This window comes from Dryas octopetala, chromosome 5, assembly GCF_963921425.1.
Source record: "Dryas octopetala chromosome 5, drDryOcto1.1, whole genome shotgun sequence".
Lineage (NCBI taxonomy): Eukaryota > Viridiplantae > Streptophyta > Magnoliopsida > Rosales > Rosaceae > Dryas > Dryas octopetala.
This window is the reverse complement of record NC_141370.1, coordinates 11,287,872-11,357,249: the sequence shown is the minus strand read 5'-3', so window position 1 is coordinate 11,357,249 and position 69,378 is coordinate 11,287,872. Positions and strand designations below refer to the sequence as shown.

General features: G+C 37.0%; 10 protein-coding genes across 12 annotated transcripts in view; 7 read left to right on the top strand and 3 right to left on the bottom strand.

Moving 5' to 3' along the window:
• LOC147284266 (AP2-like ethylene-responsive transcription factor ANT) overlaps positions 1–2,839 on the top strand; it is a 3,642-nt gene extending 803 nt beyond the window's left edge. The window contains exons 2-9 of one of the 2 annotated variants that reach the window (XM_086243382.1): positions 1–620; positions 761–843; positions 1,032–1,040; positions 1,128–1,216; positions 1,367–1,440; positions 1,537–1,587; positions 1,689–1,765; positions 2,202–2,839. The exon at positions 1–620 is cut by the window's left edge and continues 92 nt beyond it. In XM_086243382.1, coding sequence (XP_086099508.1) covers positions 1–620; positions 761–843; positions 1,032–1,040; positions 1,128–1,216; positions 1,367–1,440; positions 1,537–1,587; positions 1,689–1,765; positions 2,202–2,839 — 1,641 coding nt within the window. Of the gene's footprint in view, positions 621–760; positions 844–1,031; positions 1,041–1,127; positions 1,217–1,366; positions 1,441–1,536; positions 1,588–1,685; positions 1,766–2,201 lie in introns of both variants that reach the window. The other variant, XM_086243381.1, reaches the window with a different exon arrangement.
• Positions 2,840–14,188: 11,349 nt separating this feature from the next.
• On the top strand, positions 14,189–15,628 carry LOC147284265 (receptor-like protein 44). The gene has a single exon (XM_086244841.1). It carries the CDS (start codon positions 14,404–14,406, stop codon positions 15,244–15,246), a length of 843 nt encoding a protein of 280 aa, XP_086100967.1. The 5' UTR covers positions 14,189–14,403; the 3' UTR covers positions 15,247–15,628.
• A 9,284-nt stretch (positions 15,629–24,912) lies between these two features.
• On the top strand, positions 24,913–29,498 carry LOC147284264 (squalene epoxidase 3-like). Its single transcript, XM_086244651.1, has 8 exons — positions 24,913–25,400; positions 26,051–26,162; positions 26,366–26,540; positions 26,738–26,906; positions 27,127–27,345; positions 27,558–27,833; positions 28,348–28,626; positions 29,114–29,498. The coding sequence occupies exons 1-8, from the start codon at positions 24,930–24,932 to the stop codon at positions 29,216–29,218; spliced, it is 1,806 nt and encodes a 601-aa protein (XP_086100777.1). The 5' UTR covers positions 24,913–24,929; the 3' UTR covers positions 29,219–29,498.
• LOC147284263 (Tetratricopeptide repeat (TPR)-like superfamily protein) lies at positions 29,189–33,990 on the bottom strand. Its single transcript, XM_086244647.1, has 3 exons — positions 31,541–33,990; positions 30,079–30,759; positions 29,189–29,297 (listed from the first exon to the last, which is right to left on the bottom strand). The coding sequence occupies exon 1, from the start codon at positions 33,936–33,938 to the stop codon at positions 31,734–31,736; it is 2,205 nt and encodes a 734-aa protein (XP_086100773.1). The 5' UTR covers positions 33,939–33,990; the 3' UTR covers positions 29,189–29,297; positions 30,079–30,759; positions 31,541–31,733.
• Positions 33,991–36,495: 2,505 nt separating this feature from the next.
• LOC147284262 (putative pentatricopeptide repeat-containing protein At5g65820) lies at positions 36,496–39,202 on the top strand. Its single transcript, XM_086244649.1, has one exon. The coding sequence runs from the start codon at positions 36,591–36,593 to the stop codon at positions 38,508–38,510; it is 1,920 nt and encodes a 639-aa protein (XP_086100775.1). The 5' UTR covers positions 36,496–36,590; the 3' UTR covers positions 38,511–39,202.
• Positions 39,203–42,250: 3,048 nt separating this feature from the next.
• On the bottom strand, positions 42,251–43,907 carry LOC147284261 (putative pectinesterase 29). The gene is made up of 5 exons (XM_086245879.1): positions 43,684–43,907; positions 43,432–43,591; positions 43,114–43,332; positions 42,538–42,776; positions 42,251–42,413 (listed from the first exon to the last, which is right to left on the bottom strand). Exons 1-5 carry the CDS (start codon positions 43,905–43,907, stop codon positions 42,251–42,253), a joined length of 1,005 nt encoding a protein of 334 aa, XP_086102005.1.
• A 540-nt stretch (positions 43,908–44,447) lies between these two features.
• LOC147284260 (GTP-binding protein, HflX) lies at positions 44,448–48,675 on the top strand. The gene is made up of 13 exons (XM_086244650.1): positions 44,448–44,927; positions 45,080–45,145; positions 45,257–45,318; positions 45,474–45,563; positions 45,648–45,760; positions 45,858–45,926; positions 46,425–46,569; positions 46,668–46,723; positions 46,832–46,882; positions 47,008–47,062; positions 47,151–47,207; positions 47,482–47,601; positions 47,703–48,675. Exons 1-13 carry the CDS (start codon positions 44,525–44,527, stop codon positions 48,249–48,251), a joined length of 1,836 nt encoding a protein of 611 aa, XP_086100776.1. The 5' UTR covers positions 44,448–44,524; the 3' UTR covers positions 48,252–48,675.
• A 2,145-nt stretch (positions 48,676–50,820) lies between these two features.
• On the top strand, positions 50,821–53,783 carry LOC147284259 (putative pectin methylesterase CGR2). Of its 2 annotated transcripts, none has more exons than XM_086243722.1 (7): positions 50,821–50,995; positions 51,246–51,400; positions 51,536–51,575; positions 51,791–51,829; positions 52,023–52,397; positions 52,886–52,941; positions 53,371–53,783. In XM_086243722.1, exons 2-7 carry the CDS (start codon positions 51,290–51,292, stop codon positions 53,521–53,523), a joined length of 774 nt encoding a protein of 257 aa, XP_086099848.1. In that variant the 5' UTR covers positions 50,821–50,995; positions 51,246–51,289; the 3' UTR covers positions 53,524–53,783. The 2 variants fall into 2 exon arrangements, with proteins under 2 accessions (XP_086099848.1, XP_086099849.1); XM_086243723.1 differs by having other exon boundaries at positions 51,243–51,400.
• A 412-nt stretch (positions 53,784–54,195) lies between these two features.
• LOC147284258 (Pentatricopeptide repeat (PPR) superfamily protein) lies at positions 54,196–56,669 on the bottom strand. The gene has a single exon (XM_086244941.1). The coding sequence runs from the start codon at positions 56,616–56,618 to the stop codon at positions 54,453–54,455; it is 2,166 nt and encodes a 721-aa protein (XP_086101067.1). The 5' UTR covers positions 56,619–56,669; the 3' UTR covers positions 54,196–54,452.
• An 11,427-nt stretch (positions 56,670–68,096) lies between these two features.
• On the top strand, positions 68,097–69,180 carry LOC147284257 (uncharacterized). The gene has a single exon (XM_086245328.1). It carries the CDS (start codon positions 68,212–68,214, stop codon positions 69,148–69,150), a length of 939 nt encoding a protein of 312 aa, XP_086101454.1. The 5' UTR covers positions 68,097–68,211; the 3' UTR covers positions 69,151–69,180.
• The last annotated feature ends 198 nt before the right edge of the window (positions 69,181–69,378 follow it).

Sequence of the window (69,378 nt, the reverse complement as noted above, 5' to 3'; positions counted from 1 at the left end):
GCTATGGCTCTCAGCTTGGACAGCATGTTTTACCACCAAAACCCAACCCATGAGCCCAACAACCAAAACTTGGTGAACCATCTTCAGCACCAGCAGCACAACCCCAGGCACCAAGAACACTCGGTACACCAACAGCAGGTTCAGAATCTTCAGACCCAACAACAACAGTACTCATCATACTACTCTGGCCTCAGAAGCCAAGAGATGATCATGTTGGAGGATCACAAGGAGACCCACATTGCAGATTGCACTCTCCAGCCTCCAAGAATGGGACTTGATCACAGCATTTCTGATATGAAGAACTGGGTTTCAAGAAACTACTCAGTCAACCATGCAATGGAGCAGAACATGATTGGCTGCATGGGTGACAATGGAGGTGAATCTGGGTCTATTGGGGCAATGCCGTATGGGGATTTACAGTCTTTGAGCTTGTCCATGAGTCCTGGCTCCCAATCCAGCTGTGTCACAGGCTCACAGCAAATCTCACCCACTGTGACTGAGTGTGTGACCATGGATACCAAGAAAAGAGGGCCTGAAAAAGTGGATCAAAAGCAAATCGTTCATAGGAAGTCCTTGGATACATTTGGGCAGAGAACCTCTCAGTATAGAGGAGTCACAAGGTTTGCTCTTTCTTGTTCCCTTTGGATTTTTTTTTTTTTTTGGTAATTTGTAAGTGAAAAGCTCTTTATTTGCAAACTGGGTTTTCTCTGTTTCTTCTTTAACTTTCTGATTTCTTGATGGATTTCTGCTAATCAATTAGGCATAGATGGACTGGTCGGTATGAAGCCCATCTATGGGATAACAGTTGCAAGAAAGAAGGTCAGAGCAGGAAAGGAAGGCAAGGTTTGTGAACAAAACACATGCAATCTATGTTCAGTACCCACAATGATGTTTTAATTCAAATGGCTGTGCATTTCTTTTTCAGTCTCATTCTGCTTTTGACCTCACCGTTACCATATGTTGCTGATTTTTGTTTTTGCCTTTTGTTTTTCTTGCTTGGCTGGGGATGCTAATCAAATGATGAATTTCAGTCTACCTGGGTATGCCTTTTTATTCATAATCTGGTCAAGCATTTTGAACTGCCCTACAATGTTCTTTATCTAATCATTCCAAGTTGTTTATTTTAGGAGGTTATGATATGGAAGAAAAGGCTGCAAGAGCTTACGATCTAGCTGCACTCAAGTATTGGGGACCATCCACTCACATAAACTTCCCAGTAATCATTCTTTTCTCTTTGCATTTTTTCAATCTGTGAAAGGAGGCCTATATATACACATGTATATTTGGGCCTATATATATATGTATATATAGGCCTATATATCTTCGTTTTGGTTGCTGAAATGCAACTGTGATTCTGATCTGGCAGTTGGAGAATTATCAAAAAGAACTTGAGGAAATGAAGAACATGAACAGACAAGAATATGTTGCTCACTTGAGAAGGTAAATCTTAGCTCTTGTTCATGCTACTAATGGTGCATTCACTTAATTAATATATGTTTTCTGGTTCAATGTATGACATAAATTTGATCTTTGCAGGAAAAGCAGTGGATTCTCAAGAGGGGCTTCAATGTACAGAGGAGTGACAAGGTCTTATTAGCTGCTCATATAAAATATTTATGATAAATGTCTCAAAAATAGTAAAAATAAAGAAATTCTCTGAAATCTCTATGTGTTTATCTGTGTAGCAGACATCATCAACATGGAAGATGGCAAGCTCGGATTGGAAGGGTTGCTGGAAATAAAGACCTTTATCTTGGAACATTCAGTGAGTGGACTTTGAAACTTGACTTTAGTACTTTACAAGGCAAACATCCATTTTTAGATGGTCTGAATTTGAGTACGTATATATCCTTCAACCATGTTATCATTATTATTAGATATTGGCCAACAGATTGAAGGATGTGATTTATGACTTTAAAAAGCCAATCTTTGAGGCACCCTCAGCTCTTTGAACTCCATGTAGTCTTTTCGGTCACTTGGATATATTATATGATTCTAGTGGTCAATGTGACTTAGCAACTAAGCCTACTTTAAGTTATGTTACTGGTACTATATTTGTGTACCACATTGTCGACCAAATTAATAATAGAGGTCAAATTCGTATATACAAGTGGGTTTCACTTATATTAGAGAGATGCGGTATAAATTTATGGTTCAAATAGTTTTATTGAAACGCTTATGTTATCTTACTGTAATCCTAGGCACCCAAGAGGAAGCTGCTGAGGCTTATGACATAGCGGCTATAAAATTCCGTGGACTGAATGCTGTTACCAACTTTGACATAACAAGGTACGATGTGGATCGAATTATGGCAAGCAATACCCTTCTTGCTGGGGAACATGCAAAGCGAAACAAGGAGACCGGACCTGCTAAAGAGGCTGCTGCTAATCCCAACCATGCTATTAACCATGTCAGCAATGGTGAAACCACCATTGTCTCATCACTGAAGAGCAATGAATTAGGTGAAGATTGGAAAATGGCCCTCTATCAGTCCTCCCAGCAACTTGATCAACAGAAACAACCAAGCACTGAAACACACAAACCCCAGTTTTTCTCAGTGGCCCCAGACAATGTGATTCAATCAGAGGTAGACGACTCAGCCAAAATGGGGACTAATCACTTGTCCAATGCCTCTTCCTTGGTGACAAGCTTGAGCAGCTCAAGAGAAGGCAGCCCTGATAAGTCCAGCCTTCCAAGTTTCTTTGGAATGCCTCAATCTGCATCCAAGTTCTTCACAAGTTCAACTAATACAGTGAGTTCTTGGATTCCAACAGTCCAATCCAGGCCAGGACTATCCATGCCTCACATGCCAATTTTTGCTGCCTGGACAGATGCATAGGGCTTGTGTTGTTTTGTTCATCAGTGCAAAGTTTTGAATCAACATGCAAAACCAGAAAGAAAGAAAGAAAGAAAGAGAGAGTTCATGTAGTCAATGATGGTCTTGGTGGGGCCTTCTCTGAACAATGTTAAAGAAAACTCCACTCCTTCACTACTCATGTTTTAGCCTATCTTATCAATTATCATATCAAAATCTTTGAAAGAAATTGAGGGAAAGCATTAAAGAGGCTAAAGATTGAAGTTAATTTGTGAAATGATTTGCTATGGTGTTCATAATTTGTTCAGCTTTATTGGTCCTGTGTTGGTACAGAACCAGCTCAGTTTGTGTCCCAATGATGCTGAGACATGATACCAGCCCTTTTACTTTAGGGCTTTGACCACCACTCACCAGGATCTGTCTCAGCTCATCAATATCTTCTTTTAGTTTTGTATGTGCATTACAATAACATCATTACCGATCTCCTTTTTTACCTAAGCTTTCTCCAAAGGTAGCAGATATTCCCCTCCCCATAATTCAAAGTAAAAAGGGTTGAAGGGAGTGGAAATGGATTCCCAGATCAAAACTTTATGGCTTTGTTAATGATTAATATGGGCCATTAATACTGGGAATTTGTCTGCTGTTTTGAATTGAAAGTACCTCTTGCTGTTGGAAATTAAACCTTAAAGTTGTTTCTTTCTAAGCCCACTTACACTAACTTGCTGTGTAAACTAATGATGCCGGCATAAAAGCAATACCATGTCCTATTGTGGGCTACTACAATCAATCCCATGTCTTCACACGTGCGGGGGTAGAAATGGTCACTTGTATGAATAATTAGTTACCATTACCATAACACACCCTCCTTATAATGGGTTAGGTTCATAAATGAATAGGTAACCTGTTTTGAAACGGCACAGAAACATTATTAATAAACTAGGATAACTCGTGCGGGTGGCATATTCAAAGGAAAAATTAATTAAGAAAGTTAAATGTTAAGGAAAAAGGGCGGCAAATCAATTTTCATAGGCGGAAAAGTAAATTTAGTAAATAAATAACAGACTATTGTAGAAAGTTTTGGGTTCGAATATTTTATTCTCATATTTCTATCTGTTAGTTTATGTTTACTCTACAACGTGAAAGAGGGTGTTAACTTAATGCACTTTGTTGGCCAATTCCATAACATCAAAACGGTATGATTAGCATCATTTCAAATATAAGCAAATATCAGCATAAGATGCTATTTCAACTAGGAGGCATGCATGAGAAGAAAATAAAGAGATGGGTACAAAAGCAAATAGAAAAGAACATAAAGAGAATAGCATGCATGGTGATCGGGTCAAAAGGGATAAACATCAACAACTGGACGTGGAAAAGATTGCAAAAGTAGTTGACAGAATATTATTGTCCTTCATTTACATCAGGGTGTACGGTTTCAATAGAGGAGGTTCTTGCAATTTTCTTGTGCGACATGTAAAAAAAAGTCATTAAGACAAAAACACACATTGCTTGTCAGTGGCGGATCCAGAAATCAACTATTATGGGGGCAAAATTAACCCAACGAGCAAAGGCAGTTGCGAGGGAGCAGTCGCGCAGGGGGTGATGACGTTTCTGGGTCTGACGTCGTGAGCGAGCGCAGGCGCGCATGGAGAGTTGCCTTCAGCATTTCAGCCCTTCGTTTCTGCCTTGGCCCTTGGGTCTGGTCTGGCTCTGCTCTGTCACTCACCCTTTCAGCCTTTCTTCCCCTTTCTCTGCAGTCTAGTTCTTATTTTTTTGTTTAGACATTTACACAAACACATTGAATGCATTCTTGCCCTTGCGCCTACCACCAAGACCCAAACTTCATGGGGTCAAAAAATTTCCTTAAACCCAGCATTTCTGGGTTCATGGGGTCAATTGACCCCATTGACCCCATCCTGCATCCGCCCCTGTTGCTTGTCAATAATAATAAAAGCTAAGGTAATGAAAATGTCGGTGGAACTTTTTCTTGGACGGTTGTGAATTGTGATGTGAGACTGAACATTTAAAGGTCAAATTGCTTTTATAGTAAATAACGTGATATTAGTTCAAATTAGGGTTTGACCATCGTCGGTTCGGATTGATACAGGGCTTACTAAATCAAAATATAAAAAATTTGATATTTTTCTATTTCGGTAGTTTTCAGTTTGGTAATTTTTTTATAAATTTCAGTTTTCGGTTTGATTTCGGTAATTTTGGTATCGGATACTTTCGATTTATTTTCGATTTACTTCAGTATATCTTCGGTTCATTTTCGGTTTACTTCATTATATATTCAGTTCATTTTCAATTTAATTATAATAATATTAATTATTATATACCAATATAAATTAAAATTTAATCAAATATGATACATAAAATATAATATTTAATGAATATATATTTGCACGAGTAGTATTGGTAGTTTGGTATAGTACTAGTATTAATTGTAATAATATTAATATTAGTAATAATATATAGAAAATTAGAATTAAATACCAAATATCAATAGTTTTTTAATAAAGCAGCAAGACACTAATTTTTTTTAGTTTAGGTACTAACCTAGAGTAAAACATTTTGGATTAGGTCACAAATCAGTTTGTTATACAGTTGTGACTGTCGAACAGTTACAGTTGTAATTGTCGAACAGTCACAGTTGTGACTATTTAAAATTTATAAAAAATCAAAATTTTTAAGGGTTTCATACTTTTTATTTAGGTTTGAGGGATGAAGTCCTATAACCTAAAGACTAAATATTAAAGTTTAAGTCTTGCAAATATTGAAAAAACAAGAAATCAATAAAAAAAATTATGACTGTTAGACAGTCACAGTTCGATATAACCATGTTTTTTAAAGTTGGTACCTAAACTGAAATTTAGTACTTAAAGTGAAATGACATAAATGTTTTAGTAGTTGAAATAAAAAAAATATTATAATTTGGCACCTAAAGTCAATGGACCTAATAATATATACTAGTATAATTAGTTTAATAATATGTATTAGTACATATCATATTAATTTAGTATATATATATACATACTGATAAATAAAAGTAGATATATATGCATTATTTACCTAAAGATGAAATTCTTATTTTTTTTTTAAATAATAACATTTATTTTATTAGAAAATGACTCTATATCTTAACTCACACTTTTGATAATATTAATATGATAACATTATACAATTATATTTTTTTATAGTTGTTTAAAATATTAGTAGTTTAATATTTATTATACCACTAACATAATAGTATAATATAAGCATATATAACTAAATTTTGGTAATTGTTTTAGTTTTTTTTAATATATATTTCAATTTTTTCGATAATAATCGATTCGGTTTCTTTTAATAATAATTTTCGGTAATCGGTCAGTTTACCAACTTTTTTCAATTTTTACCAAAACCAAACTAACTTTTTTCGGTTTTGAATTTCTGATTTTTGAATTGTGAAAATCGGTATACCAAACCAAAAAAATTCGATCGATTCAGTAAAAACCAAACCAAAAGGCAACTCTGTTCAAATGGTGAAAAAGGGTCATAAAATTAGTTAATACTAGAATAGGTCAATGGTTGGATGGTCTCCAATGTATTGTGCTAGATCAACCGCCAACTGTACGTTATATATGTTATTGCAAATCTTTTTGTGGTTCCATATATCAAGTCAGACTTTGAACGTATTCTAATTTTAACTCATCATCTCACTCACTCTCATCATATTACACATTTTTTTACTTAAGACGAGAACTATTTTTTAGTAGGTTTGTTTTGTTTGGGCTTCTAATATCCCATAGTACCCAAAAAAACATGAAACTTTAAACCTATTCTAATCCTACCTTTTACCCCACTCGTCTCAAAACTTGATATTAGTTACACATCTTTTACTAGAAAATGTAAGTAGGGTCTTTAGACCGAGAGCTATTTTTGAGTAGGTTTGTTTGTTTGGGTTTCGACCCCATAATACCAAAAAGAAAATGAAAGATGTTATTTGCCCCAACTTTTTTTACCACTTATTCTTTATTAATTTACATGGTATGCAATTATATACATACAATGGACTCTACAAAAATTAATAATAAACTTAGAAAAAAAAAAAAAGTAAACCCTGTTAAATAAACTAATGCCACGTAAGTAAGTTGGAAAACAAAATTTTTTTTAAAAAAAGCTGGGCAGCGTGATAATCTATCATCTTCCAATCTAATATCATGATTATCATCTGGGTAAGGAAACTTTGGTGGTTTATGGGCTAACTTTTATTTTAGTTCTTGATCCAATTTTCACATTTTTCATTTGGGCTTTAGTAGGGCTGCTTATACTATGTTCCTTAGGCTCCATTTTTGGGCCCATTCTAAATAGAATTTATTTTCTAGTATTAGGGTTTCTAAGTACACCCCAAGCATTTGATTAGTACACCCAGCGCTCAAAAAAATCTAAAACTTTTAATTTGATCCTTAATGCACTAATCAAACAATTAAGAAAAGAGAGATTCACAGTTTAGTCTATTTTATTGGTCATCTTTAGACAAAAACCTTAATGCTATGTAAGATTTGACTAAGGTTCAAAAATATTGTTCAAGCATTATTATCCTAAAATTAATGAAATTTAAATCTTAATATTATAATATTATATTATCCTAAAATTAATTGTGAGATTTAATATTTTTTTTATAAGGTTATGTAACATTGTTGCAACATAATACCTGTAGTTTGTAATGTACCAACTGCACCATTTTATTTTTTCGAGTGCTCATCAAGCCCCATGTTTGCACCTAATTTGTCGGTTTTATGTTAGGTTTTAACTCTGTTCCAAACTCGGCCTTTGCTCTTTACATATTTAAGGCTTCTTTAAATCTAAAATGAAAAACATAAAAAAATTTCACACTTTTCCATTACTGCCAATGTCAAATGCTTGTTCTTTTCCATACTAACCATATGATCGATTAGAAAGCCAATCTTTATTATATGGGCCCTATGTATAGACAACAAATATCTACCTTTTGTTTCTATAGCATCATGGGTGGGACAAACTTTATATTGAAAATGGATCGTGTATTATTTGAATTGGACTTTGGGGGGATTATGCTCGACAGGCCCTTTCTCTTGGGGTATGTTTAGATGTTGATTTTCAGATGAAGCTGAGACACACACAACAACTTTTGTGAATAAAGAATGAGAGAATGAATGTCCAACAAGCTGAGGCTGGCTAGCAACCAAAGCCTTCATTTGTGGTAGTTGTAATTTAACCTTACACGTCCCGTTTAGCTAAATGACAAATCTCGGCCTGTTTTTGTCATTCAGGATCTGATGGTGCTATTGCTAACTAAGCCATTACCCCCTACAAGTGTCTACTAATAATTTAATTTAAGCTACACGTTTAAAAAGGGTGAGAGTCCAACTTTAACTATAAGTAGGAGAGTTTGAAAACTCATAAATAGGGACGACGCCTTCATTTCTAGAGTCATGTTGGTATTTTTTTTTTTCCCTTAAAATAACTTTGTTGAGGTGTATTTCATAACGTGATTTCATGATTTAAACCGTTTATTATTATTTTTTTCTTTAATATTATAATTAGAGAGAGATTGAAAACCAAAGATTTGTTTTTTAGAGAAAAAATGCAATCGTGGACCCGTGGTATTGTATTGCAAACCAACCACTACCAAATCAAGATATACAAGGCACACAAACAAAATAATACACAAATTTGCAAGTCCCCTATTTGAGCCATAAGAATTAGGGGTGGGCGCGGTGCGGTTCGACTCACTTTTTCCCCGGAACCGTGCGCCTCGCCGGACATTAATACACGGTGCGGTTCGGTGCTTAAAACCATGAAAGAAATAAAAAAACTAAACCAAACCAGACCATTTAAGGTGCGGTGCGATTCTCCACCGCGGTTCTGGACCTAATGGGCTATTATTCAGATTAGCACTTTTGGGCCTCACATTTATTTTTTTTAAGCCTAAGCCCAATTATTTAATAATGCAAACTCATCCTAATTAACAAGTTTTAGCAAACAAAAAAAAACAAATTTACAAGTTAATTCAATAAACTTAACCAAAAAGACTCACACCTTATATGGCATATACCCTATACACTTATATAGTATATAACTATATATTATACCCTAGAACTATAAACAATTAAAAATTTTAGTATATAGAGTATAAACTATAAATAATATACTAATTTTTTTTATATAGAATATAAAAAATATACTAATTTTATTATATAGGGTAATGGGTATAACTAAAATTATATACTAAAACATTATTAATTTATTATTATATTATATATCTAGAAAATAAGTCATAGGGTTATATAAAATATATTTTAGGGTCTAAACCCTAAAATATAGCTACGTTAATATTAATTCTAATATTTTATTAGGGTTTAGGGTTTATGGTCTAAAGTGTATAAAAATGTGTACAAAAAAGTGTATAAAAAGTATATAATAATGGTATAAATATATATAAAAATATATAAAATGGTGTATATATGTATAAAAATATTTAAAAAAATATTTTTTGCAAGTATGCGGTGCGGTTCGGTGCTGTTAAATAAGGTATAGAACCGGAACCGGAAAGAACCGGTGCGGTTCGGTTTTTTTGGCGGTGTTGACTTTTTTTTGTCAACATAGTTTTTTGCAATTTTTTAGCGGTGCAGTTTGGCCGGTTTTGGCGGTGTGCGGTTAAAATGCCCACCCCTAGTACTATTAAGAATAAAAGGGCCTAAGAGTTTTGGTCCAAGTCCCCTATTTGAGCCACACAAAGTTCATTGGGCCCCTTAACTCCATTGAAGATCCGTCACTTTCAGTTGGTCTTGACCCCTCTAATGTTTCAATCAAACCCCAGTAGTTTGTTGGTCTGTACTCTGGGGCTCTTGTTACTTCAACCAAAGCAGCCAAGGACCCTAGTGAAGAACCCAAGAGATGGGACCATCAGTGAATTTGAAGCCCAATTCCTTAAACTACTAGCACTAAGTCACTAACATATATATGGTAACACTGGCACATTTTGCATTTCATAATTCTTTGAGTAATACTAAAGACATTAACTATTTTGCTAATAACCATTTAGTTTAGTAGTTGCACCAAGTCTGTCTTTCCTTTATAGGAATGATCAAGGTCCTAAATTCAAATCTCATGTACACCAATTATTTATAATAATAATAAAAAATTTAATTATCCCACCTACCAACTTATGTGAAATAATTTCCTTTGACTATTCATGTATTTCTTGACCAATTCATTTCCCATGTCAATTTAATTATGACATTGAATGAATGAAGATACTGCCATTGTGAAGAGACTATAAAAGGAGAATGATACTAACAATCAACATAAAGATTTGATACTAAGAGTTATGAAGAAGTGTAATTCTCGAGAATGTGAAAGATAAAAGGGATATCCAAATGAAAACAATATTCGAACTAGGATTAATTCTTGAATGGAAATTTACTTATATACAGTTTTGTTTTCTCTAAGTGAAGTTAAATACTCAGTGGCCAAAAAAAAAAAGTGAAGTTAAATACTCTTTGTAGAATATCAAATAAATTGTATCAACAAGGTTCAACTTTGATTTTTTTTTTTTAATCATGACAGAGAATTGAATCTTTACTGTTTAGCAAAGAAGGATTACATGAAAATTGAATCTTTACTAAAATTTTAGGGTTTAAGGATTTCATGAAAATTGAATCTTTACTGTTTAGCAAAGAAGGATAAAGAACATCCCAATTCAACAAGGTTTGATAAGAGTAAGCCAACTAAAATTACATATAATTATTGGTGAGATATAGATCGTGTTGGAAAAATTTGACTCTATATTGATAATAATATTATCAACAATGTTACGAATGGAGATTTTGTTGAAAAAAAATGAGGCTAAAATTGAGGTTTCTCTCAAACCCAACTTCAGGTTGACTCAATAAAACTACACACATAAACATTGACGGCTATGAAACAAGAAAGTTGGGTTGGATTTTATTCAAATTATGTGTAATTGGTTGGTAAAATTGATTTTATTGGTAATTGGGAAGTTTATACTCAATAGTATATATGATTTATTAAAATTGCTGACTACAAGAAACGATATGGAGGAATGCATGTTTGAGGAAGAGGAACATATTGATGATCTTTATTTTTTTTTAAGAAAAAAAAAAAAACATACATAGAACTATAGAAGATTACAATTGAATTGACACACTCGTTTAAAATATCTATTATAATTTATGTCAGAATTGTATGAGTTGGAAGCATTTGTGTATGTTGACTTGAGCCCATATAAAAGCATAAACTCCACTCATTGAAATATATACAAGTTATTGTATTAAGAAGTGCCAAAGTGGCTTTTTAATGAGAATGGTATTTTCAGTGGCCAAAAACAAAAAAACATGTCGTAAGCAATAATGTACATCGCAGTCCAACCATTGCCCAAACATGAAGGAAGGACAATTTGAAATTTTTAATTAGTGTAATTTTTAATTCACAAACGAGTTTTGTTAGGATGTGTTACCTAATAAATTTGACTATAGCTAAAAAACAATAAGAAGCAATGATTCCTAATTAGGACAAACCCCACCAACTTCAAAGTCTTCAATTAAATTAGTTTGAATTGCTAATTTCTCGTCCATTCCAATTTGCAAAGGTAGCCAAAAAAACTCCACATCACATGTAAAGTAATCTCAGTCATATGAGAGTTAATGAGAAGTAATCCTCATTTTGGGGACGGCGTCTTAGACTTTTCCATTATGCGTAGGAAATGTGATTTTGATGACACGCCCCAAAATGGTAGGTTTCGGGCATGAGTAGTGTATGTGCCTCACAAGTCACACCCACATACAATAATTAAATAATTAATTCTACGCACCACATCAGAACTTACATGTGACATTTCCTAATGCGCCTTTGCCAGGTACAAGTAAAGGTCTTCCTATGCAGTTCAAAAGAGTAAGGTCTTCATATGCTTGCGCTTCATCTCTTATCTTTTTCTAAACTCTTCTATAAATTTAAGGCTTATGTAGTAGTGCTTTTAGAATATTTAAGCCCTTTTAAATTAAAAATTCTCTCTGCAGGACGTCACTCTTTTTTTCACCATTTCATTTTAAATTTGGCAGGATTTTATTATTTATCATATAAATCATCAATTGAGACCTATTTTTTAGTTTTAACTCTTATGATTTTGAGTTTTCGTTCTTCGGTTAGAATTTAAGTTTTAACTCTCGAGTTTTGGGCAATACCCTAAAATATAGAATCATATACCTTAACATGTTGAACCCAATAAAAAATAGCTTAAAAAAGGACAAAATATCAAAGAAATATTCATGCTCGTTCTTTAGTTAAAGGACAGACGTCCTGCAAAGAGAATTTGCGTTTTTTAAATAGCCAAAAGCATTTTTACCCAAAATAGTAGATCTTCTCTTGAGAAGTGTTTCCAAGTACATAAAAAAAAAACATTTCCTATAAAATCATTGTCAAATAGACTCTTAAATTTATGAAAAAAAATCACTTATTAGAATATCTTAAATTTTCAATCATCTCTCAAATATTTTTCTAAAATTAGTCATAAAAAAATAATCCTTCCCTAAATTTAGATTTTAAAATATTCAAAAGTGTGCTCCAATCCACAATCTTCCTCAAATTTGAGGATTGGAGATTAGGGATGGCAAAATTCTTCATGGGTTCATAGTTGTGCCTTGCCCCCTTATATGCTAATTTAATTTGATAAATATAGTATACATATATTTGTGGTGTTTGAGGTTACCATTGAGGTGATATTCTCTAAATTTGAATTTTTATTCCAATATATTCCTAAATTTAAGCAAAAAAAATCAAGATTAAATTGGATATAGTTAGCCATCTCTTCCTTTTTAAAGTGAAATTACCCTCACTGGTTAAAGAGCTCTTAAAATTACTTGTTACCATTAAGTATAGAGACAACTAAATTTTGTAACAGTAATAATTATTTACGTGCGCGTTGCATCTGGCACTTGTGTCAACAAATTTTAAACTGCTGTGACCTTTTACTTGAATCTTAATATTTGTGGAGTTGATTATGTTTTTTAATAGTGTGTTTGTAGGAATTTTATTGGTTTAAGATTTAGAATTAGTATTTTTTTATTTTGAATATATAGTATATCTGCAATGTTGTAACTGCAGTTGCAGTTGCAATTAGAAATATCATGATCCGCAAAGTGATCAATACTTGTTTTATGTCCTCAAACATAACAACAAAAGCACATGTCCTTTGGGGTAATAAAATCAATGGTTACTTATAATTAATATCTTGTTATAGAATAAGAGAGAAAGATGGGAGAACAAGAGGGAGAGGAGAAGGAATTCATAGTGTCTTTTTCATTAGTATAAGACCTCTATTTATAAGTTCTAAAATGACTATGATTACATGGAGATCACTCATAAATTACTTGGAGATCATTCCTAAGTTTCCTCTTTTAAAGTAAGAATTCTGACAATTACAATATTACAAATACACTCAAATATATAATTGTAGATAGCCACATAAATACCAATATTTACAACAACTCCTTTATTTTAAGCTTTTGAATTGCTTATTTAGATAGGATTTTTCTTATTCAAATTTCAGTAATTCTACTTGCCATTTTTTTTGTCAGTTTGTAATCAATTGGGAGGATTTGTACCTGATTTTACTAGAGCAATGGGTGTTGCAGACGAGGGACAGTCGTCGCTGAATACATGCAGGGTGAATAATGATTGATGACAAAATATGTAGATCAGATGGTTCACAAATGACAACCTCTACAATAAAAAACAGGGAATTCCATTATTGTCCTTGACATGAACAAGCCTTTTTCTGAGTTTGTTTCTCCTCTCATCATCATTCATCTCTCGTTTTCTTTCCTCGACCGTATCAATTGTTGCGTTGCAAGATGTGGGGGATGGAGAAGGACACCGATGAGCAATCCAATACCCGCTAGTTCCCCAGAATTGAAAAAACTCCAAATGACCAAAATGCCCCTGGCGTATTGTCACTATCCTGCGCCCTTATACATGCAGGTCACCTCCCCCACTCCAATCCCCCACCTCCAGTCCCTCCCTCGTGTCAAACACTTAATTTTCCACCACCAATAGCCATCACTCATTCACGCCCCAACTTCAACTTTTAGTGCCTCCCACTCTCTCTCTCTCTCTCTCTCTCTCTCTCTCTCTCTCTCGCTCTCACAAAACAGAATTGAAAACACTCAAACAGCCCTCAGCTCCCTCTCTCTCTATTTTTTTATATATTTTTTCTTTCTAAATTCCAATCTGCGCCTCCATAACAGAATATAACAGTACTCAATAACACCAACATCTCTCTCTCTCTCTCTCTCTCTCTCTCTCTCTCTCTCTCATAGTCTCATTACATAGAAAATAAAAAAAAACAAACAAAATAATACAATAGCCTAGTACACATTGGGTACCATTGAGTACCAATCTCTCTCTCTCTCTTGAGTCTTGACTGTCCATTTTCTCCAAAACTCAAGATAAAGAAACCAAAAGGGTACAAAGAGTAACCGGAGAAAGAGAGAGAGGCATAGGATTAGGCACAAAGTCACAAACAAGCAAATATCTGGTATTGCTAGATGGGTGGTGGTTGGAGACTTTGTCCTTGTTGTGGTGCTCATCTGCTATTGCTGAGCCTGCTAACCTGCGCCGTTCTCCTCCGACCCACCTCCTCAGATCCGAGCGACGAGGCCTGCCTGACCCACCTAAGCCAGTCCATCCAAGACCCCAACAAGTCCCTCCAGAACTGGACCAAATCCAACTTCGCCAACCCCTGTAGCGGCTTCACCTCCTACCTTCAAGGAGCCACCTGCAACAATGGCCGAATCTACAAGCTCTCCCTCACCAACCTCTCCTTGCGCGGCTCCATCTCCCCCTTCCTCGCCAACTGCACCAACCTCCAAGCCCTCGACCTCTCCTCAAATTTACTCTCTGGACCCATCCCATCTGACCTTCAGTACTTGGTCAACCTCGCCGTCCTCAACCTCTCATCAAATCGATTACAGGGTCCAATCCCACCCCAGCTCACATTGTGCGCCTACCTCAACGTCATTGACCTGCACAACAACTTGCTCACCGGCCCAATTCCTCAGCAGCTGGGTCTCTTGGTCCGGCTTTCGGCTTTCGACGTCTCCAACAACCGGCTTTCCGGGCCGATTCCGGTTTCTTTAGGGAACCGGAGCGGCAATTTGCCGAGATTCAACGCCAGCTCGTTTGAAGGGAACAAGGAGCTCTATGGGTACCCTTTGCCGCCGTTCAAGAGCAAAGGGCTTTCGGTCCTGGCCATTGTTGGGATTGGATTGGGAAGTGGGTTTGCGAGCTTGGTGCTTAGCTTCACTGGGGTGTGTATATGGTTGAAAATTACAGAGCGCAAGATGGCTCTTGAAGAGGGCAAGATCAACCACATCATGCCTGATTACTGAGAAAGAGAGCGCACTAAGCCTAATCAGCTAATCTAATCCAAATTGAGCTTCTTGGGCTTGGTAACAATTTCAGGTATTTTTGAATTCTTATTGAGCTTCAGGTGGTGTTTGAAGGCTGCTATAGGTCTGGGGTTTTTTTGTTGTCGTTTTACTGATCATCCTTTGGGGTTTTTTGTTGTCTTTTTACTGATCATCCTTTGGGGGAATTTTTCTTTTTCTTTTTCTTTTTTGGGCACTTTGGTTTTCCACTTAACCATTTTGCGGTCTCTTTTCTTTTTTCTGCTTTTGATTCTCTATAACTTTCTCAACAATCAACAGTGTATAAACCCAATTCAAACACGTTTGCTTCAGTCAAAATAGTGCAGAGAGCTCTGTTTTTCTTTTTCCCCTTCAATGCTGTAATGTATGTAACTGAGATATAATGCATTTTCCATTTCTCTGTGTTGTTGTTTGCAATTTCCATCTCTCTCTCTCTCTCTCTCTCTCTCTCTCTCTCTCTCTCTCTCTCTATATATATATTTGGGGTAGGAGGGTAGGAGGGTAGGTTGAGAAATTGGGATAATGGGATTGTTGGGTCAAGAGCTGCACTGTGCAAATTTTGTCTGGCAGTGAGAGCTAAACAAGTTTTAATATAATGTGCTTTTTTTCATTTGCTCTGAGTTTTAGTGCTGGGCCTGCTGGCTATTGTGAGCTGGTAGGAGACCAGCAAATCCAAATGGTATGTAAATTGTCGACCTCTGAGCCTCTCAAAGCTTTAAATAAGGTGATGGTTTTGCTCTGCCTGGCCCAACACTCTGCAAAACCTTGCTCTTTATTCTACTTGGGGTTTGAGTTGTATGTTTATTATCACTCTGCTACTGTACAAGTTTATAAACCATCAAATTTGAAGTTGAATTAAACAAATAACACTATCTACACTGAAATTTTAATGATAGTACTCTGTCAAGCTTTTAGCAATATATATTTTCCCACTTTGTATTGTATTGATGATTTTTTTTTTTTTGGCCAGGGTATTGTATTGATGATTAGTTAACATGTATATAGTGGTTCACATTATTGTAGTTTGGTTTTGGCCATGTGTTCTAGGCTCTAGCTGTACCCTTTTTGTCCCTACCCCATTAATTTTTGGTATTCTTTTTGTTTTGGTAAACGTGGATCTAGCCGTCTAGGCTCCTAGCTTGGGATCTTTGAGCTCTTAGGATTTAATTTGAGTGCTGCTATTTGCACACCCTGTTTTTTCTTTTTGCACACCCTTTTATAAAAAATAAAATCAAAACTCAAAAGAAAAGACACACTTACCCTTCACCCAACATCAATTTTTTCTCTTCTGCACACCCCATCAACAGACGGAAAAAAAAACACACACACCCCCTTCATCTCCCTCACCTGACCACACCCACCGGCCACCAACGCAGCACCCACCTCCTCCCTCCCCTCCACCAAGCCCAGCCCCGTCGCACCCTCCCTCCAGCCCCGACCCAGCCCACCTCATTCCCATCCATGCACCCAGCCCGACCTCCTCCCTCCCCTCCACCAAGCCCCAGCCCGACCACCTCCTTCCCCTCCACCCAGCCCGACTTCCTCCCTCCCCTCCACCCAGCCCCGGCCCCATCACATCCCCTCCCACCTACATTAGTTCTCACAGACAGACGTACATCATGCATATACCATACACCATTAACATGTAAAAGACATATAAGGAAATGGAAAACATCATATATGCTGGATATAGACTTACTATGTATTAATCAAATCCTGGTGTACGTACTCTGTTTGATTCATTTCCAAGTTGTACTGGATATATATATATATGATGATAACTAAGCTTGCAATTAGGTACCCAAATAATTAATTACATGTTGCCTAGAAGTGCATAATTAATTACCTCTCCTTATGCCCGACGACGCGGCACTGCAACTGGACTTTCTCATCTGATCTCTTGATGTTGTAATTAAAAAGACAAAAAAAAAAATATTACGTGAATGTTGTTTGAGCTTGATAAGGTGGAGGGGAAGGTGGTGGGCTGGGTCGGGGCTGGAGGGAGGGTGCGACGGGGCTGGGGCTTGGTGGAGGGGAGGGAGGAGGTCGGGCTGGGTGCATGGATGGGAAGGAGGTGGGCTGGGTCGGGGCTGGAGGGAGGGTGCGACAGGGCTGGGCTTGGTGGAGGGGAGGGAGGAGGTGGGTGCTGCGTGGGTGGCCGGTGGGTGTGGTTGGGTGAGGGAGATGAAGGGGGTGTGTGTGTTTTTTTTTTTTTTTGTCTGTTGATGGGGTGTGCAGAAGAGAAAAAATTGAGTTAGGGTGTGTTGGGTGAGGGGTAAGTGTGTCTTTTTTTTTTAGTTTTGATTTTTTTTTTTTTAAAAGGGTGTGCAAAAAGAAAAAACAGGGTGTGCAAATAGCAGCACTCTTTAATTTAACTTTGTTTTCCTTAGTTTTAACTTTTCAATTAGTAACATTTAAATACTCTTTGATTTGTTTTTTTTTCGAAGCTTTGCATGTATATGTGTGCAAAGCCCCTAGATCCTTGCAAATACTGAAATTTTATTCTTGTAAAGCTCTTTTCTCTTGCCAATCACTCATGGCCCTGGGTTTGGTGGTAGCGCTAAGCAACAAAGATTATAGAATTTGAGAACAAGTATTTTACCACCCATGGTAGCCTACATTGTGCATCAATTATCAAATATTCAATATGGGAAACAAGGTTTTGGTTCCAAAGACTAAGAATACATTTGGTAATGTTTTTGTCACTATAATTAAAAACATTTTTAAGGTTATGAAAGTACACTTTTTAGAATTTTAGAGAAGTGCGCATATTTAAGAAGTACTTTTAAGTGGGGTATGAAATTTTTTAAGCACTTTATCAAAGCGTTACTCAGATTAAAAATAAAAGAAATCAAATGTATCCTAATTTTGGTGCAAAAATTGATATTGCCTAGGTTTTTTAACATTGCAATTGAGCTAATAAGTAGAAAATGGTACCAATTACAGAAACTAAGAGAGCGGTGATGCATAGAAATTTAATTATCTTAAACCCTTTGAGTTTAATAATTTGGGAAAAGAAAAACATATAAACCATGCCTAGCTGAAGCGATAATTAAGACAAAGATCCGAGACACACATGATGAACTTTTGTCTCCAAGGATGAGCAATGTATGTAAATGTCATATTCATGATCAACACTAGGCCCAGAGTTGTCTGTGTCTAATCAACCAGAGTCAAGAGTGGATACCTGATCTAATGGCTGTGATCCAAAAATGATGTGATTCAAATCACACACACACCGAAAGTAGAGAGATGGTCAAATGAGCTTTCATACCTCTCATTAAATGGGGCCTCCGAGAATGGCATGCATTTTATCATGGGGTTCGGCCCCATGCATGCCCCTTTGGGCCCACCCATTCATGTTGGTGTAATTGAGTGATTTGGAACTCTTTGTTGTTGTCGTGAAGCCAAGTTTTGATCTTTTTCATGCATTGCCATACTGATGAATGATGATGACTGCTTAGTCACAATGTCACTGTGTGTGACTCAGCGGCTGATCAGCCGGCCCTCACAACTCACAAGGGATGTGTTCTTGCCTTCATTGTTTTCATTGTAGAAGAAACTTTACTAAATGGATGGTCCAAAGTATAATATAAAATATTATATCAAATTATATACAAATCCTTGAATTACACATACAGATTACATAAAACACTTTTTTTTTTTTTTTTTTTTTCCATAACCATGAAACCTTACGATTTACTTTCTCATCGGATATGAAGTTTTATGGTAAACCCTTAACATGTGCAAATATTTTGTATCCACTGGATTCATATGTTTTTGCATATGTTAGGATTCAAGTCCAAATTATTTAAGTATACATATAATTTCATCCTCACTTTTTTACAAGAAAATGTATTTTTGGTTGTTGCAACATGCTAATATTACATGGAAGAGTCCGACTCATATAAGGTTCTTAACATTTGTTAAATTTAACACGATTGTAAAATTAATATTTCAATAAAGTAAATCCAAACCCCTTGAATATGTTATCTGTCACTTGTTCCTCAAGCAATACGTGACATTCACTATTTTATAGCCTAAATAAAACATGTAGAGTTTGCACATATTTTTCAAGAACTTACTTAAGACTTGAGCTTGGGTTGACCTCCCAATCTGCCCAACTTGCACCCCTAGCCATAGTTGATTTGGTCTTTCTTTTCTAGTTTGTATGTTTTTAAAATAATTTTTTTGAGAGTGCTAGTGTTTAGAGATATGTAAATTTGAGAGTTAGCCGCCCACTCTCTCTCTCTCTCGTCTCCACCCATCTCTCTCTTACCTCCCTCCCATCTCACTCCCAAGTTCTCATTTCTCTTTTTTTGAGAGTTGTTTCACCTATTTGTTGTGATTTCTTCACCCTCTGTGGTGATTTTGCTTGATCTTCATGCTCAGATATGGAGGTCTCTCCTCCCTTTGTTCTCTTTCTCAATTTCTCATCGCCAAGCATCGGGTGGTCGTTGCTTCCGATAGTCCCCGCCTCCCGGCTCGTTATCTTCGTCAAATTCGAGACTACTCTTTGATCTTCGAGGATCATGGTTGGATTTTGGTAGTTGCAAAAATGAATCTGTAACTATATCATTGGAAGATGTGTGCTTCAGCATGGGTGTTCACACCTCCATATTCCTTGGCTTCTCTTTGCCTTTTGGTGGCTGTGGTTTCTACTTGGTGCTGATGGGAGAAGATCTTAAGGATTTTTTGTGGGGTTCTCTGCTCCCTTCCACCTTACGGTGCTTTTTTTCTTCCGATCTATGGCGGCGTGGTTCTCCTAAACCACCCGTTTTTCCTAGGGTTAGGACTTTTGCTTGAATGAGCCTATCTTTTTGGGCTTTTTGTAGTTGTTTCATTATTTGTTTTGTTATGGGCTTTGGGCTTTAGTTTTGTATTTTCTGACCTTTTGTGCTCTTTTAATGCACTACTTTTTTGACAAAAAAAAATTAATAAAATAACTTTTTGAGAATATGCTATGGTGTATTGAGCAAGACCCAATATATATTATATCCATGTAAAACCCAACCCCTAAAATGGGCCTAACACTTGAAAGTTCCGAATCCTTTACTTTGGGAACCACTTATAAAAAGAATATGTGTTGGCCCATTCATGTCATCCTCCCAGTCCCAACTCTCAATATCTACAAAAAAAAAAAAATTAAAAAAAATTAAAATTAAAAACACAAAACCCTAAACCCTAACTTCGTCGAAGCTCGAAGGCTATAGACTCAAATGGCTGAAACTATGATATTCACTTTTTCTCATTGTTAGGTTTTGAAGAATGATTACATAGTATTATCCCGTTGAGAAATCATTAAAATACTTGAATGATTATATTGTATTATTTTGTATTATTGAACTATAATCTTGTACCATATTTTGTTTCAGTCAGATATTATTGTACTATAATCTTGTATTATCCCACGACTATATTGTATTATTCCGTTGGAAGATCATTGAACTATATTTTGTTTCAGTCAGATCTTCTGTTGTATTATGTGGTTCTGTAAATCATACGTGCTTTGAGTTTATAATTTCACGACTAATTTATGGTTTTTAGGCAATATACTCTATTATGATATTCATTTTTTTCCATAGTCAAGTTTTGAAGAATGATTACTTAGTATCATCCTATTGAGAGATTATTGAACTATATTTTGTTTCAGGCAAATCTTCTGTTGTCATATGGATATGAGGCAGATATAAAGGCATTTAAACCTCACATTCCTAAACGTTCTCAATGTCTTCTTATGTCTGCCACCGTAAGGTTTTTTATTCACATAATATATGCACTATTTTTGTTGCTAATTCGGAGCTATGATGTCAAGGGTGATGTATTTTGTGCCATAATATATATATCTCTTGATGGCTCAAGGGTGGCTGTTTTCATTGTTTCACTTTAGGGGTTTACTTTATAATTAGCTCTTATTGACACCTAGTATCTTATGATACTTGGCAGTGATGATGTTGAGAAACTGAAGAAGCTGATTCTACATAATTCCTACATTTTGACTTTGCCCGAAGTCGGAGATATCAAGGACGATGTTATCCCAAAAAATGTTCAGCAGTTTTGGGTAAGAATTGTTATGCCCTTAATAGGAAATGGAATAACAGCCAAATGGGTTGTTTCGACATCTTTGCCAAAACTGTTGTACTATTTATAACACATTCAACATGACTTTGAAGGGAACCTTTCTGTTAGCCACAATTAATCAGTTGTTTTTTTTTCTATGAAAAAAATCGGTTGCCCTTTTTCTTCTTTCAGATTAATACAATACAATACAATTAACATGGGATTCAGATTAAAACTATATTTGGAAAAGGTACACAGATATTTCTTCATCCGTGCAGCAAACTTTTTCTTTTTTACAGAAATAGATATCTCCCTTGTTTTAGAATTTCATTGCATAGCATCAACTGCAAACAGAGTTGCTGGTATTTTATTTGGTTGTTTTTGGTGGCCTGCTTGGTCAACTTAATTTAATGTAAATTTGATTGCTTTCGTATTATTAAAGTATTTCTCTGTTTCTTGTCTCTTAAAGAATACCTTGTGAAATACCATGCTCAGCTAGTATCCCATTAACATTATCTTCGCTTTTATTCCTTTTGCAAGTTATAAATTTTGATATGCCTCAAGGTGCTGAAGGATATATATGTTCATCGTATTGGACGTACTGGAAGAGCGTATATATAGTACTGGTGCTTCTATCTCTCTTGTGAGTTTGTTGCACGATTAATATGTGCACTACAACGTTTGTGCATATATACGTATGTGGTTTTCTACATTTGATTCTTTGCTTTTGGGTTTACAAGATTTGAACATTATTGATCTATTATTTTTGAGCAGATCGATCTGTTGAAACATGACAATATTCTGAGCAAGAAGCCCCCTGCTCCTCACCTGCGTGATGTGCCTGATTATCTATTGGATGCAAAAACTAAAGAAGCCAGCAAGACTGTTAAGCTTGCTAGAGCTTGCTAATGGATCTTTTAATTAATAATCTGATGCCAGGGACCTAAGAAAGTTCGTGGAAACAAGACCAAGGTAGAAGGAAAAGATGGCAAATGACAACCATAGACAAAAAAGGAAAAAGACCTAATTTATCTATTTATTACATCCATATGTACTGTATCAACAGGACAGTTTTGTATCAACTATCAAATTATAGTGATAATATATGTTTCTTTAAAACAGCTCCATTATTCAGCTGCCCATCTCCTGTGAACTTGTGTAAATGTAATTGTTATTTAAGGCCAAAATCTTTGGAACAAAACAATGACAAAGAGGCAGAAAAATGATCATAACATGACCTTCTGTCAACTGCTCACCACACACGGACAAAATCTATTTCGAAGTTGTACGATACTCATTTTCAGTTTTTCATGTTTTGTTTTGATTTGTTGACCAAAAAAAAAGAGTTCTCTTTCGTTTTTCTTTTTGTGTATTTTAATTTTCAAGCATTTACAAACTGAAGTGTGAGATGCCTTGTTCGTCCTTTCCTGACATGTTCAAGGGCTGGTTCCAATTCAAACTTGGGACCAGCCTTTAAAGATAGCCCAATAATTGTCATAATATTATTTTGAATTTAGATGGCCTCTATAAAATTTTAATGTAATTTAAACCTTTTACAGGTCAGTAGAGAGTTCATTTTGACTCACATTTTCATCCCATACATACTTATAAAATTTTTGACAATGTGTTTTTAGGCATGTTTAGGAGTGCTTCTACAGAAAATGCTTTTTGTTCGGTAGCATTTTTATTGGAAGTGTTTTTGTTAAATGTACTTGAAAGCGCTTTCAAGTGTTTTTATAATCTAAAATCACTTATAATTTTTTTTTACCAAAAACGAATAAAAACACTTTTAACTTGGGGTGAGAATGGATTGGGTCGATTGCATATCGGCCAAATAACAAACCCAACAAGGTCGATAAGGCCATTTCTGACGACCAACAACCGACTCACTCATTGTGGGTTGGTTGCGAGTCAGTTGCCGATAAGGGCGATATAGGTGGGTTAGTTAAAATTATTAGACCAACATTTGATCAATTTCAAAACCAATTTTGATGAATCAGTTGGTATTATCGGTCCGACTTGATAGATTAGTTGTTTGTAAAATTATCAGCTGATCAATATAACTGATAAAACAGACACATTCTCACCCCTACTTTTAACTATTTAAAAACTTTTTTAAGTCTTTCAAAAACACTCCCTTTATTTTGTTCACAGGCGTTTTCAAAGACACTAAATTGTGTAATCTATCTCCAATTCTCCACGCAAGCAAGGTGGGAATGGTCCATAAATTGAAAAATGCATGGGGCATGAGTGGTGGCAGAGGGTTTGGTAGACATATATGCATTTACAACCTCTCACCTCACCTGCTGCAATTGTGGGATACAAGAAGATCCACGTACCCCCCCCCCCCCCCCAATCCCATCAATGAGGCAACCGTTTTGGATACTAATTATTCTTTATTGTTTTTTTCCCCTTCACATCAATCTCTTAATTTCTTATGTCCAAAGTCCAAACACACACACAACATACACAATTATTTGTTTTTTTCCTCATTAAGATTTGTTTTCGACTTTCAGGTGACGGCACATGTGGTTGTCATAATTTTCTTGTGGCTACAATTTGATGGCAAATTTACCAAATTCTGTAAATTTATGCTTATCATATTTTATTGTGCAGAGGCCTTCTAAGAATGTGTATAATGGATATAATGTTATGTGCATGTACTTATATGGCTAGGATGGAAATAGTGTCTTATGTCATTTTAGATTTGTGTCAAATACCGATCAACCTTAGCATGTTAGTTTTGAATTACATTCGAATGGTATCGTGTTTTAATTGTGTTGAAAATTATCACCCAATTTCGTAGTCTATAAGTTAACAGAAAACATAACATCTATAAAATGTTATTAAATTTTTTTATCACCTAACACATGGTACTTTCTAGGTTTAAAACTAGTTTCAAAGACATGTTGTGTGAATTAACTAACTAGACATTTGGTACATTTTGAGTTGATTTAGTTTAAGAAGTTTGAAAATGAGAAATCAATTTCATTCTTAGTAAGTATAAGAAAGAGAAATCAATTCCTAGACTAAGAGAATTTGATGCCTTTATTGGGAAAAAATAAAATCTTTGCTCCAGTTTGAGTTTTGTTTCCTCCCTCTTAAAAAAATATTTATTGTTTTTTTTTTACAAAATTAACTTTGCTATTATTTCAAAATGTCATATGTTATTATTTCACATATTTTCATTTTTTAGATAAATAATAAACTATGGTATAATTGAAAAACTTAACACTTTTTATTTTCAATTTTTTGACAAACCAAATGTATGAATAAAAATAAAAAAGTAATTACTAATTTACTTTCTCATGATTAACAAACACAGACAAAAAAATTTAAGATTCCTTAACTTCCGAAAAAATGGAAAGAAATTGATTTCTCAAAGTTCCGAAAACCAAAACCAAACACCATGTTTGTTGTATGGGAGGTAAGATACAAGTCTAAGATGCACAAAGATAACTGTCCTACTGGGACACTTGCGCAGCTGTTGCTATATAATTACAGATTACAGACCATAACTCTGGTAATTACCCAAACGACAACACCAGTCACCACCAGACCAGACCATTAATCCAATGCTATAAATGCTCCTACAAAAGCCCCTCATCCTCACCCATTTTCCACACCTTCGTCACCTTTCACCTCCAACCCAGCTTCACCTTCCTTCAATCTCTCTCAGCTTCCGTACACCCACTACCACATCAACCAAAACCAGTAGCACTACCAGTTACGCCTGCATTTCGTCTTCTTCTTCATCTGGGTCTTTTTCTTATTCCTCGATTCGCTCCAAGATGGTGGCAATGGGAGTTGCGGCGGTCGATCCCTACGTCGTCTGGACCTTCTTCGCCTCTCTCCTGGCCTTCGTCGCTCTCTCAGTTCTCCGTCGCCGTAATTTCTCCAAAGACAAGAACAGGACCAACAACAACGTTCCACAACATTGTATCAAGACCTCCGCCGATCACGGACAATTCCGGCCGCTCTCCGGCTCCGGCACCGAAGTCATCATTGTCGGCGCCGGTGTTGCTGGCGCTGCTCTCGCCCACACCCTCGGCAAGGTAAAAACAAAAAAAGTTCATTTCTTTATTTCCTTTTTTGAATTTCGGTAATAATTGGCTTTGTATGGTTCTTGAAGAAAGCTTTTGTTGCGTGCTGTGTTGGGTTCAGAAAACTTTTTCTTTTTTGGTCACCTTTTGTTTTTTGCTTTTGTTTTACAAGCAACGGTTACTTATTTTGTTGTGTTTTCTTTCTAGTTTTGTGTTGTGTATAACTGATTGAAGGTCACGAATTTGGCATGCCCAGTATTATTATTATAGGCTTACTTGAGCATTATAAATGGGGTTGAGGATGTCAATGTTTTTTATTTTCTTTCTAAATTGGTGGATGTGTTTGGAAAGTTAGAATAAAATCAATGGCTTACTAACATTTGGGAGTTCTAGTTTAGGTGATCTTCTCGTGCCAGATACCTGTTCTATTTTCAGACTGTTAATCCACATTCCACACATTCAAACAAAGACCTTTCAATCAACAACTTATTTAATCAATGGTTTAGCCCGACAATTTGATAACATAACATGTTCGACTATGAACAGTTCTCTCTAGTTCAGTATTGTTTGTTCAAAGCATTCTGTATGATTTACAGGAGGGAAGACGAGTTTATTCAGTATTGTTTGTTCAGATATCTTACTTTATCTGCTGCTAATTCCAGGAGGGAAGACAAGTTTGTGTGATTGAAAGAGACTTGACAGAGCCAGATCGAATTGTTGGCGAACTTCTCCAGCCAGGGGGGTACTTGAAATTGATTGAATTAGGCCTTGAAGGTAATGAAAGCTAGTATTTTTGGAGTTTTGTTCTCTAGTTCTTATACTAAATAGAAATGCCAAGGGCCTAGCAAGAGTTTTTTGTCAACAAAGCCTGTCTGTTGTCAATAATTAATAGGGTTTGAGTGTTGAATATTCTGCTTCTCTTAGTATTGGTTTCGGTTGTGAAATCTAACAATAACATATACGAGCATTGACTTCAGATTGTGTGGAGGAAATTGACGCTCAGAGAGTGCTTGGATATGCTCTTTTTAAGGACGGGAAGAACGCCAGGCTGACCTATCCCTTGGAAAAGTTCCACTCAGATGTGGCGGGGAGAAGTTTCCACAATGGACGATTCATACAGAGGATGAGAGAAAAAGCTGCTACTCTTCCCAAGTATTTTTCTTGCCTCCTCATTTAAATGATTGCTTATTTTCTTCTGCTTGAATCCATTATGCGCTGTTTTATGTTTTGTCTGCATTTTTTCAACGAAGGTTCCATGTTAATAACACAACAATCCTTCTTAGGTGTTGCTTTTCGCTCAAAAGTTCTTGATCCCCTTGTATCCTTCTTTGTTCAATGTTTCTTTTCAGCGTAAAGCTGGAGCAAGGTACGGTAACATCCTTGCTTGAAGAAAATGGGACAATTAAGGGGGTCCAGTACAAAACTAAGGATGGCCAAGAACTTCAAGCTTATGCTCCTCTTACAATTGTTTGTGATGGTTGCTTCTCAAATCTGCGCCGCTCTCTTTGCAAGCCTCAGGTGAAGTTGCCTTTTTACACTCTCTAATACGAATAACACTACTGCTTGGTCTGATTAGATACACTTGCAAAAAGCTTATGGTATAACTGTGGCTCATTTGTTTTTCATTTCCTAGCATCATGAGGTTTCTCTTTGAACTACATCTAATTGCCTTAAATTGGTACTGTCAATTTTGCTCCAAACATTACATTGACATTTAGTACAATCTACTTCTTAACAGGTAGAAGTGCCCTCTTGTTTTGTGGGATTAATCTTGGAAAATTGCCAACTCCCATTTGAAAATCATGGACATGTTATTTTAGGGGATCCTTCTCCAATCCTGTTTTATCCAATCAGTAGTACAGAGGTCCGCTGTTTGGTTGATGTACCCGGCCAAAGAGTACCTCCCATTGCTAATGGTGAAATGGCCAAGTATTTGAAGAATGTTGTGGCTCCACAGGTACCTGCCATTTTTGAAATTGCAGTTTTTAAGTTCAAAATATTGAAACCTGTTGCTTGGTCGTATTTTGTTGACGGTCTTGGCTCATTTTGAAACTTTGGTTTCAACAATAACATCTCTTATCTGCCTTGCACTTAATTTCTTTGTTCCATTTTGGCATGAGCCTGCTTCTTACTTCTATCTTGAATTAATCAAGAAAATGTCTGTTTCAGGTTCCACCTGAACTTCATGATGCATTCATATCAGCAGTTGATAAAGGAAATATTAGAACTATGCCAAATAGAAGCATGCCAGCAAATCCACAACCTACTCCTGGAGCTCTTTTAATGGGTGATGCTTTCAATATGCGCCATCCTTTAACAGGTGGAGGAATGACTGTGGCTCTTTCTGATATTGTTGTACTCAGGGATCTTCTTAACCCCTTGCGTGACCTAAATGATGCACCTTCATTGTGCAAATACCTAGAATCCTTTTACACCTTGCGCAAGGTAAGCTGTGTTGCTATGTGGGCATCTGTTTATTAAATTTGTGGTATAACTGGCAATGAGACAGGTTCACTTAGGCTTGAATGTGGCTCAAAAAAAATATTCAGTACAAGTATTTATATCGTTCATGTGTAAATTAAAAAGGATCAACAAGAAATATATACGGTGTAGACAACATTTAAGGTGCAAATTTATTTGGTTTGAGAAAGATACAGAAATAATGACTGGATAAAGGCTATATCTCTGTAGGGAAAAAAAAAACCCCCAAAAATAGTAGTGATGGTACACAATATGACAAAAATAGTACTAATCTTGAGTGAAATATGTATTTTCTTTTAAATTTCTGTATGAGTAACAGTGAGCATAAGGATCTCATCCTCCAATCAAATTCATACATACTTGGGAGAGAAAAAAAAAAGTGAAACAATTGATTAATGTTCAAGGAGGCATTGTTTGTATTAAAGATGCTATTTTTCACTTTACATATTCTTCAACTGATTTGATGTTGTTTTTGCAGCCGGTTGCATCTACAATAAATACTTTGGCAGGCGCCCTATACAAGGTGTTCTCTGCCTCCCCTGATCAAGCAAGGAAGGAGATGCGCCAAGCATGTTTTGACTATCTAAGCCTTGGAGGTGTCTTTTCAACCGGACCAGTTGCTTTGCTCTCTGGTTTAAATCCTCGCCCGCTGAGTTTAGTTCTTCATTTTTTTGCTGTGGCGGTATATGGTGTTGGCCATCTGCTACTTCCATTCCCTTCACCAAAACGCATGTGGATTGGAGCTAGATTAATTTCGGTGGGTGTTTTTTCTTTTCTCCTTAATCTTCCTTGATGGTCATAGTATGTCTAGTCATTTTCTTAGCGTTTCTATCCTTTTTATATTTTTCTTTGTTAATTTCTATGAAGTAAAGCTTACTGTTTTAAACCCTACCATTCATGAGACAGTAGCCTGCTTTTAAATTTCCTTGATCTCACTAACATCACCAGCCATTTCTGGCATGTTACTCTCTCTCTCTCTTTTTTTTTTTTTCCTTCAATTTTTGTCTCTGTAGGATGTTTTATATAGGACTTTCTTTCTGAACATACCAAATACAATAGTGATTCATTAGCTTCACTTCGTTATCTTCTTCTGCAAGCACCATGCATTTGTTATATATAAACTTTCCAAAAAAGTAGATATCTTATTTTCCAACTGTGCAGAGCATATGGCCCTATAATAAACAGTAAACATGAATCAAATCAATTTCTCCAAGTCTTACTGAAGAGGCTTTTCTTTGTTCCAGAGTGCATCAGGTATAATATTTCCCATCATCAAGGCAGAAGGAGTGAGACAGATGTTCTTTCCTGCAACTATTCCAGCTTATCATAGAGGTCCTCCTACCAAGTGAGGTGCCGAGAATGATTTGAGAGAGCTGAGGTAAGCTTCAGATTTGTTGCTGTCAAGAGTCAAGACAAAGCAGCTGCTACCTGCAACTTTCATGTCAATGATATTAGATAAAGAGGAAATCCCATTTATATTTTCTCTAAATTTAATGTACAATTATTTATATCGGCCAGGACCGTTCTCACTATGTATGAACAACCATTGATGTAGAACTCAAATATGTACCTCTTATACAAAACATGGCATAAATAAAAGTATAAAGTAATATATGTAATGTTAGATAATTGTCTTGAAAACTACCTATTCGTTACCTTAATTTGCATGTTTTATGGGTGTATTTGTTTGTATACCAAAGGAGAACATCTTTGACCCATGGAGAACAAGAAAAGATTTAGATGGTGATTTTCTGCAATCCTCAGCTTAACCGTACAAGTTACAGCCATCAATCTTTATGCAAACCATAATGATGGTGATTTTCCTACAGACAGAAATGAGGGTCATGCAGTTGAGACATGCTGCTGGGATAAGAAACAAATGGTTCTGGGAGTCGAATGATGCTAGCATTGTTGATATAATCATACTGAACCCATGGTAGTCTATACCACCAAAAAAAAAAAAAGTGCATGTAAGAGGACATTATAATGTGCAATATTTGTAGCACTTCAACAGGACGCTGATGTGCATCCAAACTGTAATCCCAATATAATAGAATTAAGATAAAGATGGTGAAGCTAAGACAAAATTAACATTACCATGGTGAGATGCTGAAGAAAAATCATATTTTGGACTAAAGCTAGATGCACATTAAGAGCCTAGATACCTTGCCAATTAAGTGACGACTGCAGAGGAGTCGGTTCAACTTACATGTTTACTGCTACATCTTGATTCGGTTGAAGAAAATATGATTAGTTCTGTAAGACTGTAACATGGAACGACAAGACTTGCTTTCCACTTCACCATGCACATTAAAGGTCAGTGTGGTTAGTCTCACAAATATTATGATCCTTTTCTTAACTTCCATGTCCAGTTATAAAAAGTATTCAGTCCCTACATTTCTTTATGACTTAATCCAACTACATCCAGGTATCTTTGACACCCCAGTCCTATCCATCAATTCTCTCACATAAGCTGCCTCTTCCCATTGACCAGCAGCTGCATAAATACTTGCTAAAAGCACATAAACTGTTGGATTATTTTGTTCAGTTTCAAGGAGATATCCAGCAACCATTCTTCCCAGCCTTAAATTACCGTGTGCCGCACAAGAACTGATTAGCGTCCACCAAATATTTGATTAGCGTCCAGTAAACATGAATCAAATCAATTTCTCCAAGTCTTACTGAAGAGGCTTTTCTTTGTTCCAGAGTGCATCAGGTATAATATTTCCCATCATCAAGGCAGAAGGAGTGAGACAGATGTTCTTTCCTGCAACTATTCCAGCTTATCATAGAGGTCCTCCTACCAAGTGAGGTGCCGAGAATGATTTGAGAGAGCTGAGGTAAGCTTCAGATTTGTTGCTGTCAAGAGTCAAGACAAAGCAGCTGCTACCTGCAACTTTCATGTCAATGATATTAGATAAAGAGGAAATCCCATTTATATTTTCTCTAAATTTAATGTACAATTATTTATATCGGCCAGGACCGTTCTCACTATGTATGAACAACCATTGATGTAGAACTCAAATATGTACCTCTTATACAAAACATGGCATAAATAAAAGTATAAAGTAATATATGTAATGTTAGATAATTGTCTTGAAAACTACCTATTCGTTACCTTAATTTGCATGTTTTATGGGTGTATTTGTTTGTATACCAAAGGAGAACATCTTTGACCCATGGAGAACAAGAAAAGATTTAGATGGTGATTTTCTGCAATCCTCAGCTTAACCGTACAAGTTACAGCCATCAATCTTTATGCAAACCATAATGATGGTGATTTTCCTACAGACAGAAATGAGGGTCATGCAGTTGAGACATGCTGCTGGGATAAGAAACAAATGGTTCTGGGAGTCGAATGATGCTAGCATTGTTGATATAATCATACTGAACCCATGGTAGCCTATACCACCAAAAAAAAAAAAAGTGCATGTAAGAGGACATTATAATGTGCAATATTTGTAGCACTTCAACAGGACGCTGATGTGCATCCAAACTGTAATCCCAATATAATAGAATTAAGATAAAGATGGTGAAGCTAAGACAAAATTAACATTACCATGGTGAGATGCTGAAGAAAAATCATATTTTGGACTAAAGCTAGATGCACATTAAGAGCCTAGATACCTTGCCAATTAAGTGACGACTGCAGAGGAGTCGGTTCAACTTACATGTTTACTGCTACATCTTGATTCGGTTGAAGAAAATATGATTAGTTCTGTAAGACTGTAACATGGAACGACAAGACTTGCTTTCCACTTCACCATGCACATTAAAGGTCAGTGTGGTTAGTCTCACAAATATTATGATCCTTTTCTTAACTTCCATGTCCAGTTATAAAAAGTATTCAGTCCCTACATTTCTTTATGACTTAATCCAACTACATCCAGGTATCTTTGACACCCCAGTCCTATCCATCAATTCTCTCACATAAGCTGCCTCTTCCCATTGACCAGCAGCTGCATAAATACTTGCTAAAAGCACATAAACTGTTGGATTATTTTGTTCAGTTTCAAGGAGATATCCAGCAACCATTCTTCCCAGCCTTAAATTACCGTGTGCCGCACAAGAACTGATTAGCGTCCACCAAATATTTGGATGTGCTTTTATATGCTTGCTGTTTATTACTGTTTCTGCCTCATCAAGATACCCACCACGACCCAGAAGGTCAACAATACAAGAAATATGATCTACTTCAGGCATAAAGCCGTAATTACTAATCATGGAATTGAAAATTCGTGTAGCATCAACAACTAAACCAGCATGGCTGCATGCGGAAAGGACTGCAGTGAAAGTAGCGCGATCTGGTTTGACCACAGACAAGTCTTGCATTGCATCAAAACAGTGCACAGCTACCTTTCCTTGCCCATGCTGTGCATAAGCTGATATGAGGGCATTCCAGGAGACTGTATCCTTTTCGGTCATTGCAATGAACACTCTTACTGACCAATCTAAAACACCACATTTAGCATACATCGTAATGAGGGCATTACCTAAGCATATCTGTGGAGAAAACCCAAATTTGAGAATGTAGCCATGAACTTGTTTTCCATGTCTCAAGTCTGATATGCTTGCACAAATGCTCAAAATACTACTTAAGGTATACTCATCTGGCATGAGTTCTGACACAAGCAACTTAGAAAATTGCTCCAATCCTTCTTTAACCAATCCATTTAACAGGAATCCAGAAATAATAGCATTCCAGGAGATCAAAGTTTTGTAATTGGTATCTTGGAATATTTGATAGGCCAGATTCATCTTTCCCTGCTTAGCATATGCAGAAACCAATGCATTTGAAACTTGGATTTTAAGGATAATCCCATTTTTATGTGCAAGGGCTTGAAACATTTCCACAATTTCGATGAACTCAGAGCTCGCTAACAAACTTCCAAAAGTAAACTCATCTGGTTTGATCCCTGCCCTCTGCATTTGTAGGTAGACCGAGATGGCTAATTCACTGTTATTCCCTTGAGCATAAGTCGAGATCATGGTGTTCCATGATATAAGATCCTTCTCTTCCAATATCTGAAAAACCAGGTAAGCCGCATGCAAATCCCCACAGCCAGAATACATGGTTATTGCTGCATTGCTCACAGAAGTAAAAGCTTCAAAACCCAACTTAATAGCTTGGGCATGTACATGGTTGGCAACTCTTGCAGCTGAACATGAGCTCATGACACTTACAAAAGTCAGCTCAGTAGGCCTAAGACATGCCTCGTGCATCGCTTTGAACATTGTCAAAGCCTCTTCATCTCTTCCCACACTCACCAAACCATCTATCATAACATTAAAAGTAATCTGATCATATACCACGTCTTCTGCTTCTTCAAATACCTCAAATGCCTCTGAAACACTTCTGCAGTTAAAATACATAGTAAGCAGAGCATTGACAACAGAAGCTCTACCCAAAAATCCAGTTTTAATTACCAACGAATGCACCTGCCTCCCAAAACCCAAAACCTCCAAAGAACACAAACTCAAAACACTAGCAAAACTATAATTGTCATGCATCACACCCACCCTATGCATTTCATAAAACAACCCAATTGCAACTTCCTCACGCCCGTTCTCCGCGCACCCAGTAATCAACGCATTCCAAATTGCCACATTACGCCGTTGGGGCATCTCATCAAACACCTTATAGGCGTAGTCCACATGCCCCAGTTTCGTACACGCCGACAACAGCGTCGTCCACGAATAAACATCTGGGTTTTCAATTTCGTCGAAAACCCATTTCACAGAACTCAAATCCTCGGCTTTCGCATAGAGCGAGAGAAGCGTATTGGCTACATGAGGGTAGGCTTTGAGGCCGGCCCGGATGGCGTGGGCGTGGAGTTGTGCTCCGAAAATGACGTCGCGGCTGTTCGCGCAGGCGGTGACGGCCGCGGAGAGCGTGTAGTGGTCTGGTCTTATGGATTGAGAGGAGTGGATTTGGGTGAATAGTTGGAGGGTCTCTGAGTAACGGTGAGAGCGAGTGAGCTTTGCGAGCCGTTGATTCAGTTTGAGGATTTGCTCAGTGGCGGTTTCCGTTATGATCGTTATAGTTTCTTTGTAGAAGTGGGTTTTCATCGCTCATTTTCTCTTTCTTAAGCTTTTCCTTTATTATTTCTTACACTTTTCGTTTCTTTGTAGAATCTGATGGTTCGTGCAGGCCAAGGTTGAAGAAGCTCCGTCTCTGAAACTCGGAATGTAAGCCGTTGGTTCCCGCCATTTGGGCCTACGTATAAACAAATAACAACGGCGTCGTTTTTGTTTTTGGGGAGACACACAAAATTAAGGCATAAATTCAATTTAGACACATAACTATATAAGTTATTTCAATGGAGTCCATGAACTTTAAAATATTTCAAATACACACCCGATCTATTATCTAAATTGAAAAATGAATTTCTGTTCATTGATTCGTTGAGAGATCAGATAAATGACAGCTTGGCTTTTGCTGATCGGGATTACTTGACGACGTGACGCTATTTCAGCAAACATTTCTCGCCAAATGAGTGACAAGGGCCCATAATTTAATAATAATAGAGAGAGTGAGAGTTTGTAGGCCTGTGCTAGGGGTTAGGTGGACCCGTGTCGCTCATTTCCCGCCAAATGAGCAACACAGGTCCACCTAACCCCTGACACGGGTCCACAAAGTCATCATCTCTTTCGCGCTCGTTGAACACAAGTGAGAGATTTATATTCGAATTTGGGGGAAACGAGATATTTTTTGGAGACTAAATGGTCAGAAGAGCGTTTGACGAGCGGGAAAGAGGTGATGGGTGTGTGGGCCTGTGTCAAGTGGACATGTGTTGCTCATTTAGCGAGAAGTGTATGCTGAGTTGGTGCCACATCGCCAATTAATCCCCGTTAGCAAAAGCCAAATTGACATTTAACTGATCTCTCAATAAATTGATGGACGAAATTTCATTTTTCAATTTACATAATAAATCAGGTGTATATTTGAAATATTCGAAAGTTCGTGGACCCCGTTGAAATAGCATATATAGTTATGTGTCTAAATTGAATTTATGCCCAAAATTAAAGGAGAAATTCTATGCATACCTCCACGGCCCCACCTGCAAACAATACTTCACATCGTTGACAAAAAAAAAAAACAGTACTTCACATCCTTTTTTTTTCTTCATAATTCCTGTTTTATCCTGAACAAAATAAAAAAATAAAAAAAATGATTTTTTTACCTAGTTAGCGAAAATGAGAAAAAAAATTAACCTACAGTCCAAAACTTACATGCACTTGGCTGCCAAGCACTCCGTAATTCCTATCGAGCGTTTGGCAGCTGCAGATGTAGTCTATATCTGCAACCTAAAATCTGCAGATAAAGAATACATATGCATTTGCGAGCCCTCGATAATGTTTTTTACACTAACAAACGGCGTAGGAGCACAAAATGTCCTTTAACTTTAACTTATTTTTTGTTAGTTGTATTTACAATTAAGAACCTTAGATTTTTTGTTCTAGGGAGTAATTAACCTAGAAAGAGATCTAAACCACTCAAACTCATTCCCACCGGCAGCACTCCACCTTCCCTTCCTCCTTTCCATAGCCCCCCGATAGCTCTCCACCGATGACATTTGATTTGGAGGCCAACAAGTTTGCTAGGCTCCCTTACTTTAGTTGTGTCTACTGGTCGAGAAAGAGAGGAAACTAGAGGGTTAGAGAGAGAGACAATGGGCATCAGTGGTAGGGTTGACGGGATTGAGGGACTATCGAGGGTTGAAGGAGGAGGTGGGGATGTTAGGATGGTACTAGTCAAGGAATTATTCTATGTAATCATAACACCACCATGTAATGTAACAAATCCACGTTTTATAATATGAGGTAACGTTATTAATATTATACCTTAAAAGTATAAATCGTCATACACTTATATTATAACATGTAAATTGTTTATACCACATTTTTTTCTACTTATGTAGATATTTTTGGGGGCTTGATTAATTTTTTTTTTTATATTAACTGAGATTTTTTTTTTCTAAATTTTAATTGAGAGCATAAATGCAGGTATTGCCGTATTGGGGAACAAAAGTTTGTGTATGGTTTAGTGAGCATTTGATAGGGTAGGCCAAATGACACTTTTGGTCCCTGTACTTTCGTGAAATTTTTACTTTGGTTATGTTCTTTTAATTTTGGTAATTTCAGACTTTCAGTCATGTATTTTCAATAAGTCTAAATTGTTAATTTCATTTAAATTGATGATGAAAATTTCAACGTGAGTTGCATGTGAGTGACATTTCAGACATCTTACTCTACCTGGATGCTTATATAAGTCCATATCCACCCTTATACGCAATCAGTAAGAAAAAATAAGAAGTTTTAACGTCAAACAGAAAAAGTTAAATGACGAGTAGAGGCTTAAATAAACATTTAGGTGGACTAAAATATTCAAAATAATACTCATATACATGTGACGTACGTGCTTTCACGTTAAATTTTTCGTCAACAATTTAAACAATATTAATTATTTGAATTTAATTGTTATCATATAAAAAGTATAGGATCAAAATCATCAAAAATAATAGTACATGACCAAAGTGGAAATTATGGGAAAGTACATGAACCAAAAATGTCATTTGGCCGATAGGGTATGAATGGAATTACCCAAAAGAGAGGCTTCTTGAAACGCACCGTTTGGGTCCTTGCAGAAATGCTTCAACGAAAGAGAAATGGTGATATGAGAATGCTGAGGAGCAGAGCCGGGAGAGACAGACAGATAAAATGCGGAGGTTGTATCAGCAAACCATGTCCCTCTGCACCAAACACCATCTCTCATTTTCCTCCAAACCAAACACTCCCTTAAACCTCTTTCACACAAATCACAAACCCACCAAGCAAAACAGCAACACCCATGTATTCAGCGAAAGAAGATCTGGGCTCGGATTGGCTCGCCTCGAAACAGACCCAGAAACACACCCCGGCGACCCGACCCACTGCGAGTTCGCCGCCGATGTGGAAAAGATTTACAGAATACTGAGGAGATTCCACTCGAGGGTCCCGAAGCTGGAGCTCGCTCTGCAGCAATCCGGCGTCGTTTTGAGGGCAGGCTTAACCGAGCGAGTACTGAGCCGGTGCGGCGACGCCGGGAACTTGGGGTACAGGTTCTTCGTGTGGGCCTCGCAGCAGCCGAATTACAGACCCAGTTACGAAGTGTACAAGGCCATGATTAAAGGGTTGAGCAAAATGCGCCAATTCGGCGCCGTTTGGGCTCTGCTCGAGGAGATGAGGAGAGAGAACCCGCAGCTCATTTCCCCCGAAGTATTTGTCGTTTTGATGCGGCGTTTCGCCTCGGCGAGGATGGTGAAGAAAGCCATTGAAGTGCTCGATGAAATGCCTAAGTACGGGTGTGAACCCGACGAGTATGTGTTTGGTTGCTTGTTGGATGCTCTGTGCAAGAATGGTAGTGTTAAGGAAGCAGCTTCGCTGTTTGAGGATATGCGGGTTCGGTTCTCGCCGAGTATTAAGCATTTTACTTCGTTGTTGTATGGTTGGTGTAGGGAAGGGAAGCTTATGGAGGCGAAATTCGTGTTGGTGCAGATGAGGGAGGCGGGGTTCGAGCCCGACATTGTGGTTTATAACAATTTGCTAGGTGGGTATGCTCAAGCTCGGAAAATGGCTGATGCATTTGAGCTTTTGAAGGAGATGAGGAGGAAGGGTTGCGAGCCCAATGCAGCTTCGTATACGACTTTGATTCAGGCGCTTTGCGGTCAAGATAAGATGGAGGAGGCAATGAGGGTCTTTGTTGACATGCAGAGGAGTGGTTGTGAGGCTGATGTTGTGACTTACACTACTTTGATTAGTGGGTTTTGTAGGTGGGGAAAGATTGTGAGGAGTTATGAGGTTTTGGATACTATGTTACAGAAAGGTTTTACGCCGAATCAGATGACTTACTTGCACATTTTGTTGGCCCATGAGAAGAAGGAAGAGCTGGAGGAGTGTATGGAATTAATGGGGGAGATGAGAAAGATTGGCTGCATTCCTGATCTTAGTACTTACAACACGGTGATTCGGTTGGCGTGCAAATTGGGGGAGGTGAAAGAAGGTGTTCGGCTTTGGAACGAAATGGAAGCATCTGGGTTTTGTCCAGTGCTTGACACCTTTGTCATTATGATTCATGGGTTTCTTGGGCAAGGTTGCTTGATTGATGCTTGTGATTATTTCAAAGAAATGGTTGGCAGAGGTCTCCTATCTGCCCCACAATATGGTACCTTGAAGGAGTTGATGAATGCTTTGTTAAGAGATGAGAAGCTAGAATTGGCTAAAGATGTTTGGAGTTGCATTATGACCAAAGGATGTGAGCTTAATGTGTCTGCATGGACTATTTGGATTCATGCACTGTTTTCAAAGGGGCATGTGAAGGAGGCTTGCTCTTACTGTTTGGACATGATGGATGCAGACGTAATGCCACAGCCGGATACTTTTGCGAAGCTCATGCGCGGTCTAAGGAAACTTTATAACAGACAGATTGCAGCTGAGATCACAGAGAAGGTGAGGAAGATGGCTGCAGATAGACAGATCACTTTCAAGATGTATAAAAGGCGAGGAGAGAGGGACTTGAAAGAAAAAGTTAAGGAGAAAATGGATGGGAGGAAAAGGAGGGCTCGAAGAAGACAGTGGCCTAGTAAAGCTAAAATTTTATAGTTTGAATGAGAAAGCTGTTAAATATATGAATTCAGTATGCAGGTTGTGCAGAAGAGATTGGTTCCCAGTCACAGTGATCTGATATGCACTTCTCACAATAGGAGGCATCATTGACGCGAGAAATGGCTGCCAATTTTTTCAAGTATGTCTCTTTTGCCTCTGACTGCACCAGCTAATCTGTTTCATTTTTGTTCTAAGCATTACATTGAAGAGCATTCCCTACAAGAGTTAACACTGGTGAAGTATTCAAGCATATGGGAAATGTGTGGGATAGTGGCTTATGCAACCATGGAGTGCAGATAGCATCCCATGCTCTTCAAATCAACAAATGAGCTGTGACAGTTGTTTGTGAGACAATCATAGGCATGAAACTAATTAAAAGCTCTTTTTGGGTACTTATAATTGCCTGAACTTGTTGGATTCTATAATGTTCAACCTACAATAAGCATCTCATGCTTCTCCTAATCAACCAAGAAGCAGGAATGAGAATGTTTTCATCACTTCAAATTTTGAAGGCAATCTTGCAGTTGCTTATCCATGTTGTTGGAGCCCCTCTTCTATGAGCTGGGTTCTACAGTTCTACTCTTTTCTGCCACATTTGGCATCTTTCCACCCAAATATTTGGCACATAAGATGTATGGCATTGACTCATTTCCTTTGTTTTATAGTTTATCGAAGTTGATTCAAGCTTAGCTCACTCGTTCTATGGCTAATTAATTTTGTTATGGTTATAAATCTATAATATCTGTTTTTGCACAGATATATTTTGCTGTGAACCTTTTTTTTTAACGTAATTTCATTCAATTTGAATCAAAATCCACGTGGCTTGGTATATAACACAACTGAACTCCTAGAAAAGGAAAGAACTAGGAATTACCTTTACTCGAGCAATTTCAAATTCCTTTTTTGAAATTTTAGGAGGGGACCAAAATAATTTTCCTAAGGTTATCAATATATAAAAATGTGTTAAACCCCTTCAATATTTTACCTATAGTTGATGAGATTTAGATCTTTAAATTAGCAAATTGATAAACCTACTTCTACTTGTACATATCTTAGAGAATCACATTAGAGAATCCCACTAGATATGACTATATGAGAGAATTTATGGGGAGTAAAACCAAAGGACAATAAAATGGTATTACCAAATGTCAAATGTCAATCAAACATTTGGACTACAATTCTGAAATGAAATTTTTTTTTTTTTTTTCTTTTGTGGCCGGGCTGAAAATGAAAATCTCAATCAATTATTGAGACTACTACAATATTGAGAATGAAAATTTGCTGAGTTGGTTAAAGACTGAATTTGGTTGCTTTCCAACCATCCATCTTGGTCTATAAAAGATGGACGATATATTTATATTTGGAGAAATTATTCTGTATAATCGATATATTGACACGTGATATAACCAGTTTATGTGTTGTAATATGAGTGAATGTTATTAATAATATACCATATTAATATAAATATATCATCCAATAATACTCTTACATGTTAGATTGATTATACCAAGTGACGGTATATCGGTTATATTCTATAATTTTTTTTATATTTATAGGGTATAATATTAAATGTAAACTATTTAAAACCCCCAAGTTTGAACTTGGTTATTTATAAACCTCCACCCTTAATAAAACTATTTTCCAACCCCCTATTGGACATTTAATCTCTCTCAAAACCCCCTAGTCAACTAATAGTTTGACCCATATTTTTTTAATGTTCCAGTTTTACCCTTTTTTAATTTATCCCATTGATTATAACACAATAGGGGTTAGAATCACTCAACTCACTCAGACTCTCTCTCTGTCTCTTTGAGTTCTGTACGTTCTCTCTCTCTCTCTCTCTCTCTCTCTCTCTCTCTCTCTCTCTCTCTCTCTCTCCGCATGGCTGTCCCCGGTGCTTGCTCGGTCGTCCGGCGACGGTTGCCGGCGATACCAGTCCCGATCTTCTCGTCTCTCCTCCCTCTTCCTCCCCCTGTATTCCACTCGCCATGAAAGCTAGCGTCCACGCCGGATCGGGTCTAGGCAAACCCGAGCTCCCTCGCCGGAGATCCGCCAGTTCCGGCGACGAAGAGGTGTCGGACCGTCATGGATGGCTTCCTCTCGTCGTCCTAAGTCCACTGGTGCCCTCAGAAGATTTGGACGACCCCTAAGTCCGCCGTTTCGAAGGAGAGAAGCCGGCGACATCCTCGCCGGCGATCTCTGTTTTCCGGCATCCATTTCCGTCGAGTCAGGTACTAATATTATTCTCCTCATTGTACTCTTCAATTCTATGTGTTTGGATTGGACCAATTGTTGATGAATCAAAAAACCCCAAATCGAACCTCATTGTGTGTTGTTGTAACTGTGTATTGTTGTAAATGTGTGTTGCTCCAAAAATGTTTGAGTTCTGTGTTCTGCGTTTTGTTTTTTAGTTTACATTTATTGATTAAACAGTTTCAGTTCGTGAAACAGTTTCAGCTCGTGAAACAGTTTCAGCTCATGAAACAGTTTCAGCTCGTGAAACATGAGTTTTAAATGAATTTTGAATGAAATTATGGTTCTGAAATATGATGAATCAAATTTGCAGGTAGAAACAGATCGAGGCAGTGGCGGCTGTCGTTTACTCGTCGCGCGTGAGGTGATCGGACGACGTTGTATTGTTGGCTACTCCTCTCATCTCAATGACTTGTTGTATTGTTGGTTTTTTTTTTATAAGGTTGCTGTGTTCTTTTTAGTGAAACGGAATTCAGTAAAGGTGTAACTGTTTTAGTGAAGTGTAATTGTTTTAGTAAAGGTGTAATTGTTTTTTAATTAAGGTGTAATTGCATTTTAGTCGAGGTGTAATTGTTCCATCACTTAATTTAGTTTCAGTAAGTGAATTCATAACTGAATTCTTCAATTTAGTGTAACTGAATTTTTGAAATTCAGTTTCAGTGTAATTGAATTCTTGAAATTCAGTTTCAGTGTAACTGAATTTTTGAAATTCAGTTTCAGTGTAACTGAATTTTTGAAATTCAGTTTTAGTGTAATGAAATTCAATTTCAGTGTTTGATTTTAGTTTTAGTGAAATATTGAGTTTTAGCAAAAACTTCAATTCCAAAAAAAAAAAAAAAAAAACAGTTTCACCAAAATACAGTTACAGTGACGTCAGCATGTGTCAGCATGCGTCAGCGCGCGTCAGCATGCGTCAGCGCGCGTCAGCATGCGTCAGAAGGGTAATTTAGGATTATAAGTTTTTGGGGGTTTTGAAAGAGTTTCTAGATGGGTGGGGGTTTAGACAAATTTTTTTGGTGAGTAGGGTGTTTAAAATTAGGCACTATAATATTAATAAACTCTTAAGCCTGTGAGAGTAATAAAGTTTTATTCTTTTGGATAGTGATTCATAAGGCAACTTTGAACTTTCTACAGTATCATTAACCAACCTAATGTTTGTTTTGTTAAAAAAATTCCACCACTAACTTTGTTTATGATAAATAAGTTCACTTTTAATTTGGAGCAACAAGTTTTACAAGGCCGACCAATGGGCATGCTACTTTCTTATGTGGTATATTGAAGGGTGTAGAATTGGTTTTTGTTGAGTTTATGATTTAGAGTTTAGCTTTGAAAGTATGTTCTTGTGGACCCATATTTTTTTTTTTTAATTTCTATTTGTGAGAAATGACAACTTTATTGAATTAAGAAACAATTACATAATCAGAAACATGGGAGCTGGAGCCAAATCGGCTCCTCCTCAACCCAAACTTTAAACTCAATACTTATTAATGTGGTTGCTTTCCCAACCATCCATCTTGGTCTATAAAAGAAGCCACATTTGTTAAAATTCCGATTTCCCCATCTGATAACTTCTTCTCCCATGGGACACGACGAGACATGTTTGCTCCAGGTCCACTGCAATTGGCCTCTGAGAATGTGATTGTATTCCTGTTCAATAATGTCAAAGAAAACAAACAAAGAATTGGTTCTAGTCTTTCAAATTTTTAATATACCTCTCTTTATCCTAAACAGAAATCAAACAAGAAAAAAAAAAAACATATAAAAAACTTACACGTTACCAACATTCCATTCTGACCAACCCTCTGGGATAATCATATTTTCCATATATGTTCCTGCAAACAATACTCTTGAGTATGTTCTGTATGCTCTTCCTAAAAGTATAGGCCCTGATCCAGATATACGACAATTTTTGAACACAAAACCAGTAGTTTGATTTTCTTCTTCACGACCCTGCGCTGTAATATAACCTTTAAAACCTACTTTGTCCGTTAATGAAACGATCTGGCATTTCTGCAAACAAGTTGATCCATTTTCAATACATGTACGTAGTAGTATACTAGTAAGTGTTAGTTTTTCAAAGACCTTAAATTTTTTATAATGAGTATTTTTATTGGAACCATCTCAACTCTGATGAAAAATTTATCTATATGACCATACACATAGCGGTGTGATTAATCTACTCAAATTATAACACGCAATACATGTACATTTGTTAATATATATATATATTCTAGACACAAAATAATCATTTTTTAATCTGACACAAAATAATAAGTTAAGATGGTTCAATATATTCAATGGGTTTATTTATTAGCTACGAAATATGTGAAAAAGTATAGATTTTAACCTCATAAATTGACTGGCCATTGCCCCAAATAAAGTCGATAGCACCTTGAATGTTGCAACCATAAAAAAAGTGACGGCCTCTGTAATCAAACAAGGTGTCTTGCAAGCTAATGAAAGTACAGTTATAAAAACTTGCTTTGTCTGAATCAATTGAAGCAGCAGGTGCCCAAGTTGTTCTCTTCCCTGCGGCATCCGGTTTGATAAGATGATCATATGAATTCTGCTAGAACCAAAATTACCAGTTTAGTGATAAATAATGAATGTGGCTTCAAAATATATGCTAGAAAATGATAACATTTATGTTAGATATATGCTTAACCTTGAATAATATATTCCGTGCAATAAAATTATCTGCCTTTAACTGAATTGTAGCAGTGTCAACAACAGTGCCATTATCTCCAAATATAATCGCTGTAAGATATTTAGGGTGTCCTTCAAGAATAATGTATGGTTTGTCTTTTGGGATCACAACTTTTTCACTGAATTCGAAAAAAGCATATTAGAGTTTGGAATTTATTGCAATCTTCAGAAATAAAAACTTCGAAAAAAAAAAAAAAACAATGTTACTTACAAGTAGATACCATGCCTAATGAAGATACGAGTCCACACATTGTTATTTGATGGTATGGAGTCAATGGCTTGTTTCACTGTGGTGAAATCTCCATGACCAGTCTTATCGACATTGATGGTCCTTGAGAAATTGTCGTTTGGGTTGTAATTTGTTGCATTACATAGTGCATGCAATGTACTTAGTAAAAAGAAGAGAGCAAATATTGTTGATATGAGAACCTTCATATTGCAACAATGAAAATCTAACACACTTAAACTTCTTGACATAGGAAGATGGAAATATTATTCATCTTATATAGAAGATAAATCAAGTGCTGAGTACAACAATTTTTGGACTGACAGTTTTGAGTGAGCTCATTGAAATATTTACATACTCTTAAGTCTGACTTCGGAAGAATTTATGTCATTAAAGTGAAAAATGGAAAAACATATCCACTCACAAAATCTTCAACATTAATTTATTGGATTTTTCATAATATGGATATGGACATTAATTTGAGATCTTACTGATAATAAACTGTATTAGGCTACAATAGTAATTATTATATGTGCCATGAAAAAGCTTCTAAAAATATGGGTAAAATTTGAAATCTCATTTCATATTAGAGAAATTCCTAACATGGGCCGGCCCAACTTTCTTTTGTATATGGTCCTCTTGGCCCAAATGAAAGATAACAAAGTCGCAAACTCTAACCCCTAAACCCCGACCCAATTCATGACTAGGCCAACTCACCGTCTTCCTCTAGCCCACAACCAAAGCTCACCTCTGCATTTCAGCCATCAAGCGCACCAGTCGAACGAAGAAGAAGAAGAAGCAAACATTCACACAACAAGCTGTTCAAATGCTGAGAACCATCTCTCTCTCACGGACTCCTCTGAGGTCCCTCTTAGCTCCTATCTATTCAAACCCAAACCACACCCCATCACCACCACCACCTTCCACGCCTTCGATTTCAATTAACCATTCTTCTTACTCGACGTCGTCATCGAAGCAAGAAAAGGAGGACAAATACGAGGTCGTTTCGCTTATCAACAGGGACCCAATAAGCCCTCCGAAGCTCTTCGTGGTCCAGCCCCGTCTTCGCTCCGATACCCTCTTGCAGGCCAAGCTTAACGAAGCTCTCTGCCTCGCCAACTCTCTTGAAGAACAGCGAGATGGTTACTTCGATAACGATTTTTTCGATAAGGAAATACCACCACACATTGTTGTTCAAAACCCAGTTGTTCGACACCAAACTCGCGCAGGTCGGTCTTCATTTTTTTTTTTTTTTTTTGGATTTTTTGAAGTAAACTTTAACCCCTTTTGGTTTAGTTCTGTGATTTCTACTTTTGTTAAACAAATTGTGATTGTTAAACCGTTCAGTGTTTGGAACTAATCAAAATTATACCTTGTGCAGATACATATTTTGGAACTGGGACTTTGGACACTGTTAAATGTCATCTAAATGCTGTGGAAGAAAAGGAAAGATGCGTTTTTTTTATTCATTCTGTTTAGTTTTGTCTGTTCAGTTTTGATTCACAGTTTTAATAGAAAGGTTAATATGCATTTCAACATTTCTGTTATTTTTAACAGGGTGAAGTAGATGCTATTTTTGTGAATACAATCCTGTCTGGGATTCAGCAGAGGAATTTGGAGGCAAGTAATTCTGCATAATCGATTTTTCTTCCTCTTTTTTTTTTTTTTGGTGGACAAGAAAATTAGAGCTTAATTGTCAGTTGTCACACACTAAGGTTTATATGAAGAAAGATTAAAAATGGTATTGATTTTTTTACTGCTGTTTTGAGTGGCAGCGAACTTGGGGAAAACCAGTCTTGGACCGTGTGGGTCTTATAATAGAGATATTCAATGCTCATGCATGCACAAAGGAGGGAAAGCTGCAGGTATTATTGCTATATTTGGTTAAGGAGTTAGTATTTAGTGAAGACCTTTGAAGGACCTTTCTATGGCCCCTTTAATTTTTTCAGGCTGAGTTAGCGGCTCTAATGTATAAGAAAACGAGACTTGTACGAATGCGTGGCCCAGGCGGACGCTCTGCTTTTGGAATGGCTGGAGAAGCTGAAGTTGTTAGTGCCCGAGGGTAATGTATTGCTAACTGCTGAAAAAAGAGATTTTACTAAATTCTTGGTTTGCTCGCACATTAGAAAATATTTTGACCAAATGGGTGTTAATGGCAGGAGAGGAAGCGGGGGACGTGGCTTCATTAGTGGTGCAGGAGAAACTGAACTTCAACTTCAACGACGGAGGTTTGTTCCATGATACTAATATCTTATGTTAATCTTTGTTTCTAGGTGCTCTAGTTTTTTACTTGCCATTGACTGCAAGTGGCTGTTTCTTTGAGCTTATGAAACCAAAGTACTAGTTTGTCATAACTTCAGATCCTTGACAAGTTTCTCCTACTAAAATTTTTTGTCATTTGATATTTTTCAGCCAATTCAGTTCAGTTCTTAATGGTATTTTGCCTGTATCAGTCATTTAGCTTCCTGCTAACAAAAGTTTATTTCTTACTTTCTTTTCTTTTTTCGTTATTTCTTAAGTTTTTTAGTTTTTTTTTTTCCTTGCTAGAATTTGAGTTCAAAGTTAAGTAAATACAAGCATTAATGAGAGTCACATTGAGCTAAGAGTGCAGTCTCAAAGACTTTTGTTGCTATATAATTGATGACATAAATACTTGGTTATGTCTGTGGTTTATGATATATATACTCTTGCACACGTGCATCCACTTAATAGCATTATAATCTCAGAATAATAGAACGGAGGAGTAGTCTGTTATCACAAATTAAAGAGGTTCGTCGTACTCGAGCTGTGCAACGTGCTTCTCGCAAGAGGCATGGAGACTCTTATGGTCAAGGTTTAGCCACTGTTGCTGTTGTTGGGTATACAAATGCTGTATGTGGTCTAATCTGATTGTTTTTTGCTTCTTGTCAGATGAATTGTTATTATTACACAAATTATTCAAACATCTAATTCCTCACTTTCTGTGATAGGGGAAATCTACATTAGTTAGTGCCCTCTCAAATAGTGATCTGTACAGTGATTCTCGGTAAAATATTCCACTTATACAGGGTGTTATTTTGATCTTTAAACCATATGTTATTGAAGCCGTGATGTTGGCTCTTAATATCTTGTTGACGATGTTCTTTTTTTGTAGATTGTTTGCAACAGTTGATCCTAGATTGAGAAGTGTTGTTCTTCCATCAGGGTATTATGACCAGCAATGATAACTATTTTACTTGTTTATTATATTTCAAAGTTTTGATAATGAGTTTTTTCTTGGACGACTTTCTAGAGCTTCTTTTCTACTTATTGTGAGTGTCTAATGTCCAGGAAGAAAGTGCTTGTTAGTGATACAGTAGGATTCATATCAGATTTGCCAGTGCAGGTATATGGAAAGCATGTTCAGCTGCCTATTTCATTTACTCTATCTTATCACTAATCATCTTCATCACTAATACCATCAACTTTTGTAGTTAGTGGAAGCATTTCATGCAACTTTAGAAGAAGTTGTGGAAGCTGATCTGCTTGTGGTATTATTAATTACTTGTCCTTTCATTTGGGAAGTAGGGTTCATTTCAGGTTTTGCAACATTTACATTTGAACTAGATCTTATGAACGCAATTTGATGCGATAAAATGAAGTTCATGCTGTTGATATGTCTGTGAGATTCTGTTTTGGTATCCTGCATCATGTGATATTGACATAAAATACAGAGAGATTAATATTTCTGTTTTGAGCTCTGAACTGATACTCAATATGTTAGACAACATGGCACATCTAATAGACGTTTCTTTATCGTTGCAGCATGTGTTGGATTGTACTGCTCCCAATCTTGATGAGCACCGATCAACTGTATTACAAGTTCTTCAGCAAATCGGTGTATCCACGGAGAAACTTGAGAACATGATTGAAGTTTGGAATAAGGTATTCCTACTGTCCTCCCCACTTGTACACCTTCTGAAACAGAATGAAAACTTCAAAGAACACTGACGCAATTGTATCTATACTTTTTTGGAATTCCTCAGATTGACTATGAGGATGAGGGCATGGATGTTGATGAATGTCTTGATGATGGTGAAGATGGTGAGGCTAGCAGTCTCTCAGGAGAAGAAGATGATATGGAATCTGAGCTTTCACCAGGAGCAGAAAACAATAAGGCTGGCGATCTTGAAGTAGCAGAGGACGATGCAGCTGATAACTCTGTGTCTGAGCTGTCACCAGAGAATCTTGAAGCTATGGATGACCAAGAAGGTGATTACTCTGATGGTTGGTTGGCATCAGAAGATGACCAGGACCCTTGGGACGAAGAAAACGGTTCATGTATGGGATGGAAGACTATGGATGATCAACAAAGTGAGTGTCCTAAGGACTGGAGAACAGAAAAGCAATTGCAATCACAAGTTCACCCTGGTCCACATGTTAGAACATCTGCCATAACGGGAGTTGGGTTGCAAGAGCTATTGGAACTCATTGATGAGAAGCTGAAGGCCCCAAATGTTGTGGAAAAGGGTGTGTTTGATCGAAAATGGAGGCCCCCTCGTACAGAGGAGGCTGGCATAGCAGTTGAACAATAATGAATGTGAAGGTACATTTGTTCGTTTATGCTCTCTCTTCAAGCAAATCTACAGGTCATAGTTGAAAGGCCCATTGACAAGGGTAATCCACAACTATTGAGGAATTCACAACTATTGGGGAAGTAATCCACAACTATTGGGGAAGCAATGTTGGCCTGATGGGATAAGAAAATGTTAAGATGGTATTCAAGCAGCTCGGTTTGCCCAAAGTTTATTCACGTATGTCAGTTTGATCATGCTTATTTACTAATTTATTTATTTTTTGAAAATTAGGCTGTAGTGTTTAATGGGTGTTTTCTTTTGTAAAGAGGTAACGAGTAATAAAGGTCTAAATGTCTAATATTTTTTCAATACACTCATAACTTTGCATGGAAGGGTTTGTGCATTTTAAGACCAAAAACATTACCAATCGATTGGCATGGCACTATGGCAGTGTAGTTACACTTTCTTTTACTCTGCAGTTACTCTTGTAATAACACTTAGAATGAAATTTTTTTTTTTAAACAACTTAAAAAGGAACTCGAGTAGCAGTTGGTGGGTAGCTTAGTTAAAAGGGCTATAGAATTAATTTGTCATCTGCACTCAAATTTGAAGTTCCCTCTCCCTAAATGAAAAAAAAAATGTTTATATTCTCACCTCCTATTTTATTTCTCTACCTACTTTATTTTTGCATTCATTATTAAATTTTTTAAATTTTTTTAAAATTATAAAGATATTCTTCTTACTTTCTATTATTTTTATAAGGCTTAATTATCGATTTACCACCCAAAACTGTAACTAATTCCCACTTTACCACCTGAAAGTTTTTTTGTCCTAGATTACCACCTATAACTTACATCCGTGTCCCATTTTACCTTGTTCCGTCAACAATTCCGTTAATGCTGACGATCTGGCCGTTAATGCTGACGTGGCGCGCTAGATGTGCGCCACGTGTCACATCTGTTTTTATTTTTCGCATTTTTTTATTTTTATAAACTTTGAAAATTAATTAAAAATAGCTTCAAACTAAAAAAAATAGACAAAAAATTTCTACGGACTCGTCTTGACTAGCACTAATTTACTATAAGGTTAAATTACCAATTTGCCCTCTAAAAATTTCCAAAAAAATAGAAAGTCCAAATTTATTTCTAAAAAATTTAAATAAATTTTCCTCTATTAAATAAATTCTAGAATTTCCGTAAACTCTTGGACAAATTCTCAAAAATATTTTGAAAAATTACCAAAAGCCTGTTTTAGAGAATTATTTTGAGACTTTACAGAAATTCTAGAATTTATTTTATAGGGAATTTTATTTTCCTCTAAGACCGAGAGGTCTTTTGGGTAGCAAGTGTTCACGAGAAAGGTATTGTTAGTTTTTAGAAGACTAACGGTGCAGACCTCATATTTTTTGGAGTTCGGGAGATTATTCTATGAATTTCCAAAGAGTCTAGAGTATTTTAATTTTCTAGAAATAAATTTAGATTTTCCAAATTTTTTGGAAATTTTTAGAGGGAAAATTGGCATTTTTACCCCATAGTAAATTAGTACTAGTCAAGACAAGTCAGTAGGAATTTTCCGTGTATTTTTCTAAGCTCGGAGCTATTTTTAATTAATTTTCAAAGTTTATAAAAATAGAAAAAAAATACAAAAAAAGATGTGACACATGGCGCACATCCAGCGTGCCACGTCAGCATTAACGGAATTGTTGACGGAACAAGGTAAAATGAGACACGGGGGTAAGTTACAGGTGGTAATCTGGGACAAAAAAAACTTTCAGGTGGTAAAGTAGGAATGAGTTACAGTTTTGGGTGGTAAATCGATAATTAAGCCTTTTTATAATATTCTTTGATATATCAAACATTTATGTACTAAACACTCTTTCCACCCCCTTAATTATCATCTCACCCACCCACTCATCTTTTTCCATAATTCTTTTCTTTCATAAACTCTAATTCTACTCTGTCACCAAAACTTAAAATCGATTATATTATTTGGTTGATGTCCATACATCTCCCTTTTTACTGATTTATTTATTTATAGTTTTAGATCAATAATTCATTATATTTTAATGTTTATTTGGATTTAGGAATTGAATATTAATCTTAGAGATTTAATTTGAAATTTAGGGAAATGGGTATAAAATTCTTTTTATTATGTTTGGAAAAAGATGGGTAGGTAGAATGATAGTTAAGGGGGTGTAAAGATGTTTAGTAGGTGGGTATTTGAGTTAATATATCAAAATATATTATAAGAATAATTGGAGATAAAAAGAGTGTTTTTATATTTTTTTAAATTTAATGGTGGATATAAAATAAGATGAGTGTAGAAATAATACAGATGGTAAAAATATAAGCACTCAAAACAAAAAGAAAGGAAATCGACTAGATCGCTGTGATTATTATGGACTTCACCGACCAAAGAAATTAATTAGCCCAGGCCCATTGTGATATTGCAAAGAAGGAAAGCAAGGCCCATAATAATGAGGCTTGGGCCCAAACTACCATTAACGATCTGAAATCACCGCCGACAGTCGAGACTCGATGCCAGTAAGTTTCTTAAATGCCGCGTGTCACAGTAGCCGTACATCAGTCTCTTCGATTTCGTTTCGCTCTCTTTTCAACTCTCTCTTTCTCTCTCTCAGCAAAAAGCAAAACACAAGAGAATTTAGAAAATAAAAAATAAAACATTTACAGATCTAAGATCCAAAGGCATTGCCATCAAGTAAATCCTCAATGTGGTGCTCTGCTCTCGTTTTTTGATCTGAGGTAACTCCCAAATTCAATTCCTCTCGATTGCTCTGTTCTTCTTTTTGCGTTGCATTTAAGCTGAGCTGGAAAAATTAGAAATTTTGGCACTCTGTTTGTTTCTCGGGAAAATGAGAACCAAACGAATTGGAATTGGGAGCTTTGGTTCACATTCATATCATTATAATTACAGTATATGGATCTACCTTCATTTTCTATGCATTTGTGGCTGATTTTTATTCATGTTTATTACATATGTTTTCTGAAGCAGTCTACAATATTATCGGATTCATTTCGTTCAAACAAAGAGTAGTGATGTCGAGGAGGCCAGTGGGATCCACGCGCCGCAATGGTAGCTTTCCGTTTGGTGCCTTCCATTCAAAATCTAAGACATCCCCTTTGTTATCCATAGGCCTTGTAGTTGTGGTAATATTTCTTCGATTCATTTATCAATTCTTTGTGTGCCACTTGATTTGTGATTTAGTTAATGTTCAGTCAAATTAGCATAAAGAGTATCAAAATTCTAATTGTGTTTTGTTGTTTTTGGTTGAAAATTCTCAGGGAGCTTTCCTTCTCATCGGCTATGTTTATAAGGGCTCAGGTTTGTATCTAAATTGCATGCATTAACAACCCCCATTTGCGTTTAATCATATTTATTTGCTAATTAGCCTAATTTGATCAGCTAGCAATGCAATGATTATCTTTGCTTCGTCTTCTGAGGCACTTGATTCTGGGAATTATTTGTGTCCTATTTTGAGATGTTTAATATGCTTACACATAAATGCAGTGACTGAAATGTTTGTTCTTAAAATTCAGGTGTCTTCGGGGGTAGCAAGGTAGTCAGTAGAGTTGAAGGTACGTTCTGGACCTGTTTTTGCCTGTATTGTTGGGTTCAAGTTGTAGATTTTATCTTACTTCTTATGTTGGACCAAATTCCTTGATGTCAAGTGCACTTTTGTTATTTTATGATTTTATATTTTTACGAGTGTCTAGCAATTTGTATTTGTCAGATATCTGTACTAATAGCAGTTGGCTGTTTCCTTCTCAGGAGACTTCTCATGCACATTAGAAGTTCAGAGAGCGATACCCTTCCTAAAGAAAGCGTATAGTGGCAGCATGCACAAAGTTTTGCATATTGGTCCTGATACTTGTTCAGTTGTCTCTGCATTGTTGAAAGAAGAGGAAACTGAAGCATGGGGTGTGGAGCCATATGAGATAGAGGATGCTGATAGTAATTGCAGGAGTCTTGTGCGCAAAGGGATTGTGCGTGTGGCTGATATAAAGTTCCCTCTACCCTATAAAGCGAAATCGTTTTCTCTTGTGATTGTATCAGATGCTTTAGATTATCTCTCTCCGAAATATCTGAACAGGACTCTTCCAGAATTGGCACGGGTGTCTGCTGATGGTCTTGTTATTTTTTCAGGTATTTTCCTATAAGGTTCATATAGCTTGTAAAATATTAATGTTGAAAAATCATTGTATATTTTGTTAGTAGGAATTCTTGTTCATGACTGATTTGAAATTTACGAGATAATTACTGCTTTATCAAATGATTCACATTAATTAAATGCACTCTAGTAATTCTCTTTTGGTTTATGCATCAGCTTACAATGAATTTAGAGATGTTTAGCAATTTTAATCCAAGCAGACACATGCACACACCCCAGTCAAGTGCTTTGATCCTAGGTGGATGAAGTCAATATATTAATTTTCTACAGCCCTTGGGTTTACATCTCTTACTAAAGTACTGGACTGGGAATACCCTGATACTAAATCTTTCTCACTATAAGTATTTACTGTTTTCTCATGTTCTTAACATGTTTATTCCCATAAAAAGTAATAAATTTTGCTTGATCTTTTGATTTTGGCAATAATCATTTCTAATTTCACTGCTATTTATTTTATGTGTAGGTTACCCTGGTCAACAGAGAGCTAAAGTTTCTGAGTTATCCAAATTCGGACGTCCCGTAAGTGATCATCTTCTGCTTGTGTGATGTCACCTTGCAACTTTGTAATTGTTGGATAACTACGTACCGATCTGGATATGACAGTGGCTGTAAATTATTTGATGGCATTACTCATTATGCTTATCATTGGCTTGAGTTTAATGTTTTAAGCATGATTATATCCAAGTGCTTATGTTATTGGTTGGTAACTGAAGGGGCTTATGTAAAGCTGGTCTTGATCCTTCCCATAAATTTGGTAATAATGATAAGAGATGTAGCATTCATGATCGCTTGATCATCTTGGGTTTTAGTTATTACATTACCGTTTTTTTATCTGCTTTAATGGTTGTTCCATTTGTAGCAGGTTCTGTTGTGTTATGGTGGTTTGATCATTGATTCATACCTGCCAGGTTGACCTTATGACTAAGATAAGTTTGTTCTTTCTTTTAGCCCAAAATGCGGAGCTCCTCTTGGTGGATACGCTATTTTGTCCAGACCAGCTTAGAAGAAAATGAAGTTGCCATCAAGAAGTTTGAGCAGGCCACATCTAAAGGATCATACCAGCCAAGCTGCCAAGTGTTTCACCTTAACTCATATCACTAATATGGAGATCGTAAAACTTTCTTCATACATTTTTCTATGCAAGGCCGCTAAGGGAAAAATTTGTTTAGCTTTCATATAAAAACATGCCCTCTACTGGGTTATTTTGGTATAAGATATGTTAAAGATATCAATTTCTGTTGTGAACATTAGTCGCTATTTATTGACATAGTTGATGGAATATATAGGGAGATTTGCATTCTGTTTGATATGATTATTGAATCCATGAATTTGGTTGTGCTTCTTTCTGCAACTTTTAACTCCACCTCATCACTTGCAAATTTGTCTGATGGAACTTATTAGCCTTTACTGCGTTTCTGATATTTGTTCCCATGCATACCCAAAAGGTGCATGTGAACCTTCCATGTCCTCATCCCAGATTGCCAAAGTGTTTATTCGAAGTATGTTGTATGATTTGGTGTCTTGTACGAGAATATAGATGTGCCCAGATGGGGGCCACCTCGCCTACTCGCGACAGGAGAAGCCGCAAAGTAATCTGTGAACCAATCTAACAATGACAACTACAATGTGGTGGTAGTTTAATATTAAAGCTATTCCATTCAAAGGAGAAGCAAGCACATTTGTAGCTACATGAAAAAGAAAAATATCCATTTTAGAGATGTAAATGACCAAGCCAGTTCCATCTTGACTTTTATCTCGTAAAAAACAGGTATGTGATGCACAAACATCAGAATCAAGAATCAATTTCTATAAACTTGTCCAAAGGTGGGAATGTAATGTTAATACAAAGCTAATTCTAATGGCTGAACAAATTTGATCTTGTTTGTTGTGGTTGGAGACTTAGAGCCATAAGTCTAATGCATCTGCCAATGATAAGCTAATCGCTTTGTTTGAAGAATCATTCATGTCATGCTTGCAGAAGCTGATCTTCATTTGCTGGAAAAAAGAGAACTGAAGTTCACACACAAATATCACCAATAATCTCCACAAGAGCAATACCCTTCCTTAAAGCAATGAAACCTGTGGGCATCTCTCACAGTGATTTCCCTCCCAGAAATGGCAGAGATGTATTTGATTGCATTGTGGCAATCCCCACATATCCTCAGGTTCTTCACCACAAGTATAGGCTCTCCCTCTCTAGTCGAGATCAACCCAAATGCAACGGCTAGCTTTTCACTGTGATGCCCTAACATTATCTCCCTCTCTGCTTGCATTGATTCATCACCCTTAACAAATGCCCATCTTACATCAGGCACATACCCGGCTTGCTTCATCTTCCTTGACATCTCCGCCAAGTATTCGTGAATTTCTTTTATCATTGGGTGGGAACTTTCTTCAGCCACAAAAACATGAATCCTCTTATTGACCTCAATCCAACTACAACCTGGTTTCTTCTTCACTCTGTTGGCTCGCATAAGATTTCTAACTGTTGCTACCTCTTCCCATTTGCCAGCTCTAGCATACATATTTGACAGCATGACATAAGGAGCAGCATTTGAAGGTTCCAGCTGAAGAAACTGATTGGCTGCCTTCACTGCTAGTTCAATATTTCCATGTGTTCTACAGGCACCGAGTAATGCAGCCCAACCAATGGAGCCAGGGTTGAATGGCATTGTCTCAATGAGTCTCTCAGCTTCACCCAGTTTGCCTGCTCGACCTAGAAGATCAATCATGCATGAATAATGTTCTGCTTCTGGTTCAATCCTGAACTTCTCCTTCATCATATTGAAATAATTTTGACCCTCCTCAACTTTTCCAGTGTGAGCACAAGCAGAAAGGACAGAGATAAATGTTATACTTGTAGGAACAATATCCATGTGAAGCATACGTTCAAAAAGGCGTAGTGATTCGATTCCAATCCCATGCTGTGCATAACCTGCAATCATCGAATTTAAAGAGACAGTATTATGCTCTGGCATCCTATCAAAAAGCCTTCTTGCATCATGAAGATTCCCGCATTTTGAGTACATTGCAACAAGAGCATTGTTCACTGAAATTCTATTTGAATGGATATCAGATTTGATTGCCAAGGCATGAATCTGCTTCCCCTGAGAAGGAGATGACAAATTAGAGCATGCACTAATCACACAGACGAAGCTGCAATCATCGGGGCAGTAACCAACACATTGCATCTGCCGGAAACAATCAAGAGCATCTTCAGAGAACTCATCATTTTGAGAATAACCAGAAATCATCGTGTTCCAAAGAACCAAATCCGGTGCAGAAATCTCTTCAAATACTTTTCTACAATCTGACATGCCACCAGCACACTTGGAATATAAATCGATCAAACCACTCCCAACATGCGAATTCTGGTGGAAACCAGTTTTGATCAACTTAGCATGAAACTGAAGTCCACCCAACAAGTCCTCCACACACGTAAATGCAGTCAAAACACTTGCCAATGTAAACATGTCGACATTCACTCCCCTCCTAACCATTTCCTGAAACAATCCCAGCGCTTTCAGCCCTTCGCGGTGCTGCCCATATGCCACAATCATTGAATTCCAAGACACTTCATCTCTCATCTCTCCCATCGCACAGAACACCCGCTTCGCCTCCTCCAAAAACCCATTTTTACTATAGTAAGTCACAAGAGTATTGTTCACCGAAACATAAGAATCAAAGCCACCCGAAACCACCACCGAATGCAATTGCCTAATCAAACCAACATCATCACAACAACCCGTGATCACAGCCGAGATAGTAAACCCATCCATGTCAAGACCCATGTCTCTCATCCCATTAAACAAGCTCAATGCCGGTTCAGTCTCCCCTCGATCAGCATAAGCAGAAATGAGGGTGTTGTAAGAGACCAAGTCCGGCTGAGGAATTTTCTCAAACAGCTTGTGGGCAGTGTAGGTATGCGATTCTTTGGCGTACGCCGCGATAATAGCGTTGAAGGAGAAGACATTGGGGTCTTGGGTTTGGTCGAAGGCGTTGCGAGCAGAGGAGAGACGGCCACATTTGGAGTAGAGGAGGATGAAGTGGTTGGAGAGGTATGTGGAAGGAGGAATGAGGGACTTGAAGTAAAGTGCATGGAGGGTTTTGCCAGTAAAGAGGTCTCTCTCGGCTATGCATGTTTTCAAAAGGTTGCGAAAACTGTGAAATGTCAATGAGATTGAGACTTGGTTCATCTAAGAAGCACATTCAGAAGCCAAGGCATGGGTCTATGTTGCTTATAGTCAGTTTCGAACTTTGGATATATGCATTTGACCAAAAACTTTGGATATCTGGCTTGTGTCAGATATATATAAAAAATTAATAATAACAATAATAAATAAATAAAAATTTTATGTTTTTCTAGGACCTAGGTGATTAATCTTATCTAGTACATGGTCCATGGCCAAAAAAAAAAATCTAGTACATGGTCATGGCCAAAAACAAAATCTAGTACATGGTCACAACTTGTGTGATGATGTAGTTTGGTAAGAGAAATTTTATTCTTTTTTGGGTAAGACCGTAAGGGAAATTTTATTCAAATCCCTCACAATTTGTTAGCATGTAATTGGTGTTGGGCCGGCTCAAGGTCCAACAGGTCCTGCTCAAGCCATTATACAGTGTTTCATTTATTCTGGGCCTTTAGGCCTTGATTTAAAATAAAAAATAAATAAATAGACAGCTTTCAACTGGACAATTTGAAACAAATATAATAGAAAAAAATTAGAGTTTAATCCTTCTAATATTTTTTATTTGGAAAAAAACTATATGGCTTTAGCGCTTGATGAAGAAGTAAAAATACACTACCAAACACTCGAAAATGGCCACCAAGTGCTCGGCGCCTCGTATGTGCGAAAAAAATAAAAACTAATGAACCAATATTATATAACATGAAATGGTTACAATATTTTTGAATTTTAGTTATAATTTTAAAACTCATAAAGCTTTATTCAATAAATTATAAAATAAAAAAACCTTGATGAAAGTCTTCCCTAAATAAAACGGGTTAGTTTTCTTAAATGTAAATAGGCAGCTACATATTGTTTTTTTGTTTTGTTTTTTTTTTTTATAAGGGTGGTCCGAAGCCCAAACACACCCAAAACTAACCCCTAACTAATCGAGGCTTCATTAAGCCTATACAAGCAGCCTGCACTAAACTAACACATGCCTCACCACACACTTCCACTGCCTACTCAACAGCTACACAAAACCCAATGGTGGAGTCCAATAGAATATACTATCCAGTTACTCAAACTAAAACTAATAGACCCATTAAATTAAAAGATACAAAAGGCGAAGAAACCCCAAAACCCAATCGAAATGTCTAACACAAACAAACTAACAAAGGCCCAAATAACACAAAAGGGACCTAAGGGTATCAAAATTGTATTTTATAATCGAGGTAGTTCAGTTATAAAATATAACAAATGAATCTCCAAAGGCATGAGAATTGCATACCCAAGGGTCCAAGAGTTTGAGATTCCTCCCTGTATGTATAAGATCATGTAATATGTATCACATTTCCAATGTACTTACCACAAGGCCAATCCTCAGATTTCAGGGGCCAAAGACGAGCCATATAAAAATATGGTCATATATAGTCGACCCTCTATATGGGATTCACATGATTTTTTACATGATTTGAGTCTAAACACTATATATAGGGCCGGCCATATGGATCTATAAAATAATTTGAAGTCTGAGATGGTTGCCCCACGTACCTAACTCTTTCTTAAATACCAAACATGGTAATAGAGTCTCATACTCATTTCCAAGCATCTAATCCGCAAAGCTAATGGACCTAAAGGTTTTTAACTTTTTAACTAAAAAATATGTTAGCCTGATGTACATTATTGTCTTTTTAAGAGTAAATTTTTGGCTTATTATCATTTTTGCCCCCTGAACTATGATTCCATTCCTAATGTGCCCCCCTGACTTATTAATTTTATCAATTTACCCCCTAACAGTTACAACGTTATTCTAATGTACCCCTTCGTCCAATTTCCGTCTTAACTTCCGTCTATTTTGCTGATGTGGCAGGGTATATTGGTCATTTCGACCTCCCTGGACCATTCAGCACCCCATTTTTTCCACCTAGACAGCCCCCAATTGCCACATACCCACATGTGGGACCCACCCGATGCCAGCTCAGCTCACATAGGGACCCAGTCTTATTGGGTCAACTGGATCGATCTCCATCAAACCATCATCGCATCCCCTCCGTTTTCAGAAGATTCTCTGCAATTAGGGTTCCATCATCGCATCGCCTCCTTTCTTCAGAAGATTCACGGACGGAAGCCGAGATTCTCTGCGTCTGGGTGTGGGATTTTGAGCTGATTTGGTGAAGTGAGGTCTGAAGATTCATTTGCCAGACAAAAGTAAGTTTTTTTGAACTTTTGGAACTGTTAGGGTTTTCGACTTTTGGAACTGTTTGGTTTGTTTTATTGTGTATCGATGAGTGGTGTGCCATGTGCAAGATTCTTTGCATTTTAAAGCTTTTTTGAACTTTTGGAAGTGTTAGGAATTGTTTATTGCTTTAGACCCCAGTTTTCAACGAATGTGGTCCATGGTTGGTGTCGTGTACTTGTGTAATAGTGGGTTGGGGGTTTAATTGGGGGTTTTTATCTACCATTCAATATTGGAAACAAAATTTGTCTTTTACCTGGTGTTGCAACTTTATGGTTTTAGATTGGTTGGTGTCGTGTCTTTTAGTGCATAAATGAGGCTTCCATTTATATATGCTGCCAAGGGTTGTTACACACTTACACCTAATAAATTTCATTAAACATACTTCCAGTGAAAAAAACTAAGAGGAGGGTGGAACCTGCTGATGGCGAAAGGGTCAATGTGATTGAGGTGGAAAGTGAGTCTGAAGATGATAATGCAGATGATGGTGAGTCTGAAGATTATAATGCTGAGGAGAGTGAGCCTGAAGATGAAGATGATAATGCTGAGGAGGGTGAGTCTGAAGATGAAGATGATAATGCTGAGGAGGGTGAGTCTGAAGATGATGAGGAAGATGATGCAGCTGATCCTTTGTTTGAGGATGAATTTTATGGAGTTAGTAATGAAGAGATTAGGCTAGTGAGGGATGATGATAGACTATTTGAGGGATACATAGACCCCACTTCTGATGACAGAGACCCTAATGCTGAATTGGATGATAATGTGGTTTCGGATGAGGAAATTGATGATGAGGTGAGGACACCAGACAACTCATCAGATGAAGATCTTCCTCAGCAGGGCACTGCAGTTAAAAGACCAAAGAGGAGACTGCCCAAGTTTCATGAATTCAATGAGGATGTAGACCTAAAGGACCCTAATTTTAAGTTGGGAGACAAGTTTGCCACTGCTAATTTGTTTAGAAAGGCTGTTAAAGAGTTCTCACTGAAATGTGGTAGACAAATTGATTTTGTGAAAAATGATAAAAATGCAATAAGGGCAGTTTGTAAGAAGAAGTGTGGGTTTGTTGTGTTTGCATCCTCACAGAATGGTAGTTCTGAGTTGTATGTGAAGACCTTGGTGGGCAATCATGTTTGCAATAAGGAAACAGTAAGCAAGCATCTCACTGCAGATTGGCTTGCAAAGAGGTATATGACTCAACTTGCTTACAACCTGAGATGAAAGCTGAATTCTTTCAAGGAACAGGTCCTAAATGAGACAGGGATAAATGCACAAGCCTCATTGATCTACAGAGCAAAGGCTAAGGCCACTGTGTTACTTGAGGGAACATATATGCAACAATATGGACAAATGTGGGACTATTGTGCTGAGTTGTTGAGGAGAAATAGGGGAAGCACAGTGATATTGAAGACATCTGGTGGTGAGCAAGATGCTATTAGGTTCCAGAGGGTGTACATTTGTCTTGGTGCCTTGAAGAGAGGTTTTTTAGAGGGATGTAGGAAAGTAGTTGGGCTAGATGGGTGTCACATCAAAGGACCTCATCCTGGACAGATTCTAAGTGCTGTTGGGATAGATGCCAACAATGGCATGTACCCAATAGCATATGCTGTGGTTGAGGTGGAGAATTATGAGACATGGTACTGGTTTCTGGAGCTGCTGGGGGGTGACTTGCACATTGAAAATTTGCATCATTGGGCATTTTTAAGTGACAAGCAGAAGGGACTTATAAATGCCATCAAGGATCAGTACCCCGAGTCAGAGCATAGACATTGCCTTAAGCATTTATATGCTAATTTCAGTCAAAAGCACAAATGTTTGGCATTGAAGAAGCAAATGGAGAAAATAGCAAGGGCCACCACACTGGAGTGGTTTGATGCTGAAATGAAGAAGATGCTTGAATTGGATGAGGCTGCTTTTAAGTGGTTGTATGAAAAAGATCCTAAGAATTGGGCTCTTTCTCATTACAGTACCCAATTCAAGTGTGAAAAGATGCTTAACAACTACTGTGAGGCCTTCAACATGGCTATATTGGAGGCTAGAGATAAGCCCATTCTGACTTTGTTGGAAAGGATTAGAATGTACTTGATGTTGTTAACAGCCACTAGAAGGGCAGGTGTTGAGAGGTGGCATCATGAGGTAGGTCCTAGGGTGGTTAAGAAATTGAATGACATTAGAGATGAGGCAAGGTGGTGCATTCCAAGACCAGCAGACAAGCACAAATACCAGGTTATCCAGCATGGTGGCAACATGAGCTTTGTGGTTGATTTGGTCCAGCATACTTGTTCATGTAAAGCTTGGGACCTAAGTGGGCTGCCATGTGTTCATGCTTGCTCAGCTATAAGCTACTTAAATGGGGATCCCCTTCAGTATGTGGACAATTGTTACAAGAAAGATGCTTACATAAGAACCTACAGGGAGCTGATTGAGCCAATGCCAAGTAGTGATCAGTGGAAAAAGACTGGAAAAGCCCCAATGCTACCACCACTTTACCACAAGCAGCCAGGTAGACCTAAAAAGTTAAGGGTTAAAGCACCAAATGAAAGCCCCAAAAGGCCAAGTCAAGCTCACAAGCTGCAAAAGTTTAACTTCCACACAAAGTGTGCTAATTGTGGAGAGATTGGGCATAATGTTAGGAGTTGTAAAGCAAGTGTTGGGACTCGGGGCAAAAAGCAGGTAAATAATGGCCTTCTCATTTTTTCATATGTATATGCCATCTATTGTTGGGCTTTGGTTCTCATTTTATCATGTGTACATGCAGGCTGCTAAGAGTGCAAGGACCACTACAGATGGAAGTGCACGCAGGCCCACCAAACAACCAGTGAGTGGACTTGACACTTTAGTGTTGTCCTGTTACTTGACACTTTAGCATTTAACTTTGGCTGTTTTTTTTGTATGTTTCATGTAGTTCAATAGACAGACCCAAAACAATGGAGAGGGACCATCAAAGAGAACAAATCCATTAAGGAAGGCAAGATGTGTATCACATATGAGCCATCAGGAGGGTGAAGGGCCTTCAAATAATGTCCAAAAAGAAGGGCCATCTCAGCAGGACAACTTTGAGGGTCCATATGAATATGACAACTTTGAAGGTCCATCTCAGCAAGCCACTCAAGGTCCATCCCAGCCTCAGCCATCCCAATCTTGTGGAGACCCCCAACAACAAGCCCAACCTTATGGAGACCCCCAGCCTCAGCAAGCCCAACCTGGCACCAAGAAGGGCAAGAATAAGAAGCCCAAGACTGCAAACCAGCTATTCAGGGAGAAGTGTTTGAACTTGCAGAGGGCCACATTTGGATGGTTGGATTGATGATGTTAAGACAACCAGTCATTTTTTGAGAACTTTGATATGGGTGGCAGACAATTGTCAAGATGATGTTGGTTTTAGGCTCATTTTGTAAAACTTGCATATTGCCATGTTTTGTGTACTTTGTAAGCAGGTGTAGATGTTTGGATGTCTTGTGTTGCTTTAGGCACATTTTGTGAACCTTGGAAGGCTTGTGTTGCTTTTCGGATGATTGTATGCAGGGTATGCAGGGGTTGCAATATATAATGTCATATTACTGCAAAATTCATGTCCATTTATTTTCACAGAAAATCTATGTCAATTTATTTCAAATAGGATCAACCATTAATTCATGTCAATTTATTGTCCAAACCCATGCCAATTCACCTTAGTTTTTCATACTATTCATAATCATATTCATTTCGTTTTCATACCATTCCTAATCAAATTCATTGCATAATATGGAAAGAAAATCTAAATAATATATACATTGTCAATTTCATTACAAACACAATTTCTCACACTGATGCCCTTAATAGCATAATAACCAACAAAATTCCCCAGGAGACAACCATACATTGTCAATTTCATTACAAACCCAGTTGGATATTTTCCATACTTATGCCCTTAATAGCATAATAGCCAAGAAAATTGCCCAAGACACAACCAGGGCAACCCACAAGCGCTTTTCTCTAGCATTCTCTCTTTCAACCATTACTCTAGGACCCTCAATACCATTAAGCCTTCTCCGCAGCCCATGGATCACATCCCTTGAACGATCGCACATCTTTGGATCCAGCCACACGAAAAAACCACAACCCGTGTTTTTCTGCAAACCCAACCATTATTAGCTCTAACTAAATTATTAAACATAAACCATGAACCAGAATCAACCTATAAATCTCACCCCAGTCCACTTTGGACACCCATGAAACCTCCTCCCTGGATTCAAATCTGTCTAGGAGGTGGATATTCGTGCAACCAATCCATAGTGGCAGCGCAGTGATGATTCACCATCAGCATCTTCGTTGTGCGTCCTGCTCTGGTAGCTTCGATGGCTGCTTCGACTCATTTTGAAGAGAAGAGAAAATTGATGCTAGTGGAGAGAGGGAGAGAGGTAAGCTCGATTCTGAAAAAAAAACATGGGTGTTTTTTTGTTTTAGAGATGGGGATTTGAGGAGATAAAGAGGGCCAGCTGAGCTGGCATCGGGTGGGTCCCACATGTGGGTATGTGGCAATTGGGGGCTGTCTAGGTGAAAAAAATGGGGTGCTGAATGGTCCAGGGAGGTCGAAATGACCAATATACCCTGCCACATCAGCAAAATAGAAGGAAGTTGAGACGGAAATTGGACGAAGGAGTACATTAGAATAACGTTGTAACTGTTAGGGGGTAAATTGATAAAATTAATAAGACAGGGGGCACATTAGGAATGGAATCATAGTTCAGGGGGCAAAAATCATAATAAGCCTAAATTTTTTGGATCCAATGATTTTGAAGAAAGAAGAGCCTCTACTTTCCAAGTCATAAAATTGGACTACCGCACATGTACGATATTCTAACATGCACAAAAGTGAAGTAAACAAACCATATGTACACGCAAGCAAGCAACACTCACTGTCAAGCTTGGCTGGATGAGTCCCCATCTGAAATGCAATAAGGAGATCATCGATCAATTACTGCACGACTTGGCTCGGATTAATTGTTTGATTTGGATTTTCTGCAGCTGCAAATAATTAGAAATATAGGACGTTGGTTCATAAATGAATGAGACCCTTTGATGTGGAATTGAGGCACACACTCCAATCTCCATGCTTGAATGTTACCCATTGTGGCCCAATGGGATATAACAAGACAAAACTTGACCTGGTGTGAAAGAACCATGCACGACTAAGACTAATATCAATCAATATATGGTCCTATATATATATATCCATTCATAATTAAGTACGTACTAGTGGTGTGTGACTTCGAACTAGCTACTTGATTTCCACTGTCTAAGTAAATCGGAATCATTTGTATATATATATATATATATATATGCATGGTTTTATATTGGTGAATTCCATGTAGCTGTCATTTGTGATAAACTAGTAATATGATCGACATATATACATGTTATATATAAATGAAGAACAATAATATTTATATAGTTTGTTGATTTTTTATCTTTTATTTTTTTAATAAATTACTTCCAAGTCCAGTTTTTGAAAGATTTTTAACTAGAAATCCAGCCAAATACAAATTTAAGTAGAAGACCAATCTAAATTTAACTGAGTGCTCTGTAGTTTGTCGAGAGCTCGGCGGATGCAGATACGCGCATCCTGCATCTGCTTCGATCTGCATATTTTTAGATTGCAGATGCATATTTTTATATTGCAAATGCAGCTTTTTAGGTTGTAGATGACATATTGTAGATTGTATATGCATGTTTTAGATTGTAGATGCAGGAGAATAGGTCGCAGATGCTCGCTGAGCACTCGACAAGAACCACCAAACGCTCGGTAGACAAATTTGCCTTCTACTTAATTTTTGGGCCGGCTAGACCCTTATTTTTTTGGCTAGGATGACTAATATCATGAGTTTAATGTGGGATTAGAACTTCGAGAGCACTTACGACCTCATATTCACGGTTAGAGTTTAACTCTTATGCGATTGTGTGTGAGGTAAGTATCATACCCTTGAAGTTATAAGCCCTTATGTTAATTAACACAATTTCAAAGCATGAAATATATGAAATTTGTTTTTGGCTATGTATGGGTTAATTAGTAATTAAGAGCTTTTATTTTTACTAACTAATTATTAATCTAGTAGTATTTTTCTTTACAATGTTGGAGAAGTTCCAAATTCAAATCCCGTCTTCATATAAAAAATAAAAAAAAGTTGATCTATCCTTAGTTCCTTACACTCAAAGTTCTAAGTCCGAACTTTCAATATTATTATTTGATGAAAAAATAATTCGACGAAAATATTAATTATATACCTACCAACTTTAGTAGTCAGACAGTAGAAATATTATTTCTTTCAAGATCAGTAAAACTTGGGGGTTGAAGTGTGTACTCATTAATTGTGAACATATATATGAGGTCACATATGGGGTGGAGCTAGAGGTTCTTCCATATATATAGCTTGACATGTATGTATATAGCTTGACATACATGTATATAGCAAAAGAAGAACAACATGCATGAAAATGGTGTAGCACAGTTGCAGTACTACTATATTTATCACAACACACAGTCACACACAATCGATGAGATATATATGAAGTATTAAGATATATACGAAGAAGATTCATGAATCTGAATGTAGTAATGTGATCTCCTCGATCGCAGCTGAAAATCTTTTCCTTTTCCCTAAAGCATTGTTCAACATTCAACCAACTGAGATCTTAATTAATCCACATCTAACTTATGCCAACATTGATCAAACCATTTGACTCATGTCATGCATGTATATGCATACCCAATTAGATAAGTACGTGCATATATATATAGCAATCAGCCATGGCCGGAATTATACCAAGTCAGCTTCATGAATCTAGTTAAACTATAACATGCATGCACAACTAGCTAGCAATTTTGAGAGATACGTACCATGCATACACATATTTCAACCCTATGATTAATAATAATATTATAAATTTACAAACAATCGATCCCTTCCTTCCCAAGTATGAAAGCTAGCTATATGCGGATAAGTAGTACTTTAATTTGAAGCTGTTACACTCAATACACATAACATCAAAGCAATTAGCAGAGGTTGAAATTTTGAACAGTTCACAACCTCCTTTACGACTTTTGCTAAAGTCAATAGTCCAAACATTAAATATTTGAAAATCTCTCTGATTTGTGGAGAAGACTTTGGACTTCATTTTAGCTGTGTCCAATTTACGCATGATCTACTTCTACTAATTCAAGTGGGTATGTGTAGCTTTCGTTGACCTTTAAATGCTTATAATAAATAATTATATAATAGTTAAAAAATGAATGAATAAAAAATTTAAATATGGAATGTATTGGAGGGGTAATTAAGGAAAGGGGCCTACGTTATTGAAGGAGGGGAGCAAATGGTCCATGGCAGTGTCTCCTGGGAATGGACTAACGTGAGCATCATGTTAGTTGTCACTATGGACTACGTCCCTCATGGTCCCCAATTTCTTAATGTATGCTTAGATCGAGGGTGTGGAGGGGGGCACTTAAACCAGGCTTTCACGTGCCATAATAACCCCTCTCTACTACAAACCACGTGGCTAGCTACTATTTTTCATTCCTATTCGAGTAAAATTTCCATGTAATATATGTATATACTTTTTGTGTTTATGTCTTTTATCATGTGACTTGGTACGTAGTAAGTGAGATAGAGATACAAAGAGTGTATATACCCATGATAATGTAAATTTTAGTCCTTTTTTTTTTTTTTTTTCATCTCATTTGATTTTAAGTTTATTATAAATTATAAATTACCATAAATAATGAGTTATTTGTACAACTCTCAATTTAATTCAAAAACAACATTATTGTCATTAATTATTACGATTAGTCAAATCTTCATGTTAAGTTGGTGGATCAATCTCGAAGATGGAGATTACAAACTATGCTATAATGAAATAATTAAGAGGTGATTAATAGCACCAAAAGGAATAAGGGGTGATTAATGGATACATATTTAAACAAGATTAATTAATACATTAGAAGGGATGAATTGGCATGCCATATTGATATCATTTGGGCAAATGATATATAGATCTATGGTATGCTATATTGACAAATTTTCATGAATTAGGATCATACGTGTCTTTAAATAAAATTCAACTAAAAAAATAATATAAATTAACAATTTGATAACATAAGATAGGTTGTTATATATTAGTAATCAGTCAAAGTCTAAAGTTTCTTATAGGTAATCAAAACGGTCCCTCGTTTCTTATTACCATAAATACCATCTATACACATACTAATTTTATGGTTACATCTAGTTTCTTCGAGTGCTTAATTAGTGACCCACCTGCCCCTCAAAAGCAAGAGATCAACACCAAAAAGGATCAAGAAAACTATGCCATAATGAGCTGTGACTCACTTTTATTGATTCAAATCTCTCGAAAGTAGCAAGCAAGGAAAATCTGGGCCTAGAAAAACCAAAGACGTACAAGGGCCTCCAAATCTGGGAGCTAGCATATCCAACAACCTCCCCTACTTAATTACTCAGCCAGTTAGTACTTGGTTCCATCAAATACGTACAAATTAAAAAGGGATCAACTGTCTCTCTAAATCACTTATTTTATCTGTTTTTGTCACAAACTTAACTAGTCGCTTTTATTACCGTAGCTATTTGTTAATGCATGACTTCAAGTGAAGTGCTTTTTAATGAAACTTTATTAATCTTGCCTCAATGGGACAACTAGGACTATTAATCAATGCCAATTACAATGGGAAACTAAGAAATCAGGTAGCAGAAACAAAGGGCGGACTATGGGTAAGAAGTTGTTAGGCATAATTATTGCTAATTGCTTTTATATTTTCTGAACCCACCAATTCACCAAACTTTATGCTTTTTTATTTTATATTATAGCTTTATCATTGCATGCATTCTAAAGTTTAGTTTGAATAGAAAACCGAGTCTCCACCGCCCAAGGGGCAAAGCGTCATCTGAAAATACGACTACCAAATATTTGCATCTCAATATTATTTTGCTACTCTATTTTGGGCAGTCCAATCAATGGGCCATGTATTCGGATAAGGGAAAATTTTAGCAAAAGGTTTCGACTTTTACTCCTGTTCTCAGTTGAGAATGCGACATTCAAAGTATTCCAATTAAGAACTGTTAAAGATAGTAAAGTCAACTAGAATATTTGTCTGATTGTATAGATTAATTCTTTCCTTTTATAGTTGGGAATTAGCTTATTTGTAGGAGCTAAATAGGGATCTCATATTCTTCTTCCCCTGTATAAAGACTTGTACACACTTCCTGTTTTTCAACTTTTTCAATTCAATACATACAGAAAACATTCAAACCCCAATATGTTTTTCATGATGGTATCAGAGCATCATTCGATCTTGGTGGCCTAAACCATCTCGCTGCTACAACCAGTGTTTCTACTTCAATCATGACAAACGATCAAGACTCGAAGAAAGGATCTGATTCCTTCAAAGAGGAATCAAAGAAAGGGTATGGCTCTACCAAAACAGAGTCAGGCAGATATGATGATCCAAATCATCCGTTTCATCTCCATCACTCAGATCAGCCTGGGGTGGTCCTTGTATCACAACCTCTGGATGAAGGAAACTACAGCACATGGAGCCGTGCCATGGTTATGGCGTTAAGTGTTAAGAACAAGCTGGGTTTCATTGACGGAACCATCGAGAAGCCAACCAACCTTGCCGACGTTCGACAGTGGACTCGTTGCAATGATCTGGTAAAATCTTGGCTTTTAAACTCAATTTCCAAAGGCATATCTGCAAGTGTCATATACTGTTCTGATGCTCGTGAGATTTGGACTGATTTGAGTGAAAGATTTTCACTAGTCAATGTGGTTCATCTGTTCCATGTTGAGAAAGAAATTCATGATTGTGTTCAAGGTTCCATGACAGTTGGGATGTATTTCACCAAACTAAAGGGTTTATGGGATGAACGAGCAGCCCTGTGTTCGATCCCCAATTGTAGCTGTGGTACCATGAAAGAGGTTCTGGATTACCAGCAGAACCAGAAAACAATGAAGTTTCTAATGGGACTTAATGAGTCTTACACAGCAGTGCGGGGACAAATATTGCTTATGGACCCTTTTCCCACTGTCAACCGTGCACACTCACTTGTCTCCCAACATGAAAGACAATGCGATGTTGCTAATGGGAGAGGACAAAACACTGAAGCTATGGCATTGGCTGTATCTAACAGAACCATGGGCAAAACAGGGAAAAAGAACAACCATCTCAAATGTGATACTTGCGACAGAATTGGGCATACATCAGAGACATGCCGTTCTCACTTGAAGTGTGACTTATGTGGATGGAATGGTCATACCATGGAGACATGCCGCAAACTTTAGAAGTCTAATCAACCTGGGCAACGCAACCATATTTCCAGGTCAAGTCATTCAAGAGGCAATCAAGTTTCCTCCCAGACTGTAGAAAAGAATGAAAGCTCTAATTCTTTTCCATTCACACCGGAGCAGTGCCAGCTAAATTATGACCCTCCTGCAATGCAATAGTAAGGGCAACTCCATGACCAACCATGCTGGTAGTTCTTCTGTCCCAAATGATTTCTCAGGTAAATC

What these genes read in the sequence shown, in the direction of transcription:
- LOC147284264 (XM_086244651.1), top strand. Translation starts at nt 24,930, where the DNA reads ATGCTCCTACAAAAGCCCCTCATCCTCACCCATTTTCCACACCTTCGT. An exon ending in TCGCCCACACCCTCGGCAAG is followed by an intron (nt 25,401 to 26,050) that starts GTAAAAACAAAA and finishes TGCTAATTCCAG; the next exon opens with GAGGGAAGACAAGTTTGTGT. An exon ending in GCTCTCTTTGCAAGCCTCAG is followed by an intron (nt 26,907 to 27,126) that starts GTGAAGTTGCCT and finishes ACTTCTTAACAG; the next exon opens with GTAGAAGTGCCCTCTTGTTT.
- LOC147284263 (XM_086244647.1), bottom strand. Translation starts at nt 33,938, where the DNA reads ATGAAAACCCACTTCTACAAAGAAACTATAACGATCATAACGGAAACC.
- LOC147284257 (XM_086245328.1), top strand. Translation starts at nt 68,212, where the DNA reads ATGACAAACGATCAAGACTCGAAGAAAGGATCTGATTCCTTCAAAGAG.
- LOC147284258 (XM_086244941.1), bottom strand. Translation starts at nt 56,618, where the DNA reads ATGAACCAAGTCTCAATCTCATTGACATTTCACAGTTTTCGCAACCTT.
- LOC147284262 (XM_086244649.1), top strand. Translation starts at nt 36,591, where the DNA reads ATGCGGAGGTTGTATCAGCAAACCATGTCCCTCTGCACCAAACACCAT.
- LOC147284261 (XM_086245879.1), bottom strand. Translation starts at nt 43,907, where the DNA reads ATGAAGGTTCTCATATCAACAATATTTGCTCTCTTCTTTTTACTAAGT. An exon ending in CACGGAATATATTATTCAAG is followed by an intron (nt 43,333 to 43,431) that starts GTTAAGCATATA and finishes TGGTTCTAGCAG; the next exon opens with AATTCATATGATCATCTTAT. An exon ending in GAATGGAATGTTGGTAACGT is followed by an intron (nt 42,414 to 42,537) that starts GTAAGTTTTTTA and finishes ATTATTGAACAG; the next exon opens with GAATACAATCACATTCTCAG.
- LOC147284265 (XM_086244841.1), top strand. Translation starts at nt 14,404, where the DNA reads ATGGGTGGTGGTTGGAGACTTTGTCCTTGTTGTGGTGCTCATCTGCTA.
- LOC147284259 (XM_086243722.1), top strand. Translation starts at nt 51,290, where the DNA reads ATGTCGAGGAGGCCAGTGGGATCCACGCGCCGCAATGGTAGCTTTCCG. An exon ending in CTATGTTTATAAGGGCTCAG is followed by an intron (nt 51,576 to 51,790) that starts GTTTGTATCTAA and finishes CTTAAAATTCAG; the next exon opens with GTGTCTTCGGGGGTAGCAAG. An exon ending in TGGTCTTGTTATTTTTTCAG is followed by an intron (nt 52,398 to 52,885) that starts GTATTTTCCTAT and finishes TTTTATGTGTAG; the next exon opens with GTTACCCTGGTCAACAGAGA.
- LOC147284260 (XM_086244650.1), top strand. Translation starts at nt 44,525, where the DNA reads ATGCTGAGAACCATCTCTCTCTCACGGACTCCTCTGAGGTCCCTCTTA. An exon ending in CAAAGGAGGGAAAGCTGCAG is followed by an intron (nt 45,564 to 45,647) that starts GTATTATTGCTA and finishes TAATTTTTTCAG; the next exon opens with GCTGAGTTAGCGGCTCTAAT. An exon ending in CTTCAACTTCAACGACGGAG is followed by an intron (nt 45,927 to 46,424) that starts GTTTGTTCCATG and finishes TTATAATCTCAG; the next exon opens with AATAATAGAACGGAGGAGTA.